This window comes from Lagopus leucura, unplaced genomic scaffold (assembly GCF_019238085.1).
Source record: "Lagopus leucura isolate 7727_CA_CO unplaced genomic scaffold, USGS_WTPT01 Super-Scaffold_100001, whole genome shotgun sequence".
NCBI lineage: Eukaryota > Metazoa > Chordata > Aves > Galliformes > Phasianidae > Lagopus > Lagopus leucura.
The window spans coordinates 30,858,523-30,930,611 of NW_024962262.1; positions in this window are offsets into that span (position 1 = coordinate 30,858,523).

The following is a 72,089-nucleotide window of genomic DNA, read 5'->3' on the forward strand; positions in this document are numbered from 1 at the left end:
CTGTGTGATGTAAGTTTGCCACAGTTTTTGTTTACTTTTTGTTTACTTTGCTTCTATATTTGAATTATTTGGGGTAAATCTCAAACTCATTATAATACTCAACTAGTTTTGTGCAGCACTGGACTGGCAAAGGCATATAGTAAACATAACTACCTATAGGAATTGGTTAATGCACATGCTGCATTTGTGTGATAGACAAAGTAGAAGAAAGCCTACGTAGGTTCTAATGAATTGAAGAATAACTGGCAATTCCCAGGCACTGGAATGCTATCATTTGGTCATATTTCTAGGAAAGATCCATAGGACATATTTAGCTTACATGAACCAGTATTCTCCCAGATATTGTTCCAGAACAGGATGAAAACTATTGTTAAAAAGATTACTGCCATATGGATATCTTCTTTTGGAAGGTCAGAAAAGTTGATAATGGGCCTCATATAGGAAATAATGAGAATTCATTACTATAGATGAAAACTAAGTTATTTCTTTGCAAGTAATCCTTCTGGAGATTATTTTGTAGAGGTTTACAACTGTTAGGTAGGGACAGGAAAGTGAGCAGTAGTTGTACCTACTGTGTTATGACTGCATTCCTTTCTGTTTTGTCCCCTCTCCTATTTGCATTAGAGGAAGCAAAGAGTTCTAAAGCTAAAAACTCCTTTTTCTGAAATGAATTATTGTGACTTTTTTTAATCAGTCATTGCACTCCTAATAAGCATTCCCCTTTTGATAGTTGAAGTGAAAACAAGTGGAAACACATAAGCGGCTCAGTGGAGCATTACTGTGCTACATGCTAGCTCAGAACCCTATTGAGACAATATGATGCAAGAAAATGTCACTGTTTATGACAACCTGAATCTCTATTATAGTGTGTAAAAGAGCTGTATGGTTCCCTTCATCCAGTTTCAGTGGAAAGGAGATGGTAGAGGAGCTCATAAAGCCAGTGTAATTACCAGTAAAAATCACATTAAATACACATACTTAAAATGCCAGAGTGGTCCTAGCTGAGTGCATTATCTGAATTTCAGTATATGACTGCTCTCCCACTTACAATATTAAATCTCCAAGGTGACAGTGTATGTGCATATGCTTGTGGGTGTATTACATTTTCCCTTTGAAACCAATGTGATAAAAAGCAAACAATCTGTAAAGACAAAGTCTTCCTTATTTTTCCAAATACAGGATGAGAGTGAACTGGAACATCATGTTCTTTTACTCAAATCTATGTAAATAAATCCTGGAACAGCTAAGAAAAAAGAAAAAAGAAAAAAAAAAAAAAAAAAAAAAAAAAAAAAAGAATAAGAAGCAGAAACCACTTCTTTGGCTCTGTTTTGAATCAGGCTTGGCATTCAAAGGAGATGCTGGGGGAGCTGCTCCAGAAGACCTTGCAGGAACAGTTAAATTATTGTATAAACAGAAAAAAAAAAAAAAAAAAAAAAAAAAAAACCCTACTGGTGGGGGAAATAAAGAAGTTCTAACCATTGGTAATATATATGGAAATGTGCTTGGCAGTTACTTCAGAAACAAGGCCAGAATGCAGATGGCTAAATGGCAGCAACGGTGGCATCTTCTCCCTCTGTACTTTCTAGGCCAAAACAGATTTTTGGGATTCATATCTTGTACTCATGTTGTCTAGGAAACTGATGTTCTAGGTTATCACAGCAGATTGAATTGGACAGTATTGCTAATATTTATGATGAACTTACATACCGCACATAAATGTCACACAGTGATGTCTAATGATTAAAATATGTGCTGTTCTTTATAGTTCATAACTACATGTAACAAAATGAATGAGGGATTTCCATTAACTGGACATGAGAACTGAATGTGACAAATCTAGACACAAGATGCTACAACATCTGTAGATGATTCAACCAAAATTTCATGAAGTCATTATCTAAATAGGGTGATCTGCTCCATCATGTGCAGTAAGAACTGCATTAAAACCCCTTTTAACATGTGTCTGTCATAGGAAAAACATTGTCTATCTGCTTATGAAAAGTCTACCTGTGTGTATCATCTCTGTCATGATACAAATTATTTGGTCAAATTATTTGTTGCAAAAATTAAAATATGTTTTGCAGTGAGATAAAAGTAAGCAGCAAGATGTTCAGCTTGGCTTTTGATCAATCTAAACAAAGGCAAAACACACATAACTGTTCACATACAGGTCATCCATTTCTAGTTACAGAATTATTGGGTAGATGAGGGAAGAGCAGTGGATGCAAGACTTTTGAAATTATGTCTCTTAAAATCCTTGTAGATAAGCTTAGGTAGTGTGGGCTGGGTTAAGTGGTCGACTGGCAGAGCTCAGAGGAATGTGAACAGCGGTATAGAATCTAGCTGAAAATCTGTAGCTAGAGGAGCTCTGTAGGGGTCACAACTGAGTCTGGTAGTCTTCAATATTTTCATCGCTGATATGGATGAAGAGATAGAGTCCATCCTCAGCATTTGCTCATGATACAAAGCTGGGAGGAGTGGCTGACATACCAGAAGGCTGTGTTGTCATTCAGTGAGCCAGACTGGACAGTTGGTCATAAAGGAAGCTGATAAGGACAAGTGTAAAGTCTTACAACTGGGCAGAAATTACCTCATGCATCAGTATGGACCAGAGGCTGACCTGATGGAAAGAAGCTCTTCAGAGAAGAATCTATTCTGATTGACAGCAGGTAGACCATGAGGTAGCAGTGTGCTCTTGACGCCAAGAAGGCCAATGGTATCCTGAGGTGCATTAGGAAAAGTGTGGCCAGTAGGTTAGGGAGGTGATCCTCTCCCTGTACTCTACCTTTGTGAAGCCACATCTGGGGTATCATCTCCAGTTCTAGGCTCCTCAGTTCAAGAAAGACAGTGAATTTCTAGAGTTACAAAGTTGATTAAGGGCTTGGAGCATCCTGTATGAGGAAAGGCTGAGAGACCTGAGACTGTTCAGCTTGGACAAGACAAAACAGAGAGGGGATCTTATCAATTCTTATAGATATCTGAAGTACAGGAGTCAAATGGATGGGACCAGGCTCTCTTTGATCGTGCCCAGCAGTAGAGCTAGGGGCAGTGGACACAAACTGGAGCACAGGATATTCCATAGAAACATGAGGAAGAGCAACTTTTCTTTCAAAGTGACAGTACTGGAGCAGGTTGCTCTGTCACCCTCACTCAACAAGAGCGGTTGTGGAGTCTTCTTTCCTGGAGATATTTAAAATTCACGTAAATGCTTTCTGGTGCTACCTGCTCTAATAAACCTGCTTTATCAGGGGGACTAGATAACATAAATTTTTCCTCCGATCCCTGCGATTCTGTTCTTCTGTGATTCTGTGAGTTGCAAAGAAACTTAGATGGACAATATTAATTATATGGCTAAAAGTGAAAGTTGTTCAGTTGTTTTTAAGTACTGGAAAAGCTCATTCACATTTTCAGCTTTGCTCACTTCTCATACTGTTCTAAAGCCTTTGTTCAAACCAGTAGCTTCCTTCTGCTTCCCATTAAAATTAAATATGATCTGAGATACAGGATCCTTAATATATTACACTGTTTTTATTCTTTCTTTGACACTTTTTCTGCATTCAGCAGCTCATCTTCTTATCAGTTACTGATATCCTTGAGAAATATCAGCCCTTTGGCTCTTCACCTTATTAGTTGGCTAGTTCTTGAAAGCCTTAACATAAATATTCAGTGCTTTTGCATATTGCATTTAGAACTTTTTCAATTCTTCAGCATTTTATTCTGGCAATAATTTCTCATTTCAAGGGAACTTGAAACTCAGGGGAACTAATTCTCCTAAACCTTTATTTGTTTCTTTAGCAAATTATTTATTAATGAAATGTTATAAGGTAGATTCTTTTTTTTTCCCCACATGACCAAAAGAAAGGTACCACTTGTACTGAACATAAGTCTTTATTTTGTTGAACAAAGGAACAAACAGGAGAATATTCTGGTAATCTTTTGATTGAGATACTGTCCCTAGTAAGAACAAGTTCCATTTCTTTCATTTTTGTATTCAGAGGACAGAAAAGAATGTTGAGGCCACATCTGGAGTATTGTGTCCAATTCCAAGCCCACCAGTACAAGAAATACCTGGAAATATTGGAAGGAGTCCAGGATGGTGTCCCCGTGATCATTAACAAACTGGAGCATCTCTCATCTGAGAAGAGGCTGAGAGAGCTGGGACAGTTCAGCCTGGAGAAGAGGGAGATCTCATCAATGTGTATAAATACCTGAAGGAGGGGGTGCAAAGAAGATTGAGCAGGCTCTTTTGAGTGGAGACCAGTGTAAGGAGGAGGCAGTAGACAAAGTCTGGTGTGGGAATACAAAAAGGACTGTAGAGAGCAGCAGCTATGGAGCAAGATAAACAATGTGAGAACCAAGGACACCTCTAGAAGAAGAAGGAACAGCTCATGGCTCTGATTGGACAATATAAATACCTGAAGGGAGTGTTTAAATAGGATGGAGCAAGACTTTTTCCATTGGTGATCAGAGCCCAGACAACAGGCAAAAGGCACTGATACAAATAAGTGTGCCTCCTGCTGAAGCACTCTACTGGGAAACATTTCTTTGTTCTGTAGATGCAAGAGCACTGATGATGTAGGTTGCCCAGAATGGCTGTAGGGTCCCCTTCTTGGAGATTTTTAAAAGCTGCCTGGACATGTTCTTGGGCAACCAGCTCTGAGTAGCTTGGCTTAAGCAGGAAGATTGAACAAAATTCTCTAATCAACAATGTTTATATTTAAAAATAGTAATAATGATAATAATAAAATATGATAATCATAATTTGTCCTAATAGAGAATTTTCAAGACAATTTCATATAAGACCATGAATTCTGACTATTCTACAGAGAAATATGTAAGAGGCTTATGTCATTGTATTAGGTGTTTGGGGAAAAAAATTCCATCTGGCATATGATCCCCACAATCCTCAGCTGATGCATGGTTCATTGCACAGTCTACAGCATCTCCTGGTGGGTTAACAGTGGGCAGTGAATCAAAAAGCTGCTTCTGGCTTTCCTAACAGACACAAAACAGCTGAAATTCAGCTCATCAGAGCTATATGATTAAGACTGGAGAAGTTCAGTGGCAATGAAGGAGGAAAAAGAGTCATATGAAAGACAAAAAAAAATATTCTTGCTGTCTAGCTATGAGATTAGCCTGTTATTTAAAATCAGAAAAGTAGATCAATTCTTGAGTGTTAAGTGCAGCAATTAAGAGTTAAGAAGTTATTTACTGACTTAAGAAGTAATCTTGTCTTTTGCCTCAGATTTCTTATTAGCACTTTACCAAATTAAATAACTGTTGGAATGGAGAGTAGCAGGGGCTGGCAAGGAGGCAGAGGCAGAGCATACAAAGTTTAACTGTAGTGATACGTAGTTTTTATTCTAATGGTATAACTCAAACTGAGCAAAATATTCTAACTACATGACAACTAAAGCTCTGTTTTAAATATAGCACGGGAGTAAAATCCTGAAGTTTGTCATAGATAACTGAGTGTGTAAAGGGAAGATCGGAACAGAAGAAAACTGACACGTGTAACTAAGAAAGTAGATACGTCCATTAAATAACATAATTAAATTGAAGCAGTAATTAGGAATTTGGCTTTCTTTTTCAAAATCTGCTGTTTAGATGCATGGTCCAAAGAGAACAGGTTTAGACAGATATAATAGATGGTTTTCTCCTACCCATATGTTAGTATAAATTTCTATATTCATAATGCACTTATAGAATAATAATATAGAGGGACTTTACTCTTATAGGTTAACTACATTACATGGAAGACTTAAGAGCCTTCTTGAAAATTTTGTGAACTCTGTTTTGCAGATAAAATAGAATTCAAATGCCAAATTTCAAATTGCAAATGGATATGTCAAAGTATAAACTTTAACATGAAGTTCTTTCATTGTGAAAGAAAATATAACTTCATGAATAAAGATGTTTCCCTTCGGATTTTTTATTGTTACACGGTTTTGTGTAATAGTACAACTCTCACAGTTCTGTTATATCAAAAAAATATAATGTAGGCTTTGCCATCTGATAGAATTTCCTTTTAATAAATTTCTAAAAATGTAAAATATAAAAAGTGAACATAGAAATAATTTGAGACTGCCTAAATTGAAAAAAAGATAAGAAAAAAAAAAATTATTGCTAAAGTATAACACTAGTTCCCTGAAATTAGTGTTTGCTGGGGAACTGTTAGGTCACTGCTTGAACTAGTGATGGAGCACCTGGTGAGGAGGTGTAGCTGGCCTAGGGAGCACAAGTAAATTAGTTGCACCTGTGTTCGTCATGGGACCAGAAGGGGTGGACCCAAGTTGAGACGCCATGGGCTTATATAAGGGCAAACCAGTGCAAGGAGAATATCTCTTGGATTTAGGCTGCTTCCTAAGGTGTGATATGTAGCTAGAGAGTCCCTTTATCAGTGTGGAGAGTTAACTCTCAGCTGTATGTAACTATGAGTCTACCTGTGAATACTTAGTTTGGTATTGCTAAGAACAGTGCATGTAATTTCACTTATTTTTAGGCAGAATAGTGGTTGTTTTCCTTATGGTAACTAAACTTCCAGTAAAGAATGTTTATTCTTAAATATAAGAAGTAAAGTTTAAGAAAATGGGATTTCCAGTAAAGTAAATATAGTAGTAAATTTTCAGCAGTATTTATAGTTTGCACACTCTGTAATGATCTGAACTTCTTATTTTGTTTATTCTTCATTTGTGTCACTGACTTTTACATGAATAATTGCCATCTGATAACATGAAGAAATTGTCCAGATGAGTAAGACAAAAGTATTACGTTACAATAAATAATACTATCAGGACCGTGGCTGAACTTCTCTTCATCGGCTCACCTGGACTGCGCTTCTCAGCTCAGCGTTGTGGTAAGGCCTATCCACCTTTCGGACACATTCTCTCTCTCTCTTATTATATTTTGATTTATTAGCTTCAATTCCATTATACCGCATTATCTTGCATTCTGATACTATATTTAGTAAATTAGTTTATTTCACCTCAGATCATTGCCACTGTTTTCAGTTATTTTGGGGTCCCCTGTTTCCCTTTTCTGGAGCCGCAGATCCGCGGATCCCTCTACCCCGCTAGTCACGGAACTCGATCGAACCAGCCCATAAAACGCTGACTCTCTGCTGTTTCGTAGTTAATACTAAAAATGTGTGGAAAACTCGTTGATCCAAAGGCATCAAGCAGAAGATATCATGCCTCCACAGATCAGTGATTCTTGCACTTCACTGAAAAAAGAGCATGTCCTAGAGGCCCATGAGAATATACCTAGGACTGATCATTGGGGAATAAAATCAGGGCAGGAAGGTAAGCAACATCACTGTCATGGACTAGTTCTGTTGCTCCTGCTCTAATTTCTACTAATTTCTACTAGAATCCTAAAATACCTGAGAGGATATTGAATTTCAGTAACAGCCCTCACGAGCAGCCTTTGGTTAGTATCATATTGCTGCAATATAACTCCTAGAGACCTAAGAGAATCCTAGAAATTAAATTAGATTTCTAAATATCCCACCCAGGCATTTTGAACACAAATATCCTAGTTTAATTTCTAGTAATTTGTCATATCTGTTTATATACATGTTAATTTTATTTAGCTTTTGTTCATTCCTATTAAGGTTTCTAGCATATCACAGAATCACAGAAACACCAAGGTTGGAAAAGACCTACAAGATCATCCAGTCCAATCATCCACCTATAACCAATAGTTCTCACTAAACCATATCCCTCAACACAAAATCCAAACGTTTCTTTGTCAACGGTTTACGGGCTAGTTCGGCCCAGTCCCATGACTAGCAGAATGGAGGGATTTCACAAAATCTGTGCCTCAGGGGATCCCAAAATAATTAAAAACAGCAGCAACGATCTGAGGAGAAACAGAAGCTAATTTACTAAGTATAGTATCGGAATGCAAGATACTACACTATAATATAGTATAATTAGAATTGAAGCTAATAAATCAAATATAATGAGAGTGTCTGAAAGGTGGATAGGCCTCACCATAACACTGAGGTGAGATGTGCAGTCCAGTTGAGCAGCAGGGGGGAAAGCAGATGGAGAAGAGAAAATCAGGTGACCTTGCCAGGTATTATATCTCCTCTCCAATTGCAAAGCCCCCTCTAGTATGTAGTTCTTCTTCTCTTCCGGACAGGTGCCCAGAACTGCAGCATTAACACTTTAACTCCCAGTGCACTACATGATATGATGTGGAATACCGATAACCAAAAATCAAAACCATGACATCCTTGAACACCTCCAGGGTCGGTGACTCCACCACCTCCCTGGGAAGCTGATTCCAGTGCCTGACCACTCTTTCAGAAAAGTAGTATTTCCTAACATCCAGCCTAAATCTCCCCTGACCCAGCTTGAAGCCGTTCACTCTAGTCCTATCACCAGTTACATGACAAAAGAAGCCGACCCCCAGCTCACTACAACCTGCCTTCAGGTAGTTACAGAGAGTAACAAGGTCTCCCCTGAGCCTCCTCCAGGCTGAACAATCCCAGCTCCTTCAGCCACTCCTCATAAGCCTGTGCTACAGACTCCGCACCAGGTTGCCCTTCTTTGAATCCACTCCAGGGACTCAATGTCTTTCTTGCAGTGAGGGGCCCAAAACTGGACACAGTACTCAAGATGCAGTCTCACCAGAGCTGAGTACAGAGAACAGTACAATCACTTCCCAGTTCCTGCTGGCAACACTGTTTCTGATGAAAGGCAGGATGCCATTGGCCTTCTTGGCCACCTGAGCACATTGCTTATTCATGTTCAGCCGAGCATCAATCAATACCCGCAGGTCCATTTCCTCTACAAACAGCTGGTGACATTTGTGCCTGAGTCCATATCCTTGTAATTTTATCAGATAGAGTAGTAGACATAATGATCAGTCATATTTATCTAGCACTAGAAGTCCAGAATCCAAATCCTGGACCATAATATTTTCTCTATTTATATTCTGTCAATTTTCTAGGAGGTAGAAAGCAAATAAAATGCAATTTATGTTAAAACACCAAAATATGTACTGAAATATCTCCTGCTCTTATTTCATTAGTCTTCATTACTTTTTTTTTATCCAAGTGAAAGAAAGTGGTCTTTACGTAAATCACTAATCACAGAAAATATAAAAATTATTTTATGATTTTCCATATGTTTTTTTTTCTTTCTTTCTCCCTTGTACTTGATCATAGTGGACTCGAAAATAAACGGATATTCCACTGTCATTTTCATTCTGTTTTGTTTTTTCATTCTTTTAAAATAAGTATTGTATGAGTAAAACATAATTTCTAAGCTGAAACAAAATACTCCCAGTATTGTTTTGAGGCAATACCGTTTCTTTTAATTGCAAAATAATAGTGAACAAGAGGCTCAATATAATTTTTCTTTCAAACTATTTGCTGCAGTGAATTTGTATACTCTTAATTAACACTGAGGTTGTATAACAAGAAATCCTTTTGCCTTGTATCCTTAAAACTCTGACAAGTCTTAGTAAACAGCTAATAACATTTAAATTATGTTATCTGAACACTCCATATACTGAGTACGTGACTTAGCATCATTTTGATTATACATGTAAGAATAAGCTTGACATAGTTTTTCCCACACAAAATAAAAATCTGGAGACAATATAAAGTATGTCTGTAGCTCTAGCTACAGGAAGGGCAAGTGTAAGACACTGTACCTGGTCTGAGAAAATCAAAAACAATGGTACAATCTGGGGATGAATGGATTGAGAATTACCTTATGGAGAAGGACTTAGGAATATTAATTAATGAAAAACTGAACATGAACCAACAATGACGGCCCAGAAAGCCAGCAGGTCAAGGGAGGTGATTGCTATTCACTACTTTGCTCTCATAAGACTACACTTGGAGTACAATATTCAGCTCCAGCCTCCATGTAGGAAAGATGTGGAGCTGTTGGGGTGAGTCCAAAGGAGACACAAAAAAAATCAAAGGGCTGGAGCACCGCTCCTACAAACACAGGCTAAGAACGTTTGGGTTATTTAGCCTGGAGAAGAAAGCTGAGGAGACATTATTGCTGTCTTTCAATTCTTAAAAGGGGCAAATAAGAGAGATAGAGAAAGACATTTCAAAAATGTCTGTCATGACTGGACAAGAGTTACAGTAGGAAAGTGAAAAATATCTAAGAAATAAGACGCGGAACTCTTCACCTATTTGTTTTGAACCAACTTGATTCAGGTCTCTCAAATCTTGGAAAACAATTCCATACAGCAATTTCTGAGAAATTGGAACCTTTCTATTGTGCTTCTGGAGTGTTCTAAAAACAATTTTTCGTCACAGAAATAACGGTAACCTAGAGAATGATGTAAAGAAGTCAGTACATAAGTGAAAACACCTAAGACATAACCAAAGAATTTGGAAACTGAGATCTGTAAGTCATCCTTTAAATCTCACTGTAGGATTGAAAATACAGAAACAGTTTGAAGAAAGTTGGTGAAATAGTGGCTAATGTTATTTTACCTAAAATACTGAAAGGAACCTGAGTACATATGAACACTGAAAACTAGCACACTGTAGAATATTTCAGAAGAGGAAGGCTTGATAATCGTACTTGAGATATATCTAAAGTAGTATTGATGTGGCAAAGCTATTTTTCAACTTCTATAGCTGAAAGCCAAATAAATGAGACTTATTTACAGCTAGACACACTAGAATGTAATACAGATTCTCAGACAAGATGTATGTGCAATGTGACTGTTTATAAAACTATAATTCTGGAAAACAAACAATATCACCAATGAAACAGAAAAACAAAGAAAATTGGTTGCTTAGATGTTACATGTTAAAGCAAATGTTTCCAACTAGGTTTTTTCTCACCTTCATAATGCTGAGTGCTGAAAATATTGCTCACAAGTTTAATTATTAAAACTATACTATCTATTGCCTTTTCTGCATAATTATTTCCTAAATTAAATGATTCTTGAGAGGATTTTCTTCTTCAGTCCCTTCAGGTTAAAAATTTATTAGCTTAACAGCTTCAGTACTCTGAGTAATTATTAACTTCAGGCTTTTAAAGAACAGTTATACAGTCACAGAATAACTGAGGCTGGATAGGACTTCTTCCAGAATAAAACAAAACAAAACAAAACACTGACCAGACTAGTTTCCCAGATCTTCTTTCTTTCCCTTCTTGAAGTTCAGAGTAATATTTTTCTTCCAAACCTTATGATCTTCAGAGATCATTTAGATATCTTTCAGAGATAATTTAGAATGAACTTGTTGAGATAACAGCCACTTGCTCATCTCTCATGGCTACATCTTGTTTGCCTCCACATACTTCTTAATATTCAGTTTGTTTCAGTGTTCCCTGGTTTGATCCTTGTCCATTGAGGATGAGTCTTTCTTGATTCAGACATTCCCTCATCTTACTAGTAGATACCTTTTGCCTTTCCTAAACCATCCATGAATGCTCAGATAATGCCTCTATTGATTTTCATCTAAATCACCAGTTTTGACCTCCATTACGCTTCCTTTCAATTATTTTGTTTAATAAAAAGCTCTATGTTAATCTATGCCATCATGCCATTTTTGCTTGATTTTCTGCTCACTGATATAGATTGTGCTTGAATCACAGAACCACAGCATCACAGAATGGCCAGGGTTGGAAGGGACCTCAAGGATCATGAAGCTCCAATCTCCCTGCCACATGCAGGACCACCAACCTCCACATTCAATACTAGACCAGGCTGCCCAGGGACCCCATCCAACCTGGCCTTGAACACCTCCAGGGACAGGGCATCCACAACCTCTCTGGGCAGCCTGTTCCAGTACTTCACCACTCTCTCTGTAAAGAATTTCCCCCTAACATCCAACCTAAATCTTCCCTCCCTCAACTTAAAACCATTTCCCCTTGTCCTGCTGTGTTATCTATCCTTTCAAAGAGTTGATTCCCCTCCTGTTTGTAGGCTCCCTTTAGGTACTGAAAGGCTGCAATGAGGTCACCCCACAGCTTTCTTTTCTCCAGGCTGAACAAGCCCAGCTCCCTCAGCCTGTCTTTGTAGGGGAGATACTCCAGTCCCCTGATCATCTTCACGACTCCCCTCTGGACCCTCTGCAACAGCTCTCTGTCTTTCTTGTACTGGGGGCTCCAGACCTGGACATAGCATTCCAGAAGTCACTGTTCTTGAGATTGGAAGGAGGTGATCCCTGAAAATCAATCTGCTATTTTGGACCCTTCTCTCTTGGCCCTTTCTTCTTTCCTGAGATTCTTTCAAGAAAGTCCATAAACACATCTTATTATTTACTTTGCTCCTCTTTGTCATGATCCTGAACTTCAGCAGCTATCTCACAATCACTTTATATCATAAACAGTTACTCCTTTTTTTGTGAACAACACACTCAGCATAGGGCTCCTCAGTCATTCCAATTCTTTGTGTCAGGAAATTGTTCTTATTACAAAATAAACTTCCTAGATCACTTTGCCTTGTGATTTGTTTTGTTTTGGTTTTCAGGATTGTTGTATTGAGGCTGCATTGTGGTATTGGGATGCTGCAGGAATAGTCTCTGTGAGAGGATAGTATGCTCTGCTAAACACAGCCATATCCATACAGCTTAACAGCTGACACACCACAAGCCAAAGCTGAGCCAATCAGCAAACATGTGAAAATAAATTTATGAAAGAGAAAGGCTGTCACATAAGTTGAGGAAGAGAGAAAGAAACAACTCAAAATCACCAAAATCAGAGAAGAAGGAGGGAGAGGAGGTACGCCATGGGGCTGAAGCAGATTTTCCCCCTCTTCCCATAGAAGAGCAGATACAAATACAGAATCTCATGGAAAACATCACATTGTAACTGCTAGTATTTTCTGAAGGAATTTCAGCCTGTAACAAATTTTTTTCCTGAAGATCTGAAGTCAGTGTAGAGGCCCACATTGGAACACGGGTTATGTGTGAGGGGGAAGAAATGGCAGGGACAAACATACAAACTGAGCACAGTTCCCATTCTCCACAGCCCCTGTGCCACTCAGAAGAGTAAAGGAATCAGGTATGAAGGAGTGAAATGGGGAGCAGGAAAGGTGCTGTTTTAATTTCTTAGTCTGTTTCTCAGTACAAAAATTTATTTTAATTGGCAAGAAATTAAATTAATTTTCCCAAAGTTGAGTCTGTTCTGCAAATAATTGTAACTAGTAAGAAACTTCTCTGAATTTCTTGACTTATAAATATTCTCATCTCATTTCCTCCCTCTGTTCTGTTGTGGAAAATAATATAGTAGCTCAGTGGACAACTTCTGGGTAATGTTGACCCACTATACCCTCTTGATTTGTTTTCCCAGCAGATTTAAGAGTAGTAAGTTAACATGATGATTAAGAACTGTGAATGGGAGACTTCAGTTGTAAGGTGGCACTATCTCTCCTCTCTGCATAGGTCTTCATCAGAAGATCATTATAACAACACACACATTAGTCTGTGCACTAATCATGACCATTAACTTTGATTGACTGGTTTATCATCTCCTTGCAGAGTAGATCTCCCACACTCCCACTGTTTTCTCACAGGAAAAGCAGTCTCCACACAATCTTTCTGTCTGTTTTTTGTAAAAATTCTAAATCTAGTACTAAATCTAGCCACCACATCAGTGTTATACTGATGAAACCATGGCCTTTCAACTGTATGATGACATCTAATTAATTCATGTTCCTGTTGTTTTATGCATTAGTAAACAGGAATTTCAGACAAGTGCCTGGTGATGTTGGCTCCCAGGCTCTAAACAACGGACAGTCATTTAGTAGAAACAAATCCTCAATAAACATTCTGGTTGTTTGGTTTTTCTGTTTGCAGTCTCTAGCTCTATCTGCTCTCTGCTCCTAATGCTTCCATGGAACTTACCTGGTTGGCCCCAGTTTACTTATGTTATTACTAGATTCAAATATCCCTGAAATCAGTACTGTGTGACTAATACAATATGGGGGAAAAAAAAGAAAAAAAAAAAAAGAAAAAGAAAAAAAAGATTTAGGATGTCTTAGTTCTGTATTAGTTCTGTATTTTCATTAGAACTCACAATCCAGGTTTCCATGCAACTAAATAGAGCAGTTCTCTATATTGCTTATGATTTTATTAAAATTAATCTGATAGCAAAACACATCAAAGGAAACATTTAGCTATTGTAGTTTACCACAACTTTATTAAGTTAAAGATGCAGTAGTACAAAAGTGAAATTAAGACCATGTTTAATACTGAATCCACAAATCAACAGGTTCAAATTATAGAATAACAAATTAATGCAGAAAGTAATCAAATTCAGCTTGACACTAATATGAATAATTTTATACTAACATTGTTCAAATAGATTTAAAGAATGAACAAGTGTTTTCGCAGATGTCTATCTTTTCTTTCTTTCTTTCCTTTCTCTTTCATATTCTCTTACTTTGATATTGCCTTTCTCTCTCTCTTTCTCTCTCTCTCTTTCTCTCTTTCTCTTTCTCTCTTCCTCTTCAATTTAAATTTATAACTGCTAATTCAAAGATAAAAATAAAATATGAAGAATATTAATCCTTTTTTTTTTTTTTTTTTTTGCCCAGCATGTCTTCATTTCATACAGCTTGCTATAATGAGTATTTTGCAGTACGTTCATTGAAATATTTATATTCTAGAATAAATAAGTTTCAAAAATTTTGCATAACTATAATGAAACAATTCATTGTAACTCTAAAGTACTGTTGTCAATGGTTCGGGCTGGTTCGGCCAGTTCTGTGATTAGCAGGGTGGAGGGATTTCGCAAAATCATGCCTCTGGAGAATGCAAACAGGGGACCCAAGAATAATTAAAAGCAGCAGCAATGATCTGAGGAGAAACAAACTTATTTACTGAAGATAGTATTGGAATGCAAGATAACACATTATGATACAATATAATTAGAAAAAAATAAATGAAATATAATGAGAAGTGTCTGAAAGATGGATAGGCCTCACCACAACACTGAGCTGAGATGTGCAGTCTGGTTGAGCAGCAGGGAGGAGAGCCTGACAAAGAAAGGCCATCAGATGACCTACCAAAGCCTTATATCTGCTCCCCCCAAGCAGAAATGATAACAGCACAGCAAACAGTCTTCTGGGGAATGTAGTTCTTCTCTTCTGGGACAGGTACCCAGAACTGGAGCATTAACACTTTAATTCCCAGTGCACTGCATGATGTTATGATGTGGAGTACCAATAACCAAAAATCATAAAACCATGACAACTGTGTAAAACTAATTTGGTAGACAACAATTAATAAATGGTAAATTTGAATAAAAAAGCCCCCTCCAACCTCATGTTAACTTTGACATTAGTGTAAAGGTAACTAAGAGAATATCTGTTCTTATAATGGTACCTGGTCAAGAACATTTTCCACAGCAGCAGCAAATACTAAGAAAGTAATGAATTAATAGAAACTGAATGCCTGATCAAAAGAAATCAGAAGCAGGTGGAACAAAGTGAGGATAGAAAAGGTATTAAAGGGCTCAATGAATTAAAAACAGGGCCAGTCAGTATAATTGCCTGGCTGAGCTCCGACTGCTGCGCTCTGTCCTGTCTTGTATTTTTTCATTAAACCTTTTCATTAACTCTCTCTCTGCATATTCACTTTCCCTCATTTTGTGTATGTGTGAAGCAAGGACTATGTGCCAGCTTCTGGTGAGACTTATATGTGGGAGTATGAAGAATGGTGGCAGCAATGGGAGTCAGGCTGGCGGAATGGGCACTACAGCCTGTGGTGTCAGCTGCTAGGGTGGACAGGATGTCTCAGCATCACATGCTGACAGGACCCATGTGTGCATGTGAGAGTAATTGGGGCCATCTACTTGGGGCAGGCCAGGGATGTGGTTTCCCTTCATACTGTGGTGTCAGCTACTGGAGTGAGTGAGCAGTCCCTGTGTCAGTAGTTAGAGGAGACAAAACTCTGTGCATCTGAAAGAATACTGCAGAATTTGAGCTTGGAGTATTGTAGAATCATAGAATAATTTGAGTTGGAAGAGATCTTTAAGATAGTCTAGTTTCTACCCCCCTGTTATAGACAGGGATATCTCCTGCTAGACCAGGTTGCTCAAAGCTCCATCCAGCCTGGTCTTCAGTGCCTTTAGGGAGGAGAGGCATCCTCAGCCTCTTTGAACAATGTTTCTGCATTTCACCATCCTCACAGTAATGATTTTCTTCCTGATATCTTGTCTAAATCTACCCCCTCCCAGTGTAAAAATATTTCTTCTTGTCCTGTTGCTACATGCCCTTGTAAGAAGCCCATCCCCTGTTTTCTGTAGGTCCCCTTCAGATACTGAAAGACAACTAGAAAATCTCCTTGGAGCCTTCTCTACTCCAGGCGGGAGAGCTGCAACTCTCCCTTTCTGACCCCGTAGAGGAAGTGTTCAGCTACTGAAATGAGTGTGAGTGGGCTTGGTGACAGCTACCAGTCAGACTGGGGATGTAGAAATCTGGCCTCTGTTAACAGCTACTGGAGCAAGTGGGGATCTTCAACTCTCAGCCCTGGAGTGGGAGCAGTGTTTGGTCCTAAACCAGCTATTTGAGGGGACTGGAGTGAGAGTGGCAAGTACAGGGCTCTGCACTGATAGTTCAGGCAGGGCTGTGGGTTACAGTCCATGTGTCTGGTGCAAGCTGTGGGCATGGGCGGACAAGTGCTTGTGTCTTTCCCAATGTGGCATGTGTGGGGTGAATGCATGTATTCATTTATGAACAGTAAGCTGGACCAGACAATGAGTAGCAGGGATGTAGTGTCCAGGCTGAGGCATTAAGTAGGCAAGGAGTCCATGAAGGTATGCCCAGAAGGTCTGCAAATGTGGTTTGTATGAAGGATGAGTGCATGCATGTGTGCAGTGAACTCTAAGATGGATTAGTCAGATAGTCTAAAACAGGTTTATAGGGTTATACTGCAGAAAAAACCTTCTACCTGGCCCTTATATTATTTCAGAATTATCCTGAAACGTGCCCAGAGTACATAGTTCCTCTTTCCAACAGAATGACTGGATGGTAATGAAGGCCATCACTGAACATACAAGCATAGCTCTCTCATGAATTGTAAGCAAATTTTTACATGGCCTTCAGGCTAGGTCGTATGAATTTTACATAACGCTCTCCCCTTCCCTAAAAATGTTGGTATGCTGAGCTTTGTGGATTTAGTCTCCTTCCACTATTAATAAAACTTTTTCTTAACAGACAACAGTGCGAAACAGTTATAATTTCCTGCTTGGTGTCCATTCAGTTAAGATTATTAACGCGTCTCCTTATTTTCCTTCATATTGCATACTATGTCTCAATCACAGTGCCTGGAGAGATTTTTATTTTGAAATATGTACAGAGATTATTTTCTTGACTTTTGGCATAATAATTTAATAGCAAGACATTAATCAAAACTGTGCAACATTTGAGTATTAGAACAAAGAATTTTGGAATCCAGGGCATAATTTCCAAGTGTGCTATAATAATTCTTCCCTCACTATTGTTGAAGTCAAATCTTTATTAGGTAAAGAACAGGTCATTAATGAGATTGTAAAATTAATGCATATTTAAAAAGTAGTCAATTACATAGATAAAACCTTGTGAGATAATAAAGAATTACCTATATTTTCAAATTTGGGGGAATTGTGCATATTTCTGTTGGGGGGAAAATATGTAAAGTAAATGAACAGTGGTGTGAATATAAATCAGGATCCAGGATCCTTCTTCCCTTTTAGCAAAGTGGTTAATTACAGAACTAAAGTGAATCCTCCCCCAGCCCCTAACACCCACCTTTTGAATCTGTAAATCTTTTTTATTTGTTTGCTTTGTTTTGTTTTGTTTCAGTTTCATGATGAGACAGAAAACAGAATCATCACAACTAATTTTTTCCTTATGGTAGTGAAAAAATGGTGAAAGAGAAATAATGTACAATTTATTCTAATTCCTTCATTACAAAGTATGTCTAAAGCCCATTCTTCAGCTTTCTTAGCAGGTTCTTTTACAAGTCAAATAAATCTCTTTTTTTTTTTTTTTTTTTCAGTATTACTCCATCACAATAATTTCAGAAGAGTTGACTATGAACTTAAAGAATGATTTGATGTTTCTGAGCATCAACAATTCTGAAATTATTCAGATATTCTCTGTATTGGTGTTTCTTATTGACTCTCTACACAACTATATGATAGATTAATAAATGAGAATCCCTCAGTCTTCCCACATATGTGCTATGGAGTCAAGAAACTCTTCATTTCAGTAAGGTAATCTCCTCTTTCCATTAACTTTGTATGCCTGGATGTCTATTATCTGGGCATTACAATAAATTTCATAACTGCAATGCACACAGTAGGATTCAATTGTATAATCATATTTATCCACTGCCATCTGAGATGCAATCTGTATCCAAGACAAGTTTGATAGAGTTTAAGTAGGTCCTATGAGATTTATTTATTGAGTTCAGATGCCAGCTGGACTCGAAATATGCCACATAGCTCTGGATGTTTCCATTTATGTTTTATACTCAGTCCAGAGGATGTGATTCAGTTACCCCTACCCCCCACTCCCCAAAATGTCATCTACATGAAGGCGCTTTTATGTAAGCAATTTTGATTAACTAGTTCAGAAGTAGATGCCTACATTTTTGATCTATTATCCATTTTGGCAAGATCTGTAAGGAGAACAGAGGGACCCTAGTGACCTAGTTCTAAAGCAAAAATCTAAATTAGGAATTTTAATATAGGACCTTATATGACATTTAAAATGAACGGAAAAATTTCAGCTAGGTTTTTGTTCTTTTGGACAGCCACTAAGGGATGATAGATTTGCAACATTATAAAAGGAATCATCTGTCAAGGGGAATATGCTGATATATCTCAAAAACTATTCAATGCTTTGCATGAACAGCTACTTTCAGTCCATAGATATGCAAATATGAAATTGTTACCCTAGCCACAGGCAGACATTCCTAGAGCAGGATTAATCTGCTGTAGTTTGGAAGCTGATTTTAAGATGAGATACATTGTGATCTGTAATTTTTTCTCCCATACAATAATAAATAGCACATATTTACATTTTGTCTCATAAGTCTCTACATGTTTGACAGTCTTTAAAAAGCTGTTAAAGGACACACTGAAAATTCAGTATTTCCAGTAATAGTAATGCAAAACTTACTAATGAATGTAAAACCGAAGCATTATAATTCTACTTCGAGTTCAATGTTCAGTGTTCAACATCATTTTAAATATGGAATCACCTCCATATGATGAAAGATTGGAAAAATATCCTTGATGTTATTTTTCTTAACAATTTTCTTTTATTCCTTGTGAAATACAGAAGTTGCAATTTCATGGACAGACTTAAGATTACAACCACACAAGTTTGCACAGTTAATCAACCCTTGTGAGAAGCCAATTCTGATTAAGTTCTGAAGTAAGAAGATGACTAAGAAGTAAGAAGATGACAACAAGACTTGTTGTCTTGCCAACAAGATAATCAAATATATAATCAACCCCAGTTTATTTTTAGCTTCACAAAATGAAAACCTTCCTCAGTGATCATTCCTTAGTGGAGAAGATATGGCCCATTATAGATCCCTGAATATATTTTATTTTACTGGTTGTTGTATAAAAGCTTTGTCTTTAACTGAAATTCAGGACTCTTTTTTTATACATCCTATTCTGTCTCTTCATTGTGTCAAATTCATTGCATGCTAGGAAAGATTACAGTGCTATTAAATTCTGGGCCTAAGCATATGGTAATAGCCAAGTATTTTTGTATTTAATTATAAAATAACACTTGTAAATATTTGTGGATTTTATGTTCCCATTTTTGTTTATTTGACCCTGAGCTGGGGGGTATTTGTTTGGTTGTTTTTGTATTTAGTTGTTGTTGCTGTTGTTTTGCCTATTTGTTTCTATTTTCTTTTTTTCTTTTGAGGGGAAGGGGAGAGAGAGCTGGAAGAGCAGAAATTGTGACCAAAACAGAACTGCAACAGTGACCAAGGGATAAATGCCTTTGCTATATGCAGTTTTTTTTCTTAGTGATGAAACAATGCTTCATGAAGTTTAATGCCATTCATGTTTGAAAATACATTTTGTCAAAAAGCTGGAAATGCTAGTAAAATACTTAAAAGAAATGTAAAACCTGTAGAATCAGAAAAACAACCAAATGTTAATCTAAGTAACTACTCTACTACAGAATTTATGTATTCAGATTTCAACAATATGTCTTCTTTTTTTTTTTTCACAGAAAAAACAATTTTGTGAAGCACACAATGCAATATCCATTCACTGGTGCATAAATACACAACTGGAGGTAAAACAAAAAAATAAATGCAACAAACTAAAAAAATAAGATAAATAGCAATAAGAAAAAATAAACTGTAAAAAACTTACATCCTTGCAGAATCAGAAAACACTGCTTAATGACCTTTTTTTTTTTTTTTTTTTTTTTTTTAATATGGATAGCCTTTTACTTTTTGCATTTGCTTTCCTTGGGAAAATCCATGGGAAAGAAATAATAATAATGACACATCTTATGAGTTTGTGGTAAGTTCTGAAATTGAACAATATATCCTACTCTGAAAATACAAATTTATGTTATTTCCACTTTTTCTTAAAATCCATTTGTTACTTGTAAGAAATTTACTCTCTTGGTGCTGTTGTCAGGCAACAGTTTTGTTCAGTTCTTCAATTTCCAACTAAAACCCCTTCAGACTCTTTTGGAGGCTTCTGGGTTTTTGTTTCATGTATTGTTGACAATAAAACAAAACATTTCCTACTTCCAAATTTCTCAGAAATAGAAAAACAGCTACAGCCTTTACTAGGTAAAGTTGAAGTAGCATTTCTGAAATTGAACATTATACAGAGGGCAATACTAAATTTCCTATGATAGAAAGAACTTTTAGGGAAGGGAATAGTTAGTATACACTAGATGAAGCTGTGATATGAAATCCTCAGAGAAGCTACAATGATTCAAAACAAAGAGAGTAGGTGATCAGCAAATATAAACCTCTGATAAACACCTATGGCCTACAACATGTCTGTATTAAAACTACTGCAAAAATGGATATGAAGCAGCTTTCCTATCCATTCTCACATCAACAATTCCTACAAAAACACTGTTTTCAACTCTAACAAGATAGTGCATAGTGCCCACTAGATCATTATGGAGATATAAGGCAAATAAATGTCTTCAAATAAACCTACCTACTACTCTGGCCCAGCCGGGCCCCCGGAGGGCAGCAAAAGAGTTTAAAAACAAAAATACATCTGTGATCCTGAGACAAGTGAGGGGTAAATATCTACTGCAAGTATGGCACTCTGCCAGGCAGGAATGAATGAAGGCTGACAGCTGTCCTTGCCTTTACTGCCACGTTAATCTAATTACAACATTGCACAAGGGGCACTTTCGTATACATAAAAACTTTTTCTCATAACTAATGACATTTTCTTATTAATTAAAGCCTTTGAACAATGAGACTGTTAAAATAATAATTAAGAATGTCTTGACCATATATATGATATATATATGAAGTCTGCTTCAAAAGTAATTCCTCCTATTTTATTATATTGACATATGATAACAGTCAGATGTTGATGATACAGCAACAGAGATTGTACCTTCCTACCTATATACTATTACATTTTGCTGCTGTGTAGCAGATGGCAAAAGAGGGGCAGTCTGACACAGTGGTGTGTGATACAAAAGTGCACATGAATCAAAGGCGTGACACTGAATTCCTCATGCAGAAAAAAAAAATTGTACCCATTGACATTCCCAATCATACACCATTAGGGTTTAGGTCGTGGGTGGACTTGATGATCTTTAAGGTCTGTTCCAACCTGAGTGATTCTATGATTCTGTGAATCATTGACACTTGCTGAACATTTTTAGAGACCAAATAGTGGACGTGAGCACAGTGAGGTAGTGGTAATGCATTTCAGCAATGACGACAATGGAAGTGGGATATTTCTGCTGGTGCAGATATTTTCAAATGTGGCCTGCAAGCTCTTGTTCCTTACTGCTGAATATACATACGTAATGATGGTGATTATGCTGAGAAATAGTTTTTTACAGCTGAAAATTTACTCTATCAGGTAGTGTTGTTTTGCTCTTAGTATCTATTGTAGTTCCTATGAAAACAGTCAAACTAACTAACTAACAAGCAAAAAACAGGAATAATAATTTTCAGAGTGACATATATCCATGTGCACCCACTTTCTGCCCATAACATCTTTTTCATAAATTGCTTGTTTGTAGAGCCCCTGACACTGCTGCCATGACACACCTGTGGCTCATGTTCAGCTCACTACTTCTGGAGCATTTTCTTCCCCATGACTACTACACTGTCCTGGTTTTACGATTTTTGGTTTTCAGTATTCCACATTGTAACATCATGTAGTGCAGTGGGAGTTAAAGTGTTGATGTTCCAATTCCAGATACCTGTCCCTGTGCATCACAGAACTCACGGGATCTGGCCCTCCCAGGTGGGACAGTCTCTTACTGTCTTGCAGTGGGTGCTGGAGGGTACTTTCCTAGTCGTACCAAGCTTTTCAGGTTTGACTCGGTCTCAGGAAATCTTTCTCTCCTATTTTATTTGATTGATTAGTCTCAATTTCAATTAGATTGTATTGTGTTGTCTGGCATTCCGATATCATGGTTAGTAAAATAAGTTTTCCTCCAGAGATCATTGCTGTTTTTTATTTGTTTGTTTGTTTGTTTGTTTGCCTTCCTTGAGCCCAGCTCCCATCTCCCTATCCCTTTTCCCTTTCCCTTCACATTTTGTGGAGCTTGGGGGGGGGGCCTGGGCCTACTGCCCCCTTGTCACGGGCATAGATTCATCGAGTTAACTTCATGACATACACAGCTCATCAGACCTAATTCTGCATGGTTGCCAACAGGGTGGGGTCTTCACTCCCACAGGAAGGACTTTGTATTTGCTTTCCTCAAAATTCATAAGTTTTCTTGTTGTATAGTTCCTCCAGCCTGCTCATATCTGTCTGAATGACAACCCTGCCTTCCAGTATATTGACTGGTCCCCCCAGCAGTACTCATCATAAAACTAGCTCATGTTCTTGACTCTAAGAATTCTCAGTAAATATAAAATCAAATTTTTATGCATTTTATTGCAGAATTTTACAGATATGCTTTGATTAATGACCTACCTTTACATCAATTCAAAGTCTGTACATTTATGGTTGTATAGAAGGTATCCAATATTGCAAAATCACTGCAGAAGATTTATATTTTCCTTTTATGTGCCCACTGTCTGTAAATAATGGTAACATCAACCAGAACAGACACATGCAGAAATTTTTTCTGGTGGTCATTGTAAAACCTTCTGGATGGATGTCCATGAATTTCTCCATAATTTGCAGAATGTTCTTTACCAGGGAATTTCCCATATAACATTGAGTCAAAATATATATTTGAGGATGTACTAAGTAGTTTTCAAAATGAAATGTTCTGATATTCCAAAATATATTCTATATATTATGTGAACATAATAAAATTGTGAGAATAAAAAAGGACAGAAATAATGTAGCTTTCCATTTATACTGTAGGAAAGAGACATGACGCCAGAAACACTCAGTGTCATATTTACAAGTTTGAACTGAACATAAAAATGTTCAAAAGTGTAACTTATGCAAGGAAATTGTACTTTCTATATATTTTATTATACACTAAGGAATGACAAAACTGAAATGATGTCTGAATACAGACCTTAAAATGGAGTTTGCTTATTTCCAAAAATTTCAGAAGAATCCTGAGACTCTACTTTAGCAGCGTGGCTAAACATGCATTAAAGCCTAGTTTACTGAATAATCCCATTGAAACCAGCAGAGCACATGCTGAACAGGATGAAAATGAACCAAGTATGACATCAGCATGCAAGTAGGACAGCAGCAAATGTTGTACACAGAAGATTTGCAAGGAGACTGGCAGAAAAGTCAGCCTGTGGAATTCAGGAAATTATTCAAGCTGGAAGGGTCCTTAGGAGATCATCTAGGATGAAAATATTCACTGCTGAACTAAGGCTGGTAAATTATGCTGTTAAAGTAATAGTCTTCAAAGTCTTCAATTGTTTTTATTGAGCATTACATATTAGAAGACTTATAAAACTTTGGTCTGCAAGGCATAAGCAATTCTGAAAGATATTCTTGACTATAATTAGTTCAAAATTGAAATTTTTATAGGAATATTATTTACTACAGAGCATAGCTATGTGCTTGTTGTATGAATTCTTCTTTGTTGTTTTTTTTTTGTTTTTATTTTTGTTTTGTTTTGTTTTTTGTTTTGTTTTGGTTTTTTTTGGCTCAAAGCTGGCTTCCTGAGGTACTTCTTGTGGTGAGACTGACTTGTCTAGGAGATGAATGATGGGTGTTGCTGTGTGGCAATCAACATCACTATGTGGACAATTTTACTGTTTGCCTTCAGAAGATAGAGGTCAGGACTGTTTACTGGCAGAAGATCTAGCCTGTGACCAAAGAACTCCTGTTTGCTATGGGAGACTGGGGGATGATACCATTGTATCCTGTGAAGGCAAGATACAAGTGAGCACCTCCCTGCTCCCTCTTATCTGCTGGCAAGGACAGGAAGATACGAACAAAGGAGTTTCTGCTGAGATCCCAGAGCCAGAAGCTGCCACTCCAAAGAGAGCTGACTTGACCACTTTGGACTTACGTATAAGTTGGTACTACCACTGAAAAGTTGCCATCATTGCCATGGTCACCATCGTCCTCATCCGTCATCGTCAACAACAACTCCCGATGACCTACCACTACTGAAGATCAATGACTGAACTACAAACCATGCTGGATCCATGGTGGTGACTATCTCCCTCTTGCTTCCTACTAAGACTCCTTGCTTCTTCTTTCCTATCTTTTCTATCGCCTTCTTTCCCTTCCCCATTACTCTAATTCATAATAGTGTCCATCCTCCCTTCCCCCATCTCCATGATTAAGATCTGCAATAAACTGGTTGGACCAACATTTGAACCGTTGTTTCTTAATCTCAAGCCGGGTATACAGATATTAAAAAGAACCTCCCCTCCTTCCTATAAATTGGAGACACCTACATGGTATGTTATAGAAAGAAAAACAAGGCAAATAGAGAGTTCAGGAGAGATCAGACGTAAGATACGTAGTTGTATGCACGTACATATGTATTTGTGATTATCTGTGTCTGGGTAAAACTTATCAGGATTAGTTATAGAAGGATTTCTAGAAATATTTAGATATATATTTATATTATTTAGTATTTTGCTTTCTCTGCTGATAGTTTTATAATCATCCTGAATGTACAGATTACTGATTGTTGATTAATTACATATTTTTTGATTTGGATAAATCAAATCTAAATGAATAAATGTAAATGAAGAGTAGTTTTACTCACTGACAGTGATATCTTTACATATTGAAGTACGAACTGAAATTAAGAAGTTTTATTACAGTGGAAAAATATTTCTCACCCATCTTTTGTCTATCCCGAAACTTCTTCAGATCATACAAAATTATTCTGAATCTTAAAAGGCTGATAAATGTATTGCAAAAAGAATAACATTTTCTTACATATTTCTGTAGTCCATTGCTAGATGTAATGGCTGTGTGCATTGTTTTATTGTTGTTGTTGTTGTTTATTTGTTTGTTTTATCCCTAGTCATTGTCACTTATAAGAACCCATTATCTGTGCATATCTCTCTTAAAGGCTGTCTCAGAAATGAGCGCAATTCCTGTGAATTCCTTTGTTTTTTTGGCTCAAAGCTTGCTTCCTGAGGTATTTCTTGTGATAAGACTCTGAATGATTTGTTGAGGAGGCAACTAATGGGTGCTAACCATGTGACAATCGATATCGCTTTGGGAACATTTGAAAGCCCCTTACTCCAGAGCTGCTTGCTCTGTAGAAGAGCGGATAAGAGTGCTCAGGAGTGTTTACTGGCGGAAGATCTGGCCTGCGACTAAACAGCTCCAACTAGGTGTGAGAAAATTGGGGAACGATACCATCGTGTTCTGTGAGAAAAACAGGATGCAGATGGGCATCCCTGCTCCCTCTTATCTGCTGGCAAGGCCCGGAAGATGGGAACAAAGGAGTTTCTGCTGAGATCCCAGAGCCAGAAGCTGCCACTCCAAAGACAGCTGACTCAACCACTTTGGATTTGAGCTGTCACTCCAAAGACAGCTGACTCGACCACTTTGAAAGCATTGAAAAGGGGCCATCATCACCATGGTCGTTGTCGTCGTCGTCGTCGTGCTTCGTCGTCCTCGCCGTCATCGTCAATAGAACAACAATGCCCGACGACCCACCACTACTGAAGATCAAAGACTGAACTATGAACCTCGCTGGATCCATGGTGGTGACTATGTCCCTCTTGCTGCCTATAAAGACTCCTTGCCTCTTCTTTCCTATCTTTTCTATCGCCCTCCTTCCCTTCCCCATTACACTAATTCATAATAGTGTCCATCCTCCCCTTCCCCATTTCCCTGATTAAGATTTGCAATAAACTGGTCGGACCAACATTTGAACCGTTGCTTCTTAATCTCACGCCGGGTATATAGATAATAAAAGAACCTCCTTTCCCTCCCATAAATTGGAGCGAGACAATTCCACAACAAGAAATGTTCTGAGATATAGTAAAAACAAATTGAAAAGAAAATAAAACATCAGAGCAAAATCTCTCTTAAGGCAGTTCAAGACATATTAGTTCTGTGTTTATTACAGGTTGCTATTATGCATATCTTAGTAATCAATATAAATATCTAAAGGGCAGGAAAATTGTACATGGGGCTGGGCACTTCTGAGAAGTGCCCAGTAACGTGAAAGGGGGCAATGGGCACAAACTGAAACACAGGAAGTTCCATAGGAACATGAGAAAAAAAATCTTTTACTTTATGGAGAGTGACAGAGTTCTGAAACAGGCTGCACAGAGAGGTTGTGTTTTAAACAAATTTGAACTCGTTTAAAACAAGTATAGTGATACATTGCTAAGTAGAAACAATTTTGGTTCAGATTGGTGAGCATTCTGAACATGCTGTACACAAGCAGCTTTACAATCCAAACACTTTTGATATTTGGATGTTTGGGTGATTTTGACTTTATACTAAAGTTTGCTTTATTATAAAAGCATTGGAGTTCATAAAATTCATCTCACAAGATTACAAAAACAGTTTAGTATTTTGTTTATGTCAAGCTGACTCAAAGCATCAGCTTAAAAATTTCTGAACTGTTCCAGCTTTCATCACCAAATTTAACTTTTTTTTAAGAAAGTTTTCAAAGCATTGTTCCACATAGTTCTGTGGAAACTGGTTTCACATTTAACTAGGACTGAGTCGTTTTGGTTGATTCAGACCCACTCTCTCCTCCATTAATGCATCTGAAGTTTACAGCATGGCGACAGTGTACTTCCTTTCCCCAGTTAAGAAGTCAGGTTGGTACTGGCAGGTGTATAGCCACTTTTATCCACCATCTATCCTAGTTTGGGGCAGGAAGATATAACTCAGGTGAATCTATGTAAGGTTTTGATAGCAACAGACTGCATTGTCTCCAGTAGAATAATTGTTCCTGCATTTGTTAATGGCATGGGTCTCGGTCCCCAATGGTTTCACCAATAGATATCTAATATTTGAATGTTCATGTCTCTCTATGCATGAAATTCAAGTAAGTGCTACTTTGTAACATATATTTTCTTCTAATTTACTTCAAGATTTATAAGTCTTAGAGAGCATCACCATCAACAACAAAGTTACAAGAATGTTCAGACTAAAATTTAGGAAATGATATGTGAAAGCAGTCAACTGTAAGATTGTTTTAAATAATTCAGTACTGCAGTACTACAGCTGCAACACTTTGCTACCTTTAGTAAATCCTGAAGATGAAAATGTGATGGTTCTTGTAATGAAGATAGGGTCTAAATGATACATTTACACTCCCTGTGGTATGTTGTACACTCTTTGAAATTATAACAGTCATAGTGCATTATCTCATCCATGAACTTACTATATGAAAGCCCATTGTCTTCCTCACCAATTTTACAAGACCTAATCCTTGCAAACTGGGAAGAATTATGTAGAATTTATAGTTCTCAGACTTTTTTTTCCTTCTCTCTCGACTATTTGCTTTCCATCTTTCTCTCCTCAGCTGCCCATTTATTTTCCAGTCATTTCCAATCTGACAGGGTAGTTCCTTAATTGTGAATGCCAATGCTCAATCATATCAGGCTGATCCAGTAAGTGTCTAATTTGATTTAAATTTCTAGCTGAGATTATTAATGGACACACACACACAATTTTTTTGTAGATGAAAGTGTTAATATAAAAATCATAGGCTAGCTCAGGTTGGAAAAGACCTCAAGGATCAAGTCCAACTCCAACCTAAACATACTACCCTAATTCTAACAACTCTCCACTAATTCATATCCAAGCAGTTTTTAAATACATTCAGGGATGGTGCCTCAACTACCTCCCTACGGAGCCTATTCCAGTACTAAACAACCCTTTCCTGTAAAGAACTTTTTCCTGATATTCTACCTAAACTTACGGTGGTGCAACTTGAGGCCAATTCCCCTCATCCTGTCACCTGTCACCAGTGAGAAGAGATGAATGCCTCTCTCACTGCAATCACCTTTCAGGTATTTGAAGAGAGCAATACGATCTCCTCTCAGCCTCCTCTCCCTCACACTAAATAGTCCCTTAAAAATGGGAAAAGAAAAACAAAACAAATACATAAATTAAAAAATTGACATTCAATGAGAGCATCATCTGGTTTGTCTTTTAATGCATATCTTTAGGACACAAGTAATTTAGGAAGGAGATTGTTTATTATTTAAAAATTGCTAAAAGCAAATTTTATGCACTTTACTGAAAATTGCAAGTCTTTTTATGGAGGAATTTGCAGCCTGAATCACACTTGGAAGCTTTAACAGAATATTTAATTATTAATTTACAACACATTATGTTTTGGGATGAAATACTACTTGTCCTGGGAATTGGACTAACAAGTTTGTTATGTGAAATTTATATTTTATGTTAAAATAATTAGTTTAAATAAACCTTCTTGTTTATTAATTAATTCATGCTTTCATTACCACATGACCTGATTAAATTAATTAGTATACTTGGTACAAATCAGACTTAATCCATCTTTCATGGAATAATTGTTATTACTGTTATTTAATTTCACTTTTCAATATTTTTCATAATTAGGGTTAAAATATCATTTAAATATTCTTCTTGAGTTAGTTCTCTAGCTATTGGCACACTATAACACATGTAGTAAAGAAATCTCTTTAAAGAATTATCCAAATTTTTTATTGTCACTTAAAACACAACATTCCAAACAAGGCAAATGTACATATAAAGATCTTAGGTGGATTTGAGGAATTCAGTTTTGAAAAGCTGCATTTAATAAAGGCAACCAATAGTATCGGGCAACCATAATTCATAAATTAACACATTTTTTTAAGACCGATTATTTCTAACTTGTCACGGTTTTATGATTTTTGGTTATGGATATTTCACGCTGTAACATCATGTAGTGCATTGGGAGTTAAAGAGTTGATGTTCCAGTTCTGGGTACCTATCCCAGAAGAGAATAAAAATTACATACTCCAGAGGACTTTGAATTCAGAGAGGACATAAAATTACTGGCAAATTCATGGGACCTGGCTCTCCTCCCTTCTGCTTGTCCCAACTGCATGTCACAGAATCACAGAATGGCCAGGGTTGGAAGGGATGTCAAGGATCATGAATCTCCAACCCGCTGCCACATGCAGGGCCACCAACCTCCCCATTTAATACTAGACCAGGCTGCCCAGGGCCCAATCCAGTCTGACTTTGAACAGGCTTCCCAGAGAGCTTGTGGATGCCCCATCCCTCAAGGTGTTCAAGGCCAGATTGGATGGGGCTCTGGGTAGCCTAGTCTGAGGACGTTGTGAGGAGTTGTTAGCCCTGCATGTGGCAGAAGGGTTGGAGCTTCATGATCCTTGAGGTCCCTTCCAACCCTGGCCATTCTGTGATTCTGTGATCTTAAAGATCCTTTCCAACCCAAACTATTCTATGATGCTATGACATGCATTCCATATGTGAAAAAATGCAAGCTTGGTATACCCAAAATGTTAGAAAACCACTACTAAGGTTAAGCCTTCAAAGCCTGAAAAGTTTTCAAAATTTATGTGTTTTGTTGCTTTATTTATTTATTTATTTATTTATGGAAGGGAAACTTAGTTAACTTGTTGTCTCTAACTTCTGATTATAGATATATATATTGTTTATCCATCCAGCCACAGAAATGAGTACAAGAGACTATAAAAGACTTTTTTTTTATTACTTTTCTAAAAGCTTTTAGATAAGCAGAAAAATATGATACTGCAGAAGAAGAGGTGATATTATTAGTAAAAGCAGCTTTAAACTATATAGAACTGGTTTGCTTTTACTTCTTATTTCTTCTTTCCCATGACAGACAGGTTTCTTTTTGAAGCAGATATGTAGGTGATGAGAAGGAATCATTTATGTCCTTAATTCCAGTTTTATGCTAATGAGTGGAGGAAATCGCTGCTGATGGAAAAACAATCTGCATTTTAATATCAGCTGTTTTGCCCTTTCCACGTAAACACTGGGCCATTTTCATGTCCACTGTTTGGAAAATTTCATTTCATATCCATGTAGTTATTTCATTTGTACATTCACTTCAGTATAAATGTATTCCAGAATATTGTGTGTAATTTGTACTTGTACTAAATGGTTTATTACCCCACATAGGAATTCTATGCCATTGAAGTTTATTACACATATATTTAAAGACATCTATTTGATCAACTTTCATACTAACCACTATGATTTGACCTTCACTCAGAACATTTTCAAGTTTTCAGGTCATATGAGTATTTCTTCTCTGGACTTACAATGGTTCAAATTCATTTTATAACAAATGTAATCAGAATTATACAGATGATCATGGAGGCTGTATTTGTAACTTATACAATATCATTATTAGCATTTAGAGTTAAAGGAAATAATCTTGATTTGTATGTCCTAATCATGTGTTGATGTCTCTCAGTTGCATTATGTAAGCTATGAATTGACTTGTGATAGTTACTTATTCTACAGCATGCAGAAGGCTGCAGAAACTGGGAAGTATTACCAGATGTCAGAGACAACATAAATAACTGTGATCATTTAAAAAAAAGACAAACAATTTCTTACTAATTTCTTGATGAATATTCTTAACTTGTAACAGAAGCATTCAATATATGGCCTTCCTTTTGAACTAAATCTCATTTCACTTATATTCCTCAGAGGTCAACTGGCCCTACTCTCCTGCTCAAGAAAGGATACCCAGAAAACATTGCCCAGGACTATGTCACTGAAATATGGAATGATTTGGACTGGAAAGATTCTGGTTAGCCCATTTCTCCAGCCCATCAAGGTGTGTCTGGAGGACAACACAATTCTCTACAATCGTCTTCAAACTTGCTGAGGGCAGTTCTGTTTTGCTTTTGTTGCTGTTTGTTGTTGTGTTTTTGTTTTTGTTTTTAACTAATAAAAACACTTTATTTCTGTGAATCAAGTTAGATCTCTGCTCACTGGAAAATCTAACATTTTCCAGATTTTCAGTTGCAGACATGAATCAAATTTTTTTGTAACTTTCTCCTAAATTTAAGACCTACTCCTGTTGCTCCATTAAGCCCTGGCATAAGATTTTGCTACTTAATGTCTATTTTTACTTATGAGTATATTCACTGAATTATTGTTTTGGAACATATTCAGGCCTTCTAAAGCCAGTTTGTGTGTCAAAGTCTCAGAGATTAAGACCATTCTGCATTTTTGTGTTCATTTAGTCACATAGTCAGTCAGTAACATTACAGAGAAATGTGAAAACTGGAGTTTTCAGAAAAGAGAAATACTGAGTCCTGGCATCTGGTGAGGAATAACCTCATACACCAGTCCTGTACAAAGGCCAATGGCTAAAAAGCATTTTGATGGACAAGACCGTGAGAATCTTCATGAACATGTTGGCAATAAACCAGCAACATATGTTTGTGATACATAAGACTGTCAGCAATCTGGTCTGAGGTAGCTGGTCCATTCAGGAACAACCCATTTGAAAATGGGTTTTGAGGAGAGCCTGAGAGAAGATGTTTTAATTTGTGAGCCTTAAGAAGAGATGGTAAAGGGAGATGTTACTGCTGTCTATGACTTCCTAATGGGAATGAGAGGTAATATGGAAGATGGAGTCAAATATCCACAGTGGGAGGATACAAGAAGGTGCACAATCAGATACAAGACCTATCTCAGAAGTGGCTGTGCTAAGCTGTTACGTGCATCGCAGAGTGGACTGAGCCCATCTCCATAGATTTGCCTTTCATAACCCCACACTGGCTGCATGAGGTCTAGTCACTCAGTTGCCCCTTATATGTCATGCAATTAATCCCATTTTAGGCCACTCAGTAATTCTTAGAAATTGATTGTAACGTCTATTTTGTAAGAAGAAAACTGCGAAAATAATTTTTCTTTTAAAAAAGAACATTTTTGTTAAGATTGTATCTCCTGAATGCATCTAATAATCAGTGTAAATTTAAAAAAATTGTTTTTTAGTCCAATTTTTTTCAGAGATTAAAAAAACTGTTTCAAACTCCTAACAAAATAAGAAATATTTATGATAGAAAATGCAAGCATTTATAAACTTATTTTATTTAGTTTTAAAGTTCGTAGTTAGTTTTAAAAATCGTATTTATAAAGCTCGAATAAAATAGCATTTTCCCAAAAGCAATTTAATTATCTTAATTTAAGAAAACATTTAATCTGGAAAATTTATAATTTATCTATTCATATAAACAGCTTAGAATTGTATTTTAAGCAGAGAGCAGAGAAACCCAATAAAAATAGAAATCAGATTACTGAACTACTTAAATAGCGTTGGGGGAAAAAAATATTTGTGAAATTGTTTATTCATTATTTGTAAATGCAGTCAATTTTAATATTGGTTAAAATTTCTGGTACCTGATTCACATTTACAAATCTAACTCCAGTATAATAATGATAATTCATATTACTCAATATACTTCGAGCACAAGAGCTTTCTGTGCCCTGCCAGAAGACATCAAACAGAGGAGGCAGAAAACCAGCAAGGATGAGCAAGGACATGCTGGTCAAATTGAGGGAAAAGAAGGAAAAGTACAAGCAGAGGAAGCAGAGAGGGTGGACTGGAAAGAATATGGAGATACTGTCTGGATATGCAGAGATGAGATCAGGAAAGCTAAAGAAGAGAAGGAATTAAATTTGTCAAGGAATGTGAAAAATAACAAGAAGGAATTGTTGTAAACACTGGTCACAACAGACAAGCGCAGGATAGTGTACCTCCTCCGATAAATATGAAGTGGCTTCAGCAGACATGGAGAAAGCTAAGGTACTTACTGCATTCTTTGCTTCAGTCTTCAGTGTCAGCCAGTCTTCCCATGCATCTCATGTGTCTGAACTTCCAGGCCCCCTCCCCTTCCCTCCCCTCCCGTTCTCTTCCCTCCCCTCCTCTCCAATACTTTATAATTATTGGCATGTTTAATTTTTTAATTTTACTAAGTCTGCATAATTTTCAGATGATTAAAAATATTGGCAGCTGATTATTGCATTGTACCCATAAAAACCTTTGTCAGTAAAACATTTACGGTGATCTTGTCAGCTTAGTTGTATACAAAATCTGAATTTACAGTATAGAGCACTACCAAGTTTTAAGCTTTTGCAATGATAGTATCATTCACAGTGGAAAAAAAAAAAATGGGGAGAAGGGATGTTCTGTTTTGCTTGTCTTGTTCTTCCCACAAATGCCTAAATATCTGTGCATTCTCTTTCAGAACACTGTATTATTAAAGTGCTGTCAAAATATTTATTTTTCTCTTTTCAATTACATAAAAGTTACTAAGATGTGTTTGTTCTGTTTTGCTTTTAGAAAACTCCTTAGCTTTTTGCTGCATGAGTGCCAATTGATTCAATTCCAAACTACTGTCTTAACAGTCAGCGTCCTTTAGGACTAGCTGTTCTCCGAATCACAGAAAAGATTGTATTTCTTCATTTCTGACATGGAAAAATACAAAGCAACTTGTTTGCCCCATTTACCAAGATAGCGTTGTAACATTACTAGCTCAGAGGTGAAAGCTGGATATTTATCAGAATGAAATGTCAACATTAAGGCCTTTGTTGTGGTTTAAATCATACTGTAGTAAATCTTTCCTGGGGGATATAATTTATGGTTTGTAGACGTGCACATAAAAAAGTCTATTTTTCATTTTCCAAATTGAGAATTGGCTGCTACCATCCATAACATTTAATTTTGTATTTGCAAATTACCACAAGGTGTATTAGGTAAATGCTGTTATATTTAAATTATATGCAGTATATAAAATGTCATATTTTCACCTGAAGTATTATAGAACACCCAAAACAGCACAGAATATAACATTTCAATTTGACCTTGACTTTTATAAATATAATTTTCTTTCTAATTGTATTGTTCTGAGTTAAAACCAAGAGAAAGTACAGAGATCAGCAGAAAGAATTATTCCTGTATGCTCACAAAATCATACATTAAATAGATCTGAATTGAAGGAATTATAGTTGTATAGACTTTAGTTACACAAAACACTGAGTATTTTCAAAATACTTAATATTTTAAAAGTACATATTTATAAATACGTATAGAAGTATTTGTGTGTATATATATATAAAACAAATTTCTATATCACCATTAGGAATGGAATTTTCAAGGTATTTATTCATGGATTAACTAACTTTTATTTATTTTTAAATTGATGTTAAATCCCTGACAATGATATGAATAAAACACAGAAATGTATGTGAAGCCTGTTGTTTGCTTTCAATAGTACTCTTTTAGACGTGATTAGAGTGAAATTACACAGGCAAACATTGAATATGATTTTCATCCAATACTATTTTGTATACAAAAAGACTTCTCAGGATGTTTTAAATTACACTCCAACATTCCTTCAGAAATACAGTTATTTTCGTATTCTGAACTGTATCTGCCCAGCTCTAATTGTTTAGATTACTCCCCTGCACACTGGAGAAACAAAGAAACACAAATGGTCTTTGTTAAGTGCACTGTCTGATGTGAATGGATTCAGATGTGAATGATCCAAATCATTTATTACAAGTTCTGACATCACTTATATACCTTCAAAAGTTTTCTTTTTCTAGCTTACCCATCAACTCCTACAACTTTCCCATCCACCTTTACATGTCAACAGAGCATTCTACAAAACACTCTTCAACTGTTCATGCAGGCGCTTATCCAATCAGAGCCGTGAGATGTTCTTTCGTCTTCTAGAGGTGTCCTTGGTTCTCATGCTGTTTATCTTGCTCCACAGCTTCTGCTCTGTGCAGATTTTCTTGTATTCCCACAGTTAAGCAATTATCAACTGTAACACTTTCAGAAAAGGAGACCAGAAGGTGATATCAATTTCAGTAACAACTGCTAATAGGCATTAGATACAGCAGAAATCATGGAAACTGTTGTGGAGCTATACAACAAGATGATTGATGGCTTAGATTGAAGAGCTATTTCTGAAACACTGAACTGTTAAGACAAGAGCTTGCCACTAGGGAAGCGGAGGTGTAATTCTTTACATACTTATCCAGGGAGTCATGATGGAGCAAGTGTCCTGTTCCCCTGGGTCTGTAGAGGGGGTGCCAATGGGTCTGGAGAAGAATAGACATTGACCCTCCTCTCTAAAGAGGATGTGATATATCACCAAGTGCTGTGGATCTGTCCTAGCATCCATCTTATCCCAAATTCATCTGTGACAATTTTCAGCAAAGGTTCAAATGGACTTGTGTCAAATTAAATTGTTTCTGTGCTCTGGTTCTGCACTTTCCAGACAATGAAAAATAGCTGAATAGTAGTTTTCCAATGTAGCCTACTATTCTGCCTAAAAATAACAGAATACTGAGAAGTTATTTTTGGCTGATTTGCAGTACTATATAATTACGATATTTTGGGAGGTGGAGGATATTAAACCTGCAAAATTCAGTGGAGTTATTTGAATAAGTGTATGTTGCAAGACTAAAATTTTTGTTCAAAATAATATGTTTCAATTTTAAAAATAGCTAAAATATTTTAATAACTTTTTCATTTTTACTATACTGAATTATTTTTTTTATGTTACTTTGAATTATTAGACAAATGTATGTAGGTTTTTGTGACTAAATAATCACACTTTTCTGTATATAGAGGTCATTTAAGTTTGTGTGGTTTCTTTGTGCTTGTATTTTTTGGAGGTGTTTGATTTTTTTTTTTTTTTTTTTGGAGGGGCATTTGTTCTTGCTTTTTGTTGCTGTTTAGTAGAATAAATGAGTACATGAGTGTCTATTACAGGGTTTTTTATATTCTTTTGAATAAAACCTATCTCTATATTAGTAATCTGGTACTGTACTCAGAGTTATTAATTGCCCTCAATTTATGATTTTTCAAAGCCTACTTATCTTTACTTTTTGAGATAATTTTTGTCCTTGCTTTTTTGCTTGCTTGCTTCCTTTGCTTGATTGCTTGATAGCTTGTAATGAGGAGCCCAGATCTGAGCTCAACATTACAGATGTGACCTCATCAGAGTCAAGAGAGATCATTTCCCACACCCAACCTACTTGCAATGTACTTAATGCAGACCAGTGTTCTCTTGATCTACTTTAAAAAATTGATATTAAAAGAAACTCGATAATGTGTTTAAGCTGTTAACTTGTTTGTAATATTTTTTTTTCTGCATGTTAAATTTACCACTGAATCCTTAAATGAATAATATTCTTTTTTTTTTTTTTTTTATGTGAACAGCGCAAAAACGTAATCAATACAAATAAATGCAAATCAAGTGGCTGTCCTAGATGTTCAATGGATTATCATGGAACTAAACAAAATATACAAACAATGGGGTAATATGGCAGACATGAAAGGTTTCTTATTTAGAGTTCAGAAAAAAAAAAAAAGAAAAAAAAAAAAAGTGAGTGAAGAAAAAGCAACATTCTACCAAATTGCATTTAGTTTACTAACACAATAATTAAGAGGGGAAGGGGGGGGGGGGGACACCAACTACAAAAAAACAAACAAACAAAAAAAAAAACACAAAAACATCAGATGCATGAAAAATGAACAAGGAAATTCAGCCAGAAAGGACCAAAATATGTTGATGATTATCTTCCCTTTTGTATAGCCTATTCTTGCTGACAAGAGATTGAATACTGAACACTATTTCACTTGAATTGGGCTTGTTTTTATTGGTAATTATCAATAACATTTATTCTAAAACTCAATACGGATTATTTTTGATTCACATATCATCTAATTTTTTCAACATGTGATAAACAGTCCCCAGAAGACTCCAAAATTGTTGTTTCTGAAACATTTCAGATTATCCTGTTATTGACTGCAGACAAGATTCAGAAAATATTCCAAATCTCATGATACAATGATTATTCATTTTCAATACAAATCTTAAAATTATTTTCTGTGAACACATAATGGCATGTTAATAATTTCAGTTTGTTGCTTTTAAGATGAAAGGTGTAAAAAAAATGTGACTTGTGTGCCATGACATCCTAAATGTGCCTTACAACCAAAATCTAAGTAAGCCATTTTCTTACTTAGGATTAATATTAGCAAATTTAAAAATCAGCTTTCACGTGTCAAAACAGAAGCATCGGGAATGAAAATCTAGCAGCTGTGTTTAGAGGCAACTGTTTGCCAGAGGAGGTTCAATTAGGAAAAATTTTTTACCATGACAGGAGAATACAGGACAAATTCCATAGTGATGCTCAAATCTATCCACGTTTGACATTTGGACAGTGTCCTCACTAATATGCCTTAGCATTTAGTTAGCCCTGAAGGGGTCAAGCAGTTGAATGTGATGATTTTTCTAGATTCCTTCCAACTGAACTTCTCTCTTACTCTGTGTTGAAGGAATAGAGAAGCTACTCAGACACTGGCTGCTCAGCAATCCACTCATTCATAATTTTATATAGGGAACCAGGCAGCTATCATTTATGCATTATTTTGAAAAATACAAAGGTAAATAGCTTTTTTTCCTGTTTTCCACAGTCATTGTAGAGGCATTCCCTTGACTGTCTCTCTCTTTTAAAATCATATTATTTAGACAACCCTGCCCATGCTAAAATTATGAAAAATGAATGAGATGAAAGGAAAGTTCAATGACACGCTCATTCCTTCATGCTTTGGAAACCCACGCTACAGTATGGAAACATATCTAGTCAAGAAAGCGCATGTGGTGGTGAAACTGACATACATCTCTCACTTTTGAATACTTCCTTTTGATTTTTCTTAATCTTGGTTTAGTTATGAGACAAGTTACTGGACTGCTATTGGAGACACTTTGTCTCTACGAGTACTTCCCCTTAAATAGAGGTGAAATAGAGGTAATGGTTTATGCAACAGCTATCTAAATAGTGAGAAAAAAGACAGGATATACTCCTTGTTTCTTGCCCTCATATATGGACCCTTGGATTTTTGTTTCTGTTGTTTTTGACTGAACACCTTTAAGATGTCAAGGGTCAACTACTTAGAAACTCCCTTGGTCAGAGACTAGAATTTTAAGCTGATTCTTAGAGTAGAAGTCTTCAAGGTTCAGTGCAAACATTCTGTGTAACTCTAGGTGCAATTTTCTTCGGGTGGCTAAGCAGAAAGTAAACTTACAGAGTTGTAATAAGGACAAAATATTTATGCTTATATTGAAGTAGAAAATTTTCAGCAAATGTTCTACAAGCTTGCTTGGTCTGAAGTACAGCGTGAAATATGTTTTTTAATGTAAGAATACTGTTAAAAATGTATAACTAAAGAGGCTATTAAAGCAACCAGGTGAAAATCTTTAGACCTGCATAATCCAATTCATGCAATTTTCTAACAAAGAAAGAAAAAGGTTTGATAGTAACAGAAATATAAAAAAAAAAAAAAAAAAAAAAAAATTGTAAAGGGAGTACTCATTATTTGATCCATACCACCTACAAAACCTATGTAAAAGGTCCTTCTGTTAGACAAGATACTGAAATAGTTAATCATAAAACTGTTAGTAGCTAACTCTCAATCAACACTGTGCTTTAAGGTTTTGCTTTCACAACTCTCTAGTCATTAAAATTATGACTAGAAAGTCTGCTGTTTGAATTTTTGTGTGTATACAGTCCCTAGGAAATGGCTGGGAATTTCAGTGTTTGCATTAAAAAAAAAAAAAGAAAAAATTAAACACATCTTAAACCGTGATATAGGTTGGTTTGCTTACCAGTAGGGATTAGTAAAATAGCTTAAGAACCAATATATTAGTTTAGCAAAAGGAATTCACAAGTGATAGTTCTTAAACTTTCCATTTCAGCTTTAGTAGGTGAACAGTCTGTTTTTCCTCGATAATTTTTGCACTGGGGACATAATAGAATACTTTCATCTTTTGCCTCAAAACGTGCAAGGACGTTTTCCTTGGGTTCCACATATGTTGTTTTTAAAAAGTGGCTCACTGTGGCCTAATTTTTTTTCTTTCATTTTCCTCCTAAAGGAATTGATTTTGTGTTATGTTTTGATTAGCTTTATTTTTTGATTACCTATTTTCTAGAGATGCAGTCATAATTAAGAAGCAATGCTGGCTCTAGAACACAGGCTAAGAGTCTTCATTAATCTATTGCTAAATCTCATTTTTTGATTGGATAGCCTGTTCAGTAAATTCACAAACCTAGAATGTTAGCTGATTGAGGCTGGGGGGAGCGAGGAAAGATAGAGTTGATAATGACTGAAGGAAGGAAATCCTAAAGAGCACTCACACAACTACAGCTATTGAAAGAGCCAGTAGCAATTATATGTTTCTGGGAATTTGAATGTTACTAAAGTTTATAAATTGCTGTCATAATACTCAGTTCTTTTTTACGTGAAAGAATCTGAAATAACTAACCTGAATAGTAGTTCTGTGCAAACAGATGACTGAAAATCAAGACACTAACAGCTGGATTACTTCACCTTTCTTTTCAGGCATTTTTCTTCACAGCGGGAGGAAGCAGCGTTTTTAGTAATAATACTTGTAGCTTTTTAGTTTCCTTAGCTAAATCCCATACACTTGACAGTTCTTGAAGCTGAGGATGAAAAATTGTAAAGTTGCCTTGATAAAAAGCCATTTCCCTGCAGGCACTAGCGGGGTTTTGACTAGGCTGAGAAGTCTGGAGTTAGCTCGCTGTTGCTACGCAACAGGTAAGTAAAGAGCAGATCTTCTTTCTTAAGGAAATTAGGTGGTACTCTGTCGGGTGTTAGGACACAAAGAATCACGGTTTGGGAAGGGAGTGGAGGGGGTGGGGAACAACACCGAAGCCTTTTCCTGCTCAGACAATACGACTCTGAACATTTTAAATAGTAAAACGTTCTGTGCTCCTCTGACTACATCCTGAGATCGGTAGGACGATCAATTATTTTTCCTCCCTTTCCTCCTGTAGGAGTAAACAAAAATAAGTACATTACTAATCTGTTGTGAAGTTCGATCTTTTTAATTTATATTTTACCACATCACTGCTTTTCATGTTAATCTAATTTACCACACGTGGCTGTGTTTAAAGAGGAAGGTAGAAGGTTTATGTCAAAGAACAGGCAATATTTTATGTTGAATTCTTATAGAGATGTGTAAATAGATCACCAGATGTTATACACAACTGTAGGAGGAATTGAAATTTAAGAGAGGAATTGCCCTATTTGAGGAAACATTAGTATTTTCATCCACTTCCTTACTTCAACTGAACGATTTGAAAGTAGACAAAAGGTTGTTGTACCTCAAAGTGTAGCTGTAGGAATTCTCATACTTAACTTCCTGACAAGATGTGGCAGGTTCCTTATAAAATGTGGTAGGAGAACAAGATTACATAGTCTTCTATAGTCAAACTGATTAAACTGAAACATTAGAAGGACTGAAAAAATGACTATGGAAATGAAATTGAGGTTTTAAAGTTTAGAAGTTTTCTAATATAAAACACTTTCCATCTGTTGTAATCAGAACAATGCACACTGAGGAATTCATCTTCTATCACACTGGATGAAGAAAAAAGTTATGCAAAAATAAATGAGATATTTTTGTTCCCATATGTCACCACTAATACCTAAACTTAGCACAAATCTTTGTATATGTATCCTTAGATATAGCAAATAAATACTTATATCTAAATTAAGATGACCACCCTTGTAACTACTGAAGTGGTTAAATACAGGAATTTTTAATCACATCGTAATGGCTAAACTTGTCTTTGAAGACAGGTGCATCCTAAGAAAATATGTAATTACCATGTCTAGATAGTTTAAGGACTGGAGGAGATTAGCTTTATTTTCAACTGATCAATTGTAAGCCAGAGGATGTATTATGATTGTGGTCAAATGATAAACAAGAAATACATATATATGCATAAAAAGACACTGCAAAAGTCCTGGGGTGTTCTAGCTCTGTGGGAGATTACCAAGCGCTTAAATCTGTGCTGCTTTGCAAAAACATCAGTGTCTAGTCTCTGTGCATGAGATTTGCTTACAGCGTACCAGGTAACAAACCAACCTTTCAGACACGCATATTAGTTCTCAAAAATAAATAAATAATCTTCAGTGAAAACCAAAATTCCTATGAAACAAAAGAAAATTTGTTTCCCATTGTAATGTTTGTGCAAATTTCTATTGTGGACAGGAAATACTTCTAAAAAAAATCACTGGATAGACTACAGTGTAACATTACTGCTGTCAAAACTGAGGCCCTTGAGAACACATAAATGAATGTTTACATCTTTGTCACCTTTGCGAGGGTTTTTTTGTTTGTTTGTTTTTTAGCTTGCTTTGTTTTCTCCATCATTTCCCATCCACCTTTTTTTTAACTTCCATTATCTAGACACTATCAAAGTTTCATCCAGAAATCTTGAATAATAGGAGGATATTTGAGAGTACACATATTTTAAGAAAATTGAAGCTGAGAAAACAGACAAAGTAATTTGACACACCAGTGACTTACACCAAGTGGGTATTGCATTTATTACAGCGCTGGGTGCATAGGGGATCACCCCCCAAACATGCACACTGAAGAGAGAAACAACTTCATATTTAAAGGCATACCATATACAAATTCATTATATTCCAAGAAAACAGGCTGAAATTCCAAGAAACAATTAATATGTTGCCCCCACCCTTTTGAACATGTGTTCTAAATACATGGTGGGGGTCTCTGATGGTCATGGGTTGGGTTGACTGTAGTTAACTAGTAATCATCCTCACTGTGAATTTCCAACCTTTTAAGGGGGATAGCCCAAACCAGCTCTCACTGGTGTTACGTTTAACTGAGTTATCTGTTTTGTTGTCTTATTTTCAGCAACAGGACATCTATTCTACTTTCTTATCTTCACTTGTCAACAAATTCCATGGCCTCCTCTGCATTCTGCTCTTGATCTTGCATTTACGCAAACCTTCAGCTTATATCTGCTCAAATTATGCAAAAGTCTGCTCTCACAATATAGGAAAGCTGTTCTCATGATTCAAAATCATCAAACAAGATGGCGTCTTTCCATGACTTTGGCTTCAGAAGTTTCATTTTAAACTGAGTGAAATATTGTCTAACCTAGAAGTGTATTTGATTCTATATTTTGGGAAACTAATTTTAAAGATTCTTGAATTGAAAAAAAATATGAAGTCAGTGAGATTATTCTTGTGATTCCTTTGAGAAAACTTTGTGTTACTTTTGTCTGATCTGTCTTTTAGACAAGTTGGCTAAGAGAATATCCACGCTTGCTTTTTGAACCCAAAATAACAGTGCAGAGATTTTAAGATGTGTAATACTTTCTCATACATTCTCAATACATTTCTCATACATTCATTCAATACATTCTCATTTGTTCTCTCTTCTGTCACAAACCAGGACTATAAATATCTTGATAAATATATTGATCCAGGTCTATAAATATCTAAGGTGTGGGGGGCAGAGTGGTGAGGCCAGACTCTTTTCAGCAGTGTATGGAGACAGGACAAGGGGAAACGGCCAGAATCTGCAGCATAGGAAGTTCCACACAAATGTGTGCAAGAACTTCTTTATGGTGAGGGTGACAGAGCACTGGAACAGGCTGCCCAGGGAGGTTGTGGAGTCTCCTTCTCTGGAGATGTTCAAGACCCACCTGGACACCTACTTGTGCGACCTGGTTTAGGGAACCTGCTTTGGCAGAGGGGTTGGACTCAATGATTTCTGGAGGTCCCTTCCAACCCCTACTGTGATTTTGTAATTCTGTGAAACCAAGCACATTTGTGTTTTTAAACAAAGAATGCACAGTTTTCCTGATTGTTCATACTCTGAAATTGATCTGTTTCTATGAAAAGCACTCATTACTGATAGATCCAAGGAATAATATCTGAAAAACTACTTTTGACTATACAAACAAATAAATCACATTAGACATAGGTATAAAAAGTTCATAAATTCCATCTGAACAATGATTTCTTCCATATTGCGACATAGATTTAAAATTTATTTTCTTCTGATGTGTTCTTAGTATTTTATTTACTAATGACAGATTTAGTGCATCATTTTGTATGGAGTATGTATGAGCTACCTTAAGATTTCAAGCTCTTCCCTTTTTATTTTGTTCACACTGTACAAATATTTAGGATTTAGTTGTTGCACTTAATGACTAACTAGAAGCCTATGTGTTGATGCAGTTATTCACAGATCTTGCATTTTGTATTTCAAGTGTTGATTTCTACTGAACTATTCTCATTTAACAATGAGTTAACAGACTAAATATCTACTATCTCTCCCTATTAATCCATTCGCTAATAATCATCTTGACAAACAGCCCATCTTTTCAAATAACATTATTCATTTCTTATTTGCCTCCTGGTAACATGTTTAGCTGCAGCAGCTTACAGCCTTTGAGAAGTAAAGCCAATTAGACACCTAAGGACATATAGCCTTTGAGATTATAAGAAAAGTGTATGACAGGAGAGCTTTGATAAACTATTTGACAGTAGCAGGAACATCAAGAAGAAACTGAAAAAGACACACTAATTATTTGAATCATACTAAGTATTAAACCCATGTAGAAGAGCTACATTATGATTCTTCATTATAACCAAAATAATCATATAATCATAGGGGTAGGAAGGGACTTAATTTTTCACAACAATAAATAAATAAATAAATAAATCTTTGTTTCAAACCTGTAAGTAAATAGCTGTCCACACTAATTTCCATTGACATTTTCACTTATGTCCAATTATATGCTATCTATAAAAACACAGACTATAGTCTAATAATTTGAAACTTGACCTACAATGGCCAAGAAAATCAAGTCATCTCATTGAGAATTTTTTTTTTTTTCCCAGTGAAATTATTGTTATGTTGCTTACAAATTCAGGATGGAAATCTGAATCAGGAAAGATTTGTGAAGTTTCAAGTGTTAGGGCTAACTCTTATAAAGCAACATTTCAAAGGAAAGTAATTTTAATTCTTTGCATAACTCAACTCTGCATTTAAATTACCATTAAGAACCACACACACACAAAACCAAAACAAACCAAGCCAAACCAAATAAAATTATTATATTTTGTTCTTTATCACGTTGTTGTTTTTTTTTTTTTTTTTTTTTTTTTTTCATCACAAATATTTTCTTTTCATTTTCTTGTATCCCTATGGGTGACCAAAAAAAAATAGGACAGTCTGTATACCTGAACATGAGAGAATTGAATTGTACACAAAGAGACTGACGTTCCAGGTATTATTTATGAAGTCACAAAAGAAAATCTGACAAAGAAAATCTGCAAGTCCCTTTACAAAGGCTAAAATAGTAAGAGAAACTGTTCTTTGTTTTCTCAGAAGTCCCATAAATGGCATCCTTTATCACCATTCAGCTTTCAAATATAACCTAAAGAGAGCTGTGAACATCTCTTTTCTATACGATCAAGAGCTATATATTCATACCAAATATGACTATATCTATACTATACAAATATGACAAATATCTATGAATGATAAATATAATACAAATTCAATGGAACTGATGCAAGACTGATATAAAATTAAAATATTTCTTTCATTATGGAAACAGCAGAATGCTGGAAAAAACAGAGGTGCCTTGTTAATGCTTTGATCAGTAAACCAGCTTTTCTGTATTCCTTTAAATTACTATATGAATTTTAAAGATGTTTTGACACATAAAAAGTTCCTTAAAGAAACCATGGTGATTAAACATATAGCATTAAGAACAAAATGCACTTTGCTTTCTAATGTTATATATATATTAAAAAAAAAACAGACAAAGAGCATCCTCCCAAAATTACTCACAAAGGAAGGAATATTAAAATGGAAATTTTTCTGCTTTACAAGAAATTCATCATTTGGGAAATCATGCTGATGTTTTTAGAGAAAGAATAATTTTAACAAGAAACAAACAGCAAATGACAACAGTCTTAAAGAAGAAATCTTTGAGAAAAAAAAATAGAGTAGATAGAATTAAAAGAATAGATAGAATCAAAAAAAATTAGAAGAAATACTACAAGAAATATTACAATAAGGTCTTGAAATGTAGTCATTTCAATGTCATTTCAATACAATACAGTATTGTACTGTAATTTTTTTCTCATTTTCCTGAACCCTCTTTCTCATTCCTTCTATCTTTTTCCCTTTTTATTTTTTTTATTTTTTATTTTTTTAAGGGCCCACTAAATAATTGTTGAGAGTTTCTCTTGGCCATGCACACGCCTTTTTATCATTTTATTTTCTCCAGGACATTTTGCCAGATTTTTGTTTGTCTGTGCTAAGGGTCACGTAATTTTTTGGGGGGGTTTTTTATGGCCAGATTCAAAACTGCTAGATGTTTATAATTCTTTTTATGTAAACAGATTATTTCAGAAGGTGCCAGACACTTGTGTGTAGAGTGAAATCCAAAGTTTCTGCTTCAAAATGATCTCATTCAGTAACAAGGCTCTAATGACTGTCTTGAATTCATTGCCATTGTCTACAGTATATATTTTGAATCCCTAGCTGACATCTGTGCCAGTTAAAATACTTTTACGTAATTCAGGTACAACACAGACGAACTGAAACAAATTTTACTTTGTTAGGTTTTTTCTTCTTTTTTTTTTTTTTAATCACGACAGAATCATAGAATCATAGAATCATAGAATCACTAAGGTTGGAAAAGACCTAAAAGATCACCCAGTCCAACCGTTCACCTATTCCCAATAGCTCCTACTAAACCATGTCCCTCAACACAACATCCAGCCTTTCCTTGAACACCCCCAGGGTCGGTGATTCCACCACCTCCCTGGGCAGTCCATTCCAGTGCCTGACCACCCTTTCTGAAAAGTAATACTTCCTCATGTCCAACCTGAATCTCCTCTGCCGTAGCTTGAAACCATTCCCCCTGGTCCTATCACTGATGACACGAGAGAAGAGGCCGACCCCCAGCTCACTACAACCTCCCTTCAGGAAGTTATAGAGAGCAATGAGGTCTCCCCTGAGCCTCCTCTTCTCCAGGCTGAACATTCCCAGCTCCTTCAGCCTCTCCTCATATGGCCTGTGTTCCAGACCCCTCACCAGCTTTGTTGCCCTCCTTTGAACACGTTCCAGGGCCTCAATATCTTTCTTGCAGTGAGGGGCCCAAAACTGGACACAGTACTCGAGGTGCGGCCTCACGAGTGCTGAATATAGGGGAACAATCACCTCTCTGCTCCTGCTTGCAACACTGTTTCTGATGCAAGCCAGGATGCCATTGGCCTTCTTGGCCACCTGGGCACACTGTCGGCTCATGTTCAGCCGAGCATCAATCAATACCCCCAGGTCCATTTCCTCTACGCAGTCCTCCAGCCACACCGCCCCAAGCCTGTAGCGTCGCCTGGGGTTGTTGTGGCCGAAGTGCAGGACCCGGCATTTGGCCTTGTTGAAACTCATCCCATTGGCTCCAGCCCAGCTCTCCAGCCTGTCCAGATCCCTCTGTAGGGCCTCGCTACCCCCAGGCAGATCCACACTTCCAGCCAATTTGGTGTCATCTGCGAATTTACTGAGGGTGCACTCGATGCCCTCATCGAGGTCATCAATAAAGATATTGAAGAGGACAGGCCCCAGCACCGACCCCTGCGGAACACCACTCACGACCGGTCGCCAGCTGGATTTAACTCCATTCACCACCACTCTCTGTGCCCGGCCCTCCAGCCAGCTCCTCCAGCCAGAAGATTTGAGATGTAGATTACGTTGTTTGAGGAACTTGATTTGATTGCCCAAACGTATGTATTTGTTGCTATTTAAGGTGTACTAGATAATTTCTTGTGAACTCCAGCTGCTATTCTAGAGTGAGAGATCTGCTGCACTGGGAGTCTGGCTGACCAACATCAAGCCACCTCAAGCGCCCAAAATCTGCACAGCAAGGAAGCATATTTTCTGTAGTTGTGATGTGTTTCATTTCTTCCGCCATTTTATTGTCTGTTGTATGCTTAAGATGAATATATAGTTTTCAGTTTGTCACATATATTGCACTATTGTTCTGAATTTTCTCCAAAAATTATTTAAGGATTAAGACTTTCTTCAATACCTTTACCTTCTTATACCTTGCAGGGAAGGATTCTTAACCATTTCAGACTTGTCTCTTCTGTAAGACTAGCCCTATACAAGATTATTTAGTTTCTGTTAGTGGTGATTAATACTACCCTGTCTACACCTTCTAGATTAATGAATTCATACTTACACTAATTATTTTTAATTTGCTGATTATAAGATATTTGTCTTCTTTCTTCCATACACGCTTGAAAATACCACATTTCATATCTTGAATCTTGAAATCTTTAAATACGTTTCATAGGAATTCATGAAGAAGTGAAAACAATAAATTTTAAAACACTGTAGACTAATTTCAAGGAAAGGAAAAGAAAAACCAAGTCAGATGTAACATGTCCACAACAGTATGACATATTTTATTTTATTCTTTGATATTTTGCCATATATTGTGGGGTTAGAAATTATTTGTGTGTATCGATTTCTTAATACTTTTCAAAGTTTTTGAATTCAAATTAAAAATATTCATTTTTGTAAATCAAAATTGTCGGCATCACTTCATTATCTTATAGATTTTTTAAGAAGTGATGCAGTGTTCAAAATAACCTGCAATCTTTCTTGTAGCCATTATTTTTAGAAACAATCTGACATTTTAGAAATGCTTGTCTTTTGGGGAATTTATTAATCTAAGTAATCTGCCTATATGTTCTTAGCCTACATGTTCCCTCTAATGTTGAGGGAAAAAAACTTTTCATAAAATCATTTTTCACCTCTTTATTCTCTACCTTCAGGACTCCATTAGCAGCTTGGAACAAATGTTCTTTTTAAGTTTTGTCTCAAGACTGATACTCAAACTCTGTGATCAATGGCCCATAACTTAAATACAGTGGATAGCATCTTCAGACCAGTTGTTGATATTGCAGGTGGACAATCAAGTCTTCAGAATTATGTCCGTCAAAAACTGAATGCAAATTATGGCAGTGTTTTGTGAGACAAACTGAGTAACTATCTTATTCTCACCTACCACATTTGTTACTGGCAAACAAATATTGCTGGTTTTCCAACGAAACAAAGAAACCCTCAGGCCAGTATATCTACTTTCACATATTGTTGCTGTTCAAAGAACAGACTCTTATGAATATCCCAAAGGAAAAACAACAACAACAACAAACAAACACAGCAACACTTTCAGCATAGGCAGTTATTAAGCTTATTGATGAAGCATGAAAACCTTCCATTTACTGCAAAAAGAGTTTTTAAGAGTAATACTTATTTTCACTCTATTTTAAATACTTCTTTAAAGATGAAAATCATCATTACATATGCACTGCACATCATATCAGTTTCAGTAAAATATTTGTGTTGGTTTTGTGTTAGAATTATGCTAATTTTCACTCAGAAAGATGGATTAGAGATAGAAAGATCTTCTGTATGCATTAAGCGACATTTATTTTAAATGAGGTTTTCATATAAACTACTCCAATCATTTCAGTAAATAGGCTACAAACCATGAATTATAAGTAAATCCTTCAGAAAAGTATAGAGTTTGAATAAAACTTTCCCTCATTCCACTGGAACATCTATGTATTAAGAAAGTTTTCCCTCCTTTGTTAATTCTCTATCATGAACACTTTGGCAACAAAGTCTGTAATATGCTGTGATCTATATTGATACTATAGCATATATTTCCATGATTTGCACGGAAGTGCATTAGTTTTGTTAGCAGTTGTTGCAGCGGGGATGCATAGGGGACTAGAATCCATCCTCAGGATTCTGCAACAGTTACCATGGCTGCTGGCTTGTGTGGATAATTTCTAAATACAGAGACCAGAGCATTGGTGGAACAGGGGAAGCCAGTGCACCTGAGAATGATGAATGGTGAAAAGAGTTATTCAACCTGTCTATTGCCAGGGCTGTTGAGGAGAACACGGAGATTTTTGTAATGAATGTGAGACTCATTGGGAGGAGTCCAAAAAACAATTGCTCCCTGGACTGTCTTACAGAGTGAAGGAGTTAGTCTTGTAGGACTCAGTATGGAAAGGAAGAAATATTTTTTTACTATGCCTAAGATCTCAGAGAATGTTTTTAAGCAAGAACGTGAACAACATTATGGAGCATATTTAGGAGAAGGACCAAAGACAGTGACAGGTAAGAATCTAAATCAGTAAGGAATAATTGTTGGAAAACAAAGAGCAAGGGATGAAATGAACTTGTACAGTTTTAACAGCTTGCTGGCCAGCATGCTGATTTATGATGACTGCAGTCTCATTTATTCTTACTCTATCCTATTTCCACCTATTTTTGTCTGGGTCCATGCTCTATTCTGAGTATGTGTGAACATGAGTAAACTTTAAGCTAGAGCAACTAGCAAAAAGTCTACAAGACCTAAGCAAGTGGAGTGGGAGAGTGGACCTTTGGGCTTGTGAGTCCAGTCACCAAGACATGGATAGACCAAGGGGTTCTGAGGCCAGCTGCTAGATAGAATCAATGTTTAAGGCCAGCCATTGGATGTGTCTGTGTGTACAGACAAATGTACTCATATGTTGTCTGCTAGCGGACCACAATTTGAATCACTCGATTAGCTGAACAAAAAAACAACCAACCAACCAACCAACCAACCAACCAACCAACCAACCAACCAACCAAAAAAGTAACAAACACAAGAGAAGTCAGTCTATTCTGCTCAGAAAATCAGAAAATGGCTGAGGTTATCAAGGACCTCGGAAGGTCATCTGGTCCAGCTCGCTTCTCAAGCAGAGATACCCAGAACAGGTTGCCTATGACCATGTCCAGGCAGCTTCTGAAGATCTCCAAGGAACAGAATGCATCGCCTTTCTGGGCAACTTCTACCACTACTCCATACGCACATAATAAAGAAGAATTTCCTGATAGGAACTTTTCTATTCCAATTTGTAGCCATTGCTTATTGTCCTAGGACTAAGCACCTGTGAAAATAGAGTGGTTCCATTCTTTTTGCATCCTCCCTTCTGGAAAGAGGTTTCATATGTTTGTTCTGTCTGGTCAGGTGGTCTCTAGCAGACATGTAATATAATGTTACAGAGCTCCAGCTGGTTATTGAAATTGGAAGATGACAGCACTGCTCATCTCCCCAGCCTGTTCCTCCTTCATGCCTGTCTGAATACCATTATGCAAGTGCCGGTAAAGATAACATTCTCTTCCTGTTTTGAACTCTGTGGTCAGCTGTTCATGAATATCACACATGTCATCCTGAAAGTAATGCCTCCTAATTATTTCCATGAAAACTACAACAGATAAAAGGAAACATTAACATTAATTGATAAAGCAAATTCTCAGCTACAAAACAGTATTTTCCAACACAGTCACCACTAGGAGGTATGCAGCTTCACCACTGATGAATAAAAGCCTGCATACTGTGCTTGTAAAAATCTGAACCAGAGGAAGTGAGCCACTGCCACTGTTGCCTCTGCTCACATCCACAGTTTGATCTACATAAGTGTTGGTCTTCATTAGTCCTGATGAGTATCAGTGGATGCATTATTATTATTATTATTATTATTATCATCATCATCATCATCATCATTATTTTTTATTTTTTTCCCCTGCATGAAGGAATTCAGTTATGCACCTTTGCTTCATACACACTTCCATGTCAGACATCATTTTGTCAGACTGCCCTTCTGCTGCCACCTGTCACACAGCAACTACATGTAATAAAACACTGGCAGGAAGGTTCAGCCTCTACTGCCATACATCCTCTTCTGACATTGTGGATCAACATAGTGAAATAAGAGACACTCATTTCAGCCCTTATGTGTATAGCCAGGCATGGAAAACAAATGGAAGTTACAAAATCATACACAGCTACATATCCATGACAATATGGAGATTACTGAAAGGTGGTGAAATAAGTCACAAGGCTGAAATATTAGTGACTAGGCACAGGCTTTTCAGGTATGACAGATGAGGAAGGAAAGGAAGAGGGCTGACAGTGCAAAGGAGTGTCTGTTATGTCTGCAGTTCTATTTCTATTTTCACATATCTGCTCAAAGGATAATGGAGCTTGGTACAAACAGTAGAAGAGAAATATAGAGTGTTTTGCAGAAAAAAATATTGTCACAAATTACTGATGAACATGTTATGAGACTGTTGATGAACATGTATGATGAACATGTATGTATGTATGATGAACATGTATGAACATGTATGATGACTGTATGATGAACATGTTATGACCTGCACTCACAAATGTGGGGGGAAAAAAGTATTCACATACTTATAATCACAAATGAAGAACTGCTGAAGATATGAAAGTCAAGGACAGTCTTGACTGTAGTGACCATGAGAATGTGGAATTGAAAATCTCGAGAAAAACAATAAAATACAATATATATATATATATATATATATATTTACATATATATATATATATATACACATATATCCTAAACAGAGGCATGTGGTATTTATAACTGTAATAACCTAGATAAAATGAATAATGAATTTGGGAATGAATCCCAAATATAGTTAATTATACTAAAATATTGTAGCCAATAGTATTATGCAAGTATTATGTTGTAGCATTGTCAAGCATAACACAATTTATGCACACACTTTTTATGCAAGCATGCAATCAATGTAAACTACAAAAGAGCAAATATTTTTGTGGCTACGTGCAAAATAGAGGGAAAAGCATGCCAACAGTGACTCAAATTAATAATATTTTCAAGGCAAAGAACAGGAAAATTGTGTGCTCTTTGTAGATATTCTTGCTTCTATGGAAACAAATAGGAGGCATTACTTTTGGAGCCACCTATGTATATATTAACTACAAGATGATAATATTTTCCATTCTAGCTCCAAAAAATCAATTCAGAACAAAGGAAAACAAAAATAAAACATTTTTCAGGGTTTCCTTACAGTAGTCATTTCACAAGGTCATAGAATAATTGAATCATAGAATGGCCTGGGTTGAAAAGGACATCTGAGTTAATTTAGCTTCAGCTTCCTTGGTATATGCAGGGTTGCCAACCACTAGACCTGGCTGCCCAGAGTCACATTCAACTTTGCCTTGAGTGCCTCCAGGGATGGGGTATCACAACCTTTCTGGGCAACATGTTCTAGTGCTCAATGGCTTACAGGCTGGTTTGGCCTGGTTCCATGACTAGTGGAATAGAGGGATCACCTGCTGTGTAAAAATCTTCCTCCTAATATCTAACCTAAATCTCCCCAGTCTTAGCTTAAAACCATTCTCCTTTGTCCTATCACTGTCCACCCATGTAAACAGTCATTAGGATAAGTCACTGTTTTCTATGTAAAAAGTTAAAATGACATGTTTCTGTACATTGAATTGGTTATGGTCAAACTGCTGGTTGAAATGAAGTGTTGTATCTAAATGAACAAAATTAGGCAAGGTACCTAAAAAGAATATTAGACTTTTGTGGAAACTGTATATGAATATTTCAAATATCTTCACAAATTCATTAGGTTTCATTGCATATTGGGCAAAAAAATATATATATAAAAAAAAAATCAGTGATTTATTCTAGAACGAAGAATATTCTTTATTGAAAAAGATTATGTAGACAAGAACAAAGAAACAGAAGTGCTATAGCGAATTCTGTGAATGGAAAATTGATATTTCTGATGGCCCAATTATTGACTTTTCTAGCAACTGAATGCCTAGTAATCAGTTTTGGAGATCATAATAAACAATTAGTTACAAGCAAGTGCTTTGTGGATTGTTCATTGCTTACATAAACATCACTTTAATTTCTCTTGTATATATGCATATTAGTTTCCCACTGTTAAATGGTTCCACATACAAAGTAAATCTGTAATCATTGTGAAGTTATTTTAAAGAGGGCAATTTAACAGTCCTACGATTTTAAGAGGCTTTGTTAAATACAGTAAGAAATTCCATTCGATTTCACTGTGTTCAATGTGGTAAGCATTAGTCTTTCCAAAACATGTGATTGCATACTTCATGCAGTCAGCTCAGCTAAGGATAGATCCAAGATCAAAACTGAAGACGAGACCTCTTTTCTTTCTCTTCTCTGTTCTTGTATGGCCCCATCTGCATTAATGTGTCCAGGTCTGGAGCCCCCAGTACAAGAAAGACAGGGAGCTGTTGGAGAGGGTCCAGAGGGGAGCTGTGAAGATGATCAGGGGACTGGAGCACCTCCCCTACAAAGACAGGCTGAGGGAGCTGAGCTTGTTCAGCCTGGAGAAGAAGAAGAAGAAGGCTGAGGGGTAGCCTCATTGCAGCCTTTCAATACCCAAAGGGAGCCTACCAACAGGAGGGGAACCAGCTCATTGAAAGTGTTGATAACAGCAGGATAAGGGGAAATGTTTTTAAGTTGAGGGAGGGAAGATTTAGGTTGGATCTCAGGGAGAAATTCTTTCAGGGAGATTGGTGAGGTGCTGGAACAGGCTGCCCAGAGAGGCTGTGGATGCCCTGTCCCTGGAGGTGTTCAAGGCCAGATTGGATGGGGCCCTGGGCAGCCTGGTCTAGTATTGAATGTGGAGATTGATGCTCTGCATGTGGCATTGGGGTTGGAGATTCATGATCCTTGAGGTCCCTTCCAACCCTGGCCATTCTGTGATTCTATGATTCAGTATAGTTTCTACAAACTGTATGCCTGCTCAAATTATTTTGGCTCTAATGGAGACTTTTATAAAAGCCTTCAATTCCATCCAATGAAGCCATTTCTAGAGTGATGTAGAAGTGAATTTTTTGGTGTCTTTTTTTAAGTATTTATCTTAAGAGCTGCACACATTTTATATTAAGTTCTACTTAAGTGATACAAGGTTGCCTCAGAAGACAAGACTGTCAAAACTGCTGTCTATTTTTCCTCATTCAGTCTGTGCTCTTTTCCAGAATCCAAATGCTTTTTTAGTAATTCTACCTGGTACTGGGGACCATCTTTCTTTGTTTTCATATCTTATTACAAACGCTTTTGTTTAATTCCATCATGCTCCTTCAATTTATTGTTTCCTTTGTGTTCTTGAGATATTTTGTAAAGGTAGCTTCATTAGTAAATCGACGTACTTCATCAGAAGCTAAATTCCTTTAGCCTATCAGGCAAATGATTATGCAAGACTCGTTATGTGTTCTGCTAATGTACCTTATGCTGTCCTTACACTGCAAGAAAGCTTATGCAACAGATGTACCTATTTCTCCAGAGCATCTGCATTTAAATTCTGCTGAGAGTTTGACCTGAAAAAGCGTTAAAGTTAAGAAGCCCACAGAATTAAGTAAGTCTAAAAAGAAGATATGTTAGGTTATTAAATGGAATCATGAGTAGTTATATCACTGTCAAAATGTCACTTGATGTAAGTTTAGATGACCTCCCCAGTTGGTGGTTGCATTTTATTTATTTTTTTAGTAAAATTCAAATTTCTTATTTTAAACTGTCTGTAACTATATGTTTTCTTGAGCAATCAGTACCAGTCCTCACATCAATGTGTTTCTTTTCTACTTTCTTACATCTCCTACTGATACCAACACCAATGTTCCTTTCTATCGGTTTTGCCCTTCACGTGTTTCATTACAAAATTCATATCTTCTTCCTGAGGCTTAGAATTGCTTAGCAGGTCAGCACTACCATTTAGTCTAGTAGCTTGATTTGTCAGAGAATAAATTTAGCTAGAATGTTCTCAGGAACATTTTAGCATATATTGTCTTTTTCTACTATGAGTATGATATGCCTGTTTGTATATGCTCCCTTTTAACAAACATTGCTTTCTTGCACTCTGTGGCTACTTATTACTATGTTGTTACTAGCTCAATTTCTCTCACTCACTCAAAGACCATTTCTGGAATTATCCTTGGTCATATCAGCATGTCCAAAAAAAATCAAAAGAAGCTCCACTGGAATAATTACTTCTTTGTAAGTCTAACAGGACTGACAGGAAGGAAATGGTATTTCCCAAAAACATAGGGTCATCTTTAAGATACTGTGAAATTAGAAACAAACTAAAGGTGACAAAACAAATAAATACAATTTAAAAGCCTAGAGTATCAACTAATATAGAGAATTTCAGAGCAGATTTGCACTAGGGCTAAGAATCTAATGAAAAAAATATATAGCATGATAACACTTTTTAAATTTATTTTTCTCTATTACAAGGAAATGTATTAACAATACTGGACAGTTGTTCTGTTTATTTTTACTTATTTTCCCAATTCATTGTACATTGTCACATTATACCCCAAAAATACCTGTGACTGCTATATAGGGATGTCTAGAATGAGACCAAAAGGTATCAGATGTTTCTGATCTCCTTTGTTCAAATGTTTTACTTTTACTTTGTTAACATTTTATGTTCAGTTGTTGTTTTCTTTCATTTTTATTTGCATTTCATGATTGTGCTGGAAAACAAACAAACAAACAAACAAACAAACAAAAAAAAACAACCAAAAAAACAACAGTTTTGTTGCCTACAGTTCAAGTGAACCATGTTGAACATACATGCAGTGCACTCTGACCTGGAGACCTTCTGCACTTTTTCCGTGTTGTTGTTAGCTTTTCATTCAAAAATAAATAAATAAAATAATAAATAAATAAATAAAATCAGAATGAAAGTATCTAGATGTGTTTTGTGTCCAAAGACAACACAACATTCAGAGCAGTTTATTATTGCAAGTTTTTTGTTGTTCCTGTATAACTCTCATAGACTAAGCTGGTGACTGTTAGGAATCCATTTCCACGATCATGAGTGATTCACGTTCTTGTATTCCATGATGTACAGTGAATACTATAATTTTCAAAACAATAATTCTCATTATCTCATGGTTGGTACAGTCAATGTCGATCCTAACTTTCACACTAGAATCCAAGTCTTCCCTGTTTGTAGGCCCCAGCTTTAGGATAGCATCTCCTCATTAGCTCCTTGATCATCTGCATCAGAAGGTTGTCACCAATGCACTACAGAATCTGCTATGTTTCTTGTGCTTTATTGTGTTGCCATTCAAGTAGATGTGGTAGTGCTGTATGCATATTTGAGCAACAGTCAAGTGGTTTCTTCCAGCTGACTACATAAAGCTTCAGATACTTCTTCCTGGCAATAAAGTCTGTAGCAGACACTACGTTACCCAGGCTTATCTTTATCCTGTCTCATAACTATTCATTTAAATTTACCTGGAGTAATGCATTCACCTCTGAGGCCCACTGGAAAAGAAAGACATGGATCTGTTAAAGCATGTCAAGAAGAGGGCCATGAAGATGACTTATGGTGTAAAGCACATCAGCTGTGAAGAAAGGTTGAGTGAGTTTAGTTTGTTTAGCCTAGAAAGTGAAGACTCTGGGGAAAACTTATAGCAGCCTTCTAATACTTACACTGGGCATTCAGGAAAGATCAGAACAGACTCTTCATCAGGGATTTAGTTATAGAAGTAGAGGTAATGGTTTAAATTAAAAAGAAAAAAAAAAGATTTAGATCAAATAAAAGGAAGAAATTCTCCACTATGAGAGTGGTGAGGCACTGGCACTTATTGCCCAGAGAGACTGTGGATGCTCCATTCCTGGAAGTGCTCAACGCCAAGTTGGATATGGCTTTTAGCAATCTAGTGTAAAGGGAAGTATTTCTGCCCGTGACAGGGAGATTACAACCAGGTGATTTGGTCACTTTCAATCTAACCCAATCTATAATTCCACAACTCCATGACCAAGCTTCTCATTAATCCCAGGCAGATCTCCATTTCTGTGGCTCTGCTTTGTCGTATAAATAGTAGATCCTCCTAGGCTGACTTTCTAAAAGAGACTAACTTCTGCAGCACAACAGACATGTGAGCTATCCTACTGTATTTCTGCCATCTGAGTGAGATCTTAGCCCTGTAACTTGAGGCATATCTCTAATTTTTTTTGTTTGTTCCATGTGCACACATTGCTATACAGACACTTCAAAGACACGAGTTATGCACCTTTCCTAAAAAAAATAAGATCTTTGCCCATTATCTCATGTTATAGGCAATTTCTTATTTTTGTGCATATACTTGAAGAGGGATTCTTTCAGCTCTGTTTTATTTATTATGAGGTTCCTACTTGTTACATCATCCCCCACAGTTTACTCGGCATTAAAATATGCAGCAAAGTGAATACAATGGCAGCAGACATGTCTGAATAACTAGATGGAAAGTGAAAATGTTAGTTAGATGTAACAACAGTATAGTAGAAACAAGAAAATAGAGAAGAACATGAGCAAGGCATGATCAGTGAGAGAGGTGCAGATGTTTGTAAAGGATCGGTAGTAAAGGATAGCACATCCAACTATTCTGCTACTGAGCACAGAGGAGGTGCCTGGCATTGCTAGAATTTTTCATATCACCTAAAGCCTGCCGTAGGCTGTGTCACTGCTATGCTCATCACTCCAACATGGCAAACAAAAATATAGAGCAAACAGACAAGTCTTTTTTTTTTTTTTTTTTTTTTTTTTTTCTTTTTTCCCCCAATGTAAAACGATGTAGTTATAAAAGTTCATTCTTTCTGATGCATATTTTATCTTTTTTGGTTTGTTTGTTTGTCTGTTTTGGATGGGAGGGTTTGATAAAGAGTTTATGCTTCAGTAGGTGCTACACCTAAATTTTTATTTTATTTTTTTATTTTTTACTGTCTGTAATCTTTGTATCACCTTGATCCAGATCAGTGTGCTTAGGTCATGACTGACTGGCTTCTCTGCTTTATCTTTCTGTTCTGTTCTGGCTTTAACATCTCAATATAGTTCATGTTCTGTAATAAAATTTTTTAGTAAGTGAGAAGCTGAATTTCTTAGCCACTCTGAGAAATACTGAGAAATACTGTTTAACAGAGGAACCTTATTACGTGGAAGCTGACTTTATGAACAAGGATTAAAATCTTATTTCCTTGAGCAAGCTGGTAATACTTAGGACTTCTTTGGAGTTTTATTATATGAAATCTGATAATGCAAAATGTATTAATTTCAACCTTAAGAACAATACTTACAACTGCAATTTCATGTATTTGTCAGAAATTAAAGGCATTTTAACACCACTTTAAAATCCTTCAGCTTGGACTGAGATTGAAGCAGCTATGCTGGATGAATAGCACAATTATCTAATGACTAAACTAATTAGATCTTTTCCCCACTGGACATGAATGCAATAGTTCTGAGATAGAATTTGCTCTTACATAACTAAAAAAAAAAAAAAAAAAAATAAAGGAAGAAAAAAAATTAAAAAGTTCTTATAGTTTATTTCTGAGATATACCATCTAGGTCCTTTTCTAGGAAACAGAGGTGGCTCTGGTGGGAAAATTAGTGCATTCTAAGTAGTGAGGCTGTCCAAGCAATTAAACTTTACTAAGTTTGAAGGGGATCTAGTAAAACAGTTTAGACTAGATGCCTCACCTTAAAATCAAAGCTGGGGATACACAGCACTCCTCTTCAGATGACAATGAGCAGTACTAGGTGGGACAGGGATCATTTTTTATGTTTATCTGTACCAAATAGAGCAACTGATCCATTTTCGTGAATATTTCTAGTTCTCAAAGGTTCGGTGTTCATATCTCTGACACCTCAGGCAAAATGGATTTGCAGCATTTTATACAGTTACTACACATGAAAAACTATTGGCATTATTTTTAAATTCCAGTCATACAATATCCTCAGGTTCTGTACTGTGTGACACAACATATATTGATTTCTGATTCATCTTCTATATACAATTCCTGATTGTATAGACATGTATTATATGTGCCTCCAACAACTCTTGTCTGAATTGAAGAATCACCAACAGTAGAATACTAATAAAAATATTTATTGTTTCTTGATAACCACATTTAGATTGTTTTTGTTTTCCTGTTCTTTTATCCATTTATTGATACGTCCAAAACATAATGAAATCAAGATAGAAGATCCATGAATATATTCAGTTTCAAAGTATTTTTTTAACCACTATCCTTTCTATAGATATATGTATTTTATATATTTTACTATTCTAATTGCCTCTTTTGTTGCCTTTGCATAGTTTACTGATCTTGTAAAAGAAATATACACTCTACATGTTTTCTAAGTTGTCAGAATTTTAAAGTACCAGTTTAAAATACACATTCAAAAAGGAGATGATTTGTATTTCTTCATGAGAATTAATCTATAGTTTTCATGGTATTGCAATTTTTTGCAATATTAGCCTGATTTAGAGCTCACAAATAATAGGGAAATTTGAAAGAGGTGTTCTTGTTTATTTAGTTGTTTGTGTCTTTTTTTTTGGTGGGGGGTGGGGGACGTGAGGGGTAGGAAGGGAGGGATGGGAAGAGGTGAGGGTTAATAACTGCTAAACTGAATAAAGAAATTAAAGTCTCATTTTTAATTTGTAGTGCAATTGACATTTGACTTTCAGTTAATTGGGTGGAATAAATCCTTACCTATAGAAAGCCATATTTGTGGTCCACAGCTGTGATAGTATTGGTTGCCCAGGATCTGGTTAGCTTGTCAGAAAAATTGTAGGTACGTTGTCATGTACTATGTAAAGTAAAATGAGCAAAAAATAAGTTGCTGAAAGAGAAAATAGAAACAAAATCCAGTCTAATTTAAACATCATACCTACAGGAAAATTTTGGCTATCTTTTGAAATTGCATTATTTTTAAAAGATTCCTTTATCTTTACTATTTAATCAATGGAAAAAAAAAAATCTTAAAACATGTTGTGGGGAGAATTTTATGTGTAAGTAATACAACTACTCTTAGCTTTTTAAACCCATTTAAAGACAGATGGTGTATTGCAGGAAGTGAGAATAAGACAAGAAAAATCATAATTTTATTTCAATATCCCCTTTAAGTGCTTACAGTTTATTTTACATATTTTACATATTATAAAATCTTCTTTTTCTTACAAAACAGGAATAGGTGATTGTTTGTTTGTTTGTTTGTGTTTTCTAAAGTGAAAATCTAATAAAGAAAATCCCAGAATAACAGGTTGAAGTGCACAACCATTCATTAGTTTTTATGCAGAAATGAGAAGTTAGAATGAATTTTCAAAGAGTGAAAAGATACAATTGATGGAATCCATGAGACAAAATAATTTATAAAAGCCTTGAGGGATGCAAAGTCCAAAAGAAACCTAAGGGTATCTCCCTGCTGACAGTGTCTTAATCCCCGGCACTGAACATCATTCAGTGCTAGCTACATTGTAAAAGGAGAGTTTTCATGTTCATGCAAGAAAAAGAGTTAGACTTTGTTTCTTTTTAACAAAACCATGAGTGTGAAATTCAGCTTTGATATTTTTTACCTCTCACTGTTAACAGTTATAAAGCTAGGCATTGTCCTCAATATGGCTTTAATAAATACACATTGTTATTTTTCATTTACCTTATATTCAGATGAAATGAGATAAGACATAGAATAATACCAAAGCCTAAACCAAAATGATGTCCATCACTACTATATTAAGAATGTTCTTAAATTGTTTTTGAAGTCAATGGAAGTCTTATCATTGACCTTAACAATTTTGTATACTGCCCCCAGATTATTATTTTCTTATTATTTAATGCATTATTTGAATGACATATGAAAGCTGTTGATAGTTTATCCGCATATATTAGAATGGTCTCATACAGGAAATTAAATTGAATTAATTAAAGCTGTAATATTATTCTCAAGGATTTGTATTTTCTGCAAAGGCCAAAGTAATATGATGGAACTTGTCATAAGCAGGCAACTGATATTGAGGCTGTTGCTGGCAGTTGTCAGCAAACTGAAAATAAAAAGTACAATTACTGTCAGTTAGGTCCATTATGTCTTGCATATGTTAGTATAAATATGATATTCCAAGATTTTCTTCTCCATCTTTTCTGCACCCAGCATAATAATGACAGACAGAGGATGTCAGTCAACTGCTTAATATGCTTACTGTCTTTGTATTATTATGTAACAAACCCAGAAATCATAGATTCCCAACAATACTGTTATTTACTGATTTCTAATAAAACAATTCCTAGGTTTTCATAACAAACCAAGTTGCTCCAAGTCCCTTTCACTGTTTAAACATTAATTCTGGAGACTGCTGTCACAGTCTGCAGAAAAAACAGGGTAAATGTCTACCTTACACTGCAATGAGAAAGGAGTTACTGTATTTATCTTTAGGAGGATTTTTGCTAACAATTTTTTTCCAGAGATGTGTATTCACTGGTAAGTGATGGCAGCAGCACTGATAGTGCTGCACAGCCCCCTGCAGGAAGGGCTTCATTTCCAGTTGTGACTAACATAACAGGTCAAAGGTCAGGGACAAGATTGGTTGAGAAACATATGCTACTATTGAAATCTATTCGTGCACTCAAAGTTCTGTGTAACGATCCTAAACTTGCTGTTTCTAGCTCAACTGGGGCTTTTTTGACCCAGATCACAGGTCAGCAAATACCTGACCACCCTCTGAAGCCTATTGCAGGGTCTATGCATCTACAGAATGAATAGGGATACCTTTCAGGTAGCTCCAGGGAAATTGAATGTGGTAGAAAACATCAAGATTTTTTTTTTTTTTTTTTCTCCACAAATAAAATATATCCTCAAGTTAGCAACAGTTTCCTCTTGTAAGCATGAAGGCTTACGTTACTGAATTTGTTTATTGGTGTTCATACTTATAGGATTGCATTTTACAATACTTACACATTATTGACAAAAAAAATATGACTCAAGATATCATGTAAACAAGACCATTTAATTTCCTTCCTTAAGAGAAAAACAAATAAAATAAAAATTATTCATTATCAGATTATGCTTTCACTGTTTGAAATAGACCTTACATAATTCCAAAGATGCTGAGAAAAAAAACAAAAACAAAAACAAAAAAAAAAAAAAAAACACAAGAGAAGCTCTTTAATTGTTCTCCAAATAAGTCCACTAACAAATAAAAAATCACGCTTTACAAACTTTTGGAAGAGGAAAGATTGCGTAGAGTTAACATACCAAGAGTGCCACATAATCGTCAGTTTCTGACATGGCCTATTTTACCAATGCATCCTACCGCCACTTCAAATAAATTTCAAACTAACACATTTTGCAGTGTAGAAATGGGGGAGATGTGTAATGCATTCTCTTTTAGGACTGAATGGATTATTAAACCAGTTCTATTCTCCAGATTTCTCAGATAGTAAACCAATAGAGTTTCAGATATTCCACATGACTTACAGTAGTTCAAGCTCCACAGTTATTTATTATGGTTCATATGAGGTGTCACTGATTCACCTCAGACTTCCAATTCTCATATTTATGGTTATTATCACTAAGTTGATTTGTCCAATAGTCATATAGAAGACGTGTGAAACCTGCTAAATTCCCTGACCTTACTAGAAAACAGCTTTGGTGCATTGTTAGATGAAAGGTAGCTCCCTTTGTATATGTGTATATCTTTGAAGCCTTCTAATAATGGTTTTTTGTTTGTTTGTTTTTTGTCTTTTTCTCATTAGTCTGTATATTCTGGGAAAATGAAAAACAACAAACAGCAGTATTTCTTCCCCACTGAAATAACTTTCTTTGAAGATTAGAGGGCTGAAAATAAAATAGAATCACCAAGTGAGCATTCAAGCAGCTTAAATTTAGTGAAAATGTTCTCTCTTTATTAGGTTTTCTTTGTTTTCTCCAAGATCAAGATGAACGGCAGGTGTCAGAAAATGAACTTCTGAGAAAAATAATTTAAAATGGTTCCTATTTTTCCTCACAATCCAACTAAATTATATATTCTATTCTAGGCAGCAGACTTTTATGTTCTTTAACAAGTTTCAACATTCTTTTTACTTGCTTAACATGTAATTTTCATCACCTCTTAACTAGTAACATCAAAACCTTTCCAGAACTCAGTTTTGCAAATATCTCACAATATTTGAAATTAATACATCCTGAACTCAATAATCAATGTTATAGCAGAATGTTTCTTGATTAAACATCTATTTTATAGACATTTTAATATAATAATGTAATGCATTACAAGGTTAGTTGCTTTATTAGACCATTAGCAAAACTAAACACTCTTATGTACTATCCTATATTATTATTTCTTGTCTTTTGCAAATGACAACACTCTTAATTAGCTAAGCTTCTCAGGAACTTAATTGCTTTCTCACATAAGCACCAGACTTTAGTATAGACAAGCATTTTCATTCTGCAATTGCTGGGTTTATATTCTGCACTGCTTCTGTAACATAGGGCACAAGATGATCTCTTCTCAGATGTCAATCTGAAGCCTGGTAATTTTTTCCTTTTCCCCAGGACTCCATATGCTACATGATAACTGCCAACATACTGTCAAAGATCATAATAAATAATCTAAAATAAGTTTCTCCCTTGTCTGCACACTCACTAAAATTAGTAAAGTGAGCCACGGTATATTTAAGCAGGTGGCTTGAATTTTGGAGTCAGTCAGTCTTTTTTTAAATTTTTGAAGTAAGCTTCCAAAAACATCATGAAGTGCAAAGGTTTATTACATCAGAAAATAAAGTATTGTTTTGTTTGTTTGTTTGTCTTTTCTTTTTTGGTAAAGCAAATAGAAAATTTTATAGTATAGAATACAAAATTTCACTTGTCGCTCAGGTATTTGCAAGTCAGGTTCTCTCATTTGGGCTTGCTGCCATGATCTTTTTTCCCTAGGTTTTTGAGTTATCAGAAGCTCTACATGCTTTATTGCAACTATTTATGAAACGTTTCTATTTAAGTTAGCATTCAGTTATTAAGTTAGAGAAAACAAGCAGACACAAATAGCATCACCACTACCACCAAAATACCCTTTGATATTATAGTCATACAGTTCTATCGAAAGAGTCTCAGAAAAGAAAACTGTGTTATAAATCTTCAAAAATATTATGGGATCTAGCAGCATTTTTGTGTTTCATTATGAATATACATAAATGTGGGTGAAACAATTGGTAAAATCAGCACTCAGCAAATGACAGGCAAATGACATTTTGCTATGTTACATTTTCATGCCTTTTTGTCTTTTAATTTATCTGACCTTTTGTGGGTTTGGGGTTTTTGTTTTGTTTGTTTGCTTGTCTCTTTTCCCCCCTCTCCTTGATGTTTTCTTTTTAATTTATTTAGGTACTTAAATGTGATTTCCCTATCGTATTGAATGTATACACACAGGGATCTTGCACAAATAATTAGAGTGATAGAATGGTGGAAGCAGGATCACTTGCATAAGTTTCTTACAGACCTGTAATATTTCTTTTTTTTTTTTTTTTTTTTTTTTTTTTTTCCTTTAATGAAAAGACAGCACTAGAAATTGGTGAGTGTCTCTCATTTAATTATAGAAATAACAATATATTAAATAACACTGAAATGAGATATAAGGAAGTTTTGGTTTTTTTTTTTTCAGCTCAAGTGAATACTAAATGCTGATGTAACATTGTCTATATCAATGGAAGAAACATTTAAAAGCAAATGGCTTGAAGACCATTTTCCCTCTTTTCTAATATTACAGTATTATTGGAGATTTGCAAGTAGTAGGACTTAATTTTGCTATGTAAATGTTTTATTTTAATGTAACAGAAACACATAATTATCATCCCTCATGTGTATGTTTTGAATAGACCTCCTATTCTTTTACTGTCCTTAAAATAAAAGTAGAAGATTAACTATCAATCAATTCTGCAAAGAGATTAACTGAACAACCAGAACTCAGCTAATGAAAAAACTGAGTGGATGCATTGCCTTTCATTAAATTTGAAGCTGTTACTTGAACACCTGTCTGTATGATTGCAACTGGAATCTCTTACTCCACCTCAATTTAAAATTTTTCTTTTATTACAAGTGATGAGATTACATGCTAAATAACTAGATCAATGAGCAGTAAAACAAATGAAGCCTACTCTTCCAAATATATTTTCTTTCGTATCTGAATTCACTGGTTTTCAATAAGGTACAAAGCTACAGAGTCTTTCGGTATTTCTTGGTGTCAGACATGTGGAGGCATGGGTACTCACACATTCATTTCTTCTCACTGAGATTCTCCTTGTTTTAGCTGGTCCACAATTTTCATAAAAATAATAAATTATCTGAATTTGATATCTCTTCTGTTCTGGCAAAATATGTGCAATTAATTGACAGAAATTTTCATTTCTCTAGGAAATCCACCCAGAATCTGAGATAAGTACAAGACTTCATAAAATAAATTAAAGCATGTCATACATACAGCAGTAGCTTGTACTGCATTGTATTCATTATTCCAGATCCTGTTGGTAATGAAATTAACTTACAGTAATTTTTTATCAGTGAGAATGAGAGTAATAAGAGAAAGTTTGAACAGTAAAAGCCTATAATCATATCATTTTTAGACTGAGATCATAGAGAGATATTGAAGGAAAATGAAATGATTCTATCTCAATATACACATTGATTATTCAGATTTCATTGACAGCAATTGGCTCTAGTTCTCATGATTGAAATCTCCAAAGTCAGAAACATAAACCGATATACAGATATGTGTTTCATCTTTTGTAACACTGGAGAGTGTCAAGGGATATATTTCCGCTTCATTGCAAAATCTTTTATTTTTTCAGCTCTTACAAGAACTGGCTGAGGGAGTTGGGATTGTTCAGTCTGGAGAAGAGGAGGCTCAGAGGACACCTTATCACTCTACAACTTCCTGAAAGGAGATTGTGTTGGGGTGGGAGCTGGCCTCTTCTCCCCTGTAACTAGCAATAGGACAAGAAGAAATGGGCTCAAGTTGCACCTGGGGTGGTGCAAGTTGGATATTAGGAAAAATTTCTTCTCTGCTAGAGTGGTCAGGTGCTGGGACAGTCCAGAGAGGTGGTGTGTGGGATAAAGAAGGTTGCTGTATTGCTAATGAGTGATAAAGCTCAACAATAACTTGAGTCAGACCTATACACCCACAAGGCGCCTAGCCCTTATATGTAACCAGTCTTGGTTGCACGGCAAAATTGTTCTGTTGTGTGGGTATGAAAGGTGATAAGCACCTAGAATAAATGTCTTTTGTTCTGCGCTAGCAAATGAGTCTGCACCTGATTTGCCCTTCCAGCAAGAGAACCTGGGGAAGCCCTGCAACAATTGGCGCCCGAACGGGGACCAGCACAGAGTGGGACCAGAAAAGATTGGACAGAAGCAGGCAGAGAAAAGCACTGGGCTAAAAGGCCATAAAAAGAGACGAGCTGAAAGAAGCTCTAAAACAGGCTGGAAGGAGCCTGAGCTGATGAGTGGGTGCAAGAACCCCAGCCAAAGAGGGGGCTGTCAGGAGTTCCAGCTTAGGAGAGGGCTGAAATTAGCCCTGGCTGAAGAGACAAGCTGAAAGAAGCTCTACAACTGACTGCAAGAAGTCTGGGCCGAAGAGAAGGGCTGAAAGAAGCCGAGGCCAGAGAACAAGCTGGAAGAAGCCCGAGGGAGAAACAAACTGGAGACGCTATCCTGGTGAAAGAAACACAAGGCTGAGAGAAGTCTTATCATCCCTGGCTACTTCAACTACCTGTTCTGGAGGAAGGTAAGCGGTTGCAATTATGGGGAACAAAATTACTTTTGCTACTGTTACTCGAATTGGTATTTTTGTTTTGCTTGCTTTTTGATTCAAACTATATTGCTGAAATTAAGATAATGCTGTGGATACCACCCCACCCCCACCCCCCCACCCCCCCCTTGTACTATCACTATGGGAAGTCGCATAGCACTTCCCATCAATTGATTTATTTTCAGCCTAAGCTGCCTCTGAGAACCAATGTCTCATGAGGCAATAGCAATTTTGGGTTAACGTGCCAGAAGTTTTTTGGTCTCAGAAGGTCTCACAGAGTAGACTGAATCTGCTTTGTGTATTGCGACAAGGGGAACAAGAGCTTAATGTGACAGGCATCCTTGATAGTGGTGCTGATGTTACTATTATTCCTGTGAATCTCTGGCCACAACAATGGCCTCTTATAAATCCCCATGCAGCACTAACAGGTATAGGGGGACACACTACCAAAGCAAAGCGCAGCAATAGTTACAATTATTGGACCAGAGGGCAGGACTGCTTCAGTTCCTGATGTTTGTGTGTATCATTACATGGATAATATTTTGATAGCCGCACCGAAAGAGATGACAGCGACTGAAGTTGTATCACAGAATCACAGAATCACAGAATCACCCGGGTTGGAAGGGACATCAAGGATCATGTAGTTCCAACCCCCCTGCCTGGCAGGGCCACCAAACATACACAGTATCAGTTATTATAGCAGCAACAACTCAGGCAGGACTGCAAATTGCACAGGAAAAAGTTCAAAAAACACAGTTATGTTTTTTGGCAGTATCTGAGCTGGAGGATTTCTCAAACTCAAAGTCAGCCACGGGCTTTAGCTGTAGGAGCCAGAATCAACACTTCAAACGATCTGAAAAAACTATTAGGAACCATAAATTGGGTGCGACCCATTATAGGGATCTCTACAATAGATCTTCATCCTCTCTTCAAATTACTCAAGGGGGATCCGGACTTACTGTCAACATGACATCTAACACCTACAGCCACAGCTGTATTACACACTATCATCACAAAAATGACTCATCAGACAGCACATCGAAGAAGACTCAATCATCCTATCAGTTTCTTTACTGTTAACTCTCCTTTTTAACCCTACAAACTATTAGCACAGTGGGTTAAGGAGGATCCTGACCCCTTGGTAATCTTGAACTGGGTATTTCTACCACATAAAATTGTTAAAACTATTACCACCAGGGTTGATATGGTAGCTTTGGTCATTTGCAGAGGAAGGGAGCGTTTATTAGCATTGGATGGCACGGATCGAGAGGCAGTTTATGTCCCATTTGATCTTCAGCAGTGGGAATTTGTGTTTTGAATGTCACCGCAGTTGCAGTGTGTGTAATAGGATTCACAGGGCAGTTTTTAAGTCTTACTGTTTTTACAGATGGATCCAGCAGGACTGGCCATGCAGTCATCGTATGGAGAGACAGTATTGGGCACTTAGAATAGTAATACCACTGTCACCACCCACTCTCTACAAATTGTGGAACTTACAGCAGTGGTTCATGTGTTTGAGTAGTAGTTTGAAAAGATAATAGATAATGTAGATAATATAATAACAGATTCTGCTTATGTTGTAGGTATAGTGATGCAACTGGAACACTCTTGCTTAGAAGAAACAACAAATGCACAATTGTTTGTGCTTCTTTGGAGTTTAAAATGGTTCCTGGACCATCGCTTAGAATGTTACTTCATTCAGCATGTTTGTTCAAATTCCTCTCCACCAGGAACTATTTCTGAGGGCAATGCACAGGCAGATGATTTGGCAGGAGCAGTTGTCCCTGATCAGTTTGCTGAAGCACGCTTATCTCATGATTTTTACCATCAAAATGCCAAAGCATTACAGCGTACTTTTCAGATCAGGCCTGACAGTCTTGTCCACATTGTTATTAATTATTGCACCAAACCCTTCTATAGGTATTAATCCATGTGGACTAAATTTCTTAGAAATTTGGCAAACAGATGTTACACATATACCAGAATTTGGGAAGCTCCATCATGTTCATTTCTATTTTCTAAGTTTCTATTGATATTTTCCCTACTTGCATTCGGTACATACAGGAGAAAAAGCAAAAGATGTCTCTAAACACATTTTATTGGTCTTTGCAAACCCTGGGGTCCCTAAAACAATAAAAACAGATAATGGGCCAGGATATGTGGTTCATGCTACCTACTCCTTCTTTCAGCAGTGGGGTATTCAACACCTGACAGACATACCCTACTCTCCCACAGGCCAAGCTATTACTGAACGAGCACATGGTACTTTAAAGATCATGCTTCAAAAACAAAAGAGGGGGAATGTGGGTATGACCCCTCAGGAAAAAATAGCTAAAGTGTGTTATGTTCTTAATTGTCACGGAGTTGACCAGATCAATCTATGTCGGTGACAGGGGCGACAGGCCTCTGCCCTCCCCCTCCCTCCCCAGTCCCACAAAAAATGGGAAGGAAGGAAGGAAGGGAGGAAAAGAACAGCAGCAACAATCTATGGAGGAAAACTTATTTTACTATAATATTGGAATACAAGATAACACAATATATACAATTTAATTGAAATTGAGATTAATAAATCAGACAAGATGAGAGAGAGAGTTCCCGGGACCGATTCAAACCTGAAAAGCTTGGAACGGCTAGGAAAGCACCCTCCAGCACCCACTGCCAGGCAGCAAGAGAGCGCCCCCCCACCCGGAAGGGCCAGATCCCGTGACTGCTGTCATGTGCAGGGATGGGAACCTGGGATTGGGGCAGTGACACTTTAATGCCCCGTACACTACATGAAGTTTTGATGTGGAATACTGAAATCCAAAAACAAAAACAAAACAAACAAACAAACAAAAAAACAAAAAACAACAAAAAAAAAACATAGAACCATGACATTAATTTTCTAAATCGGTGGACAACAGAGGGCCCCCCAGTTTAAAGGCATTTCGGTCAAAATACTTTAACTGCTGTCAAGGAAGGAGCACGAGTTATGATAAAAAATTTGAATTCTAATCAACAGGAAGGGCCCTATTCATTGATAACTTGGGGCCGAGGCTATGCTTGTGTCTTAACAGGAACAGATCCGAGATAGGTACCAGCACAATGGGTGCGGTCAGCTGTCACAACCCAGCCATCTCAGCACCAGCTATAACATGATCACTACACTTCCAGCAGCAGTTTGGACACTCATGGTCAAGTCACATTTTGTCAAGTTGGTGGAATCACCATCTCTGGAGGAATTCAAGAAAAACATAGATGTTGGATGAAGGAACGTGTTTTAGTGGAGAAATATTGGTGATAGGTGGACAACTGGAATGGATGATCTTGGAGGTCTTTTCCAGTGTTGGCAATTCTCTGCTTCTTTATTAATTGCTTCTTTCATTTCTTCTCTGAGTAAATCTACACCTGTATTTTTTTCCTCTTTAAAAAAACAATTGTAACAAGAGAGAAGAGATGGGTGACAAATTCCTTTACAGTTTTATATAGAATTGTCATTTTTAGAGTAAATATGAGATATCACACTTTCATTTAATTTTGTCCTCCTGAACACTGATTTGTTCTCACCTATAGAAATCCTAGCTTAAAAAAAACAAAACAAAACAACAACAAAAAAAACCAAAACCAACAAAACAAAACAAAAAAACCTACCATCTAACCAATCAACCAACCAACCAAAAAAATATAAATAAATGAAGAACATGAAGAAAAATAACAAGAACAAAAAAAGACTGAATGACAAATGAGTATTGCTTCTCATGCTTTAAATTATCATTACATTCAATTCTAAAGCACAGTATCACAACCAATATGTAATTAATCTAAACAGATACAATTCCTTGTTCCCTGGTGAATTTAGTTCTTACATGAGAACTCTTGTTAGATAATGTACATAATCATGACAATCTGGTACAAAGTGGTTGCAGTGTTGTGTTTTAATTTATCACAGCTTTGCATTCTTCAGACTTTTTTTTAAGGATTAAGAGAAGAGAAGCTGTGTACATAAAAAAGAGGGCAGGACACAATTGCTCATACAGGAAGTTTTTTTTATTTTACCAGTACTCCCTTCTGGTTACTGTAGGAGCAAACAGAAAAGTAAAAATATGTTTCCAATTATTCTAAGAATCACCAGTGTTTTAGATTCCTTGACATCACTAGAAACTATGTTCTATTTTGACAAAGTGTGGGAAAATCTTGCACAGGGAAACAGCATGATCTAGTTATCACAAAACTGAGATTTAAGACTTCTTTACATGTGTAGTCAAACTGGTTTTGATGCTGTTTGAGTCCGCTGCAGATAATGTACTAAGTCAGGAATTGTTCTTTTATTATCAGTCTCTACCTTTCTTTTACAAAACATGTTGATAAAATTTCTAATCTGGGTTTTAGCTTTTTCAACTCACACATTAAAAATATGTGTTCTGTATAACAAAAACAGTAATTGTCTTAGAATACTCACTTATGCTAAATCATAGAACTGTACAATGGCTTGAGTAGGAGGGGACCCTAAATATCATCTAATTCCAAACTCCCTGCTGTGTACAAGGTTGCCACCCACAAGATCACACACATTAGATCAGGTTTCTCAGGGATCCATTCAGTCTGCCCTTGAATGCCTCCTTATATAGGGCATCCACAACTTCCCCAGGAAATCTGTTTCAGCACCTCGTCAGTCTCTGAATGAAATTTTTCCCCTTAACTTCTAATTTAAATCTTCCCTCTTTTGCTTTAAAACCATTAACCTGTGTCCCATCTCTATCAGATTGTGTTTGGTGACTGGTAAACTGTCTCTTTCCTGCTTATAAACTCCATTTAATTATTGAAAGGCCACAGTTAAGTTCTCCCCAGAGCCTTCTCTTCCCCAGGCTGAACAAGCCCAGCTTCCTCAGCCTGTCTTCATAGAAGAGATGCTGTGGGAAAAGGCTCTCTGGTAATCTTTGTGGCCTTCCTCTGGATCTGCTCCAACATCTCTGTATCTTTCTTTTGGTGGGGGTCCTGGACCTGGACTCAGTACTCCAGATGGAGCCTCATAAGGGCAGAGTAGAGGAGAGCAATCACCTCCCTCAGCCTGGTGGTTACCCTCCCTTTGATGCAGTTGGCCTTTTGGGCTGCAAGTACACACTGCTAGCTCATGTCCAGTTTTTTATCCACTAGTACTTCTGAGTCCTTCTCCACAGGAGTACTGTCATGTAAAACTTGAAGTGATTCCTACAG